Source organism: Triticum aestivum, chromosome 7A, assembly GCF_018294505.1.
Source record: "Triticum aestivum cultivar Chinese Spring chromosome 7A, IWGSC CS RefSeq v2.1, whole genome shotgun sequence".
In the NCBI taxonomy this organism is placed as follows: Eukaryota; Viridiplantae; Streptophyta; class Magnoliopsida; order Poales; family Poaceae; genus Triticum; species Triticum aestivum.
In genome coordinates, this window is record NC_057812.1 from 369,581,578 (window position 1) to 369,653,666 (window position 72,089).

Sequence of the window (72,089 nt, forward strand, 5' to 3'; positions counted from 1 at the left end):
GAAAACCCAGTTAATGTATAAAAATGCCCAAACGAACCCCGAAAAATTCCAAAATTGAACTCCACACTCTTGTTGTTCTATGTTGACACTTGAAAAAATTTGAATGCAATAAGAGGAAACGGATATCATTTCGTCCCCAAAGGTGGCACGTTCCCTACCGAAACCATAACGCTTGTTGTGAGAAGTTTTGGTTTGTGAGAAGCTTATACCCGAACCTGCCCCAAATGGGACAAGATTATTACAACAGCATGTTGATGCCGCTCCATGATAGCATGCCAAGTTTCATGAATTTCAGAGGAGTTTAGGATTTACTAGAATTTAAAAACCAAGTATCTCAATGTTTGCGGACGAGTGACGGTGGCAGGGTGTTTAAAATTCATTCCCATTTCTTGCATGGGACCTAAGCATGCTCCCAAGGACTGATATTTGATTTTTCAACCAGTTTATATACACTCGAGAATGTGCATGTAGTTCAAATTTGAATTATGCACATAAAGTGCCTGGAAAACCCAGTTAATGTATAAAAATGCCCAAACGAACCCCGAAAAATTCCAAAATGGAACACAACACTCTTGTTGTTCTATGTTGACACTCGAAAAATTTAGAATGCAATAAGAGGCAACGTATATCGTTTCGTCCCCAAAGGTGGCACGTTCCCTACCGAAACCATCATGCCTGTTGTGAGATGCTCTGGTTTGTGAGAAGCTTATACCCAAACCTGCCCCAAATGGGACAAAAATTTTGCCACGTCAGGTTGATGCCGCTCCATGATAGCATGCCAAGTTTCAGGAATTTTAGACAAGTTTTGGATTTACTAGAATTTAAAAATCAAGTATCTCAATGTTTGCGCCAGAGTGACAGTGGCAGGGTGTTTGAAATTCATTCCCATTTCTTGCATGGGACCTAAGCATGCACCCAAGGACACATATTTGATTTTTCAACCAGTTTATATGCACTGGAGAATGTGCATGTAGTTCACATTTGAATTATGCACATAAAATGGCCGGAAAACCCAGTTAATGGATTAAAATGTCCAAACGAACATCGAAAAATGCCAAAATTGAACACAACACTCTTGTTGTTCTATGTTGACACTCGAAAAAATTTGAAAGCAATAAGAGGCAACGGATATCGTTTCGTCCCCAAAGGTGGCACATTCCCTACCGAAACCATCACGCTTGTTGTGAGAAGCTTATACCCAAACCTGCCCCAAATGGGACAAAAACTTTACCACGGCATGCTGATGCCTCTCCATGATAGCATGCCAAGTTTCATGAATTTCAAACAAGTTTTGGATTTACTAGAATTTAAAACCAGGTATCTCAATGTTTGCGGCCGAGCGACGGTGGCAGGCTGTTTGAAAATCATTCCCATTTCTTGCATGGGACCTAAGCAGGCACCCAAGGACACAAATTTGATTTTTCAACCAGTTTATATGCACTGGAGAATGTGCCTATAGTTCAAATTTGAATTATGCACTTAAAATGCCTGGAAAACCCAGTTAATGTATAAAAATGTCCAAACGAACCCCAAAAAATTCCAAAATTGAACGCAACACTCTTGTTGTTATATGTTGACACTCGAAAAAATTTGAAAGCAATAAGAGGCTACGGATATCATTTCATCCCCAAAGGTGGCACGTTCCCTACTGAAACCATCACACTTTTTGTTAGAAGCTCTGGTTTGTGAGAAGCTTATACCCAAACCTGCCCCAAAGGGACAAAATTTTTACCACGGCATGTTGATGCCGCTCCATGATAGCATGCCAAATTTCATGAATTTCAGACGATCTTTGGATTTACTGGAATTTAAAAACCAAGCATCTCAATGTTTGTGACCGAGTGACGGTTGTAGGGTGTTTGAAATTCATTCCCATTTCCTGCATGGGACCTAAGCATGCACCCAAGGACACATATTTGATTTTTCAACCCGTTTATATGCACTAGAGAATGTGCATGTAGTTCAAATTTGAATTATGCACATAAAATACCTGGAAAACCCAGTTAATGTATAAAAATGTCCAAATGAACCTCGAAAAATTCCAAAATTGAACACAACACTCTTGTTGTTCTATGTTGACACTCGAATAAATTTGAAAGCAATAAGAGGCAATGGTTATCGTTTCATCCCCATAGGTGGCACGGTCCCTACCGAAACCATCACGCTTGTTGTGAGAAGCTTATACCTAAACCTGCCCCAAATGGGACAAATTTTTTACCGCGGCATGTTGATGCCTATCAATGATAGCATGCCAATTTTCATGAATTTCATACGAGTTTCGAATTTACTAGAATTTAAAAACCAGGTATCTCAATGTTTGCGGCCGAGTGACGGTGGCAGGGTGTTTGAAATTCATTCCCATTTCTTGCATGGGACATAAGCATGCACCCAAGGACACATATTTGATTTTTCAACCAGTTTATATGCACTGGAGAATGTGCATGTAGTTCAAATTTGAATTATGCACATGAAATGCCTGGAAAACCAAGTTAATGTATAAAAATGTCCAAACGAACCCCGAAAAAATCCAAAATTGAACACAACACTCTAGTTGTTCTAAGTTGACGCTCGGAAAATTTTGAAAGCAATAAGAGGCAGCAGATATCGTTTCGTCCCCAAAGGTGGCACGTTCCCTACCGAAACCATGACGCTTGTTGAGAGAAGCTCTAGTTTGTGAGAAGCTTATACCCAAACCTGCCCCAAATGGGACAAAAACTTTACCACGGCATGCTGATGCATCTCCATGATAGCATGCCAAGTTTCATGAATTTCAAACAAGTTTTGGATTTACTAGAATTTAAAACCAGGTATCTCAATGTTTGCGGCCGAGCGACGGTGGCAGGCTGTTTGAAAATCATTCCCATTTCTTGCATGGGACCTAAGCAGGCACCCAAGGACACAAATTTGATTTTTCAACCAGTTTATATGCACTTGAGAATGTGCCTATAGTTCAAATTTGAATTATGCACTTAAAATGCCTGGAAAACCCAGTTAATGTATAAAAATGTCCAAACGAACCCCAAAAAATTCCAAAATTGAACACAACACTCTTGTTGTTCTATGTTGACACTCGAAAATATTTGAAAGCAATAAGAGGCTACGGATATCATTTCATCCCCAAAGGTGGCACGTTCCCTACTGAAACCATCACACTTGTTGTTAGAAGCTCTGGTTTGTGAGAAGCTTATACCCAAACCTGCCCCAAACGGGACAAAAATTTTACCACGGCATGTTGATGCCGCTCCATGATAGCATGCCAAATTTCATGAATTTCAGACGAGTTTTGGATTTACTAGAATTTAAAAACCAAGCATATCAATGTTTGCGGCCGAGTGACGGTGGCAGGGTGTTTGAAATTCATTCCCATTTCCTGCATGGGACCTAAGCATGCACCCAAGGACACATATTTGATTTTTCAACCCATTTATATGCACTGGAGAATGTGCATGTAGTTCAAATTTGAATTATGCACATAAAATACCTGGAAAACCCAGTTAATGTATAAAAATGTCCAAACGAACCTCGAAAAATTCCAAAATTGAACACAACACTCTTTGTTGTTCTATGTTGACACTCGAAAATTTTTGAAAGCAATAAGAGGCAATGGATATCGTTTCGTCCCCAAAGGTGGCACGTTCCCTACCGAAACCATCACGCTTGTTGTGAGAAGCTTATACCTAAACCTGCCCCAAATGAGACAAATTTTTTACCACGGCATGTTGATGCCTATCAATGATAGCATGCCAATTTTCATGAATTTCATACGAGTTTTGAATTTACTAGAATTTAAAAACCAGGTATCTCAATGTTTGCGGCCGAGTGACGGTGGCAGGGTGTTTGAAATTCATTCCCATTTCCTGCATGGGACCTAAGCATGCACCCAAGGACACATATTTGATTTTTTAACCAGTTTATATGCACTGGAGAATGTGCATGTAGTTCAAAGTTGAATTATGCACATAAAATGCCTGGAAAACCAAGTTAATGTATAAAAATGTCCAAACGAACCCCGAAAAAATCCAAAATTGAACACAACACTCTAGTTGTTCTATGTTGACGCTCGGAAAATTTTGAAAGAAATAAGAGGCAGCAGATATCGTTTCGTCCCCAAAGGTGGCACGTTCCCTACCGAAACCATGACGCTTGTTGAGAGAAGCTCTGGTTTGTGAGAAGCTTATACCCAAACCTGCCCCAAATGGGACAAAATTTTTACCACAGCATGTTGATGCCTCTCCATGATAGCATGCCAAGTTTCATGAATTTCAGACGAGGTTTTGATTTACTAGAATTTAAAAACCAGGTACCTCAAAATTTACGGCCGAGTGACGGTGGCAGGGTGTTTGAAATTCATTGCCATTTCTTGCATGGGACCTAAGCATGCCCCCAAGGAAACATATTTGATTTTTCAACTAGTTTATATGCACTGGAGAATGTGCATGTAGTTCAAATTTGAATTATGCACTTAAAATGCCTGGAAAACCCAGTTAATGTATAAAAATGTCCAAACGAACCCCGAAAAATTCCAAAATTGAACACAACACTCTTGTTGTTCTATGTTGATACTCGAAATTTTTTGAAAGCAATAAGAGGCAATGGATATCGTTACATCCCCAAAGGTGGCACGTTCCCTACTGAAACCATCACACTTGTTGTTAGAAGCTCTGGTTTGTGAGAAGCTTATACCCAAACCTGCCCCAAACGGGACAAAATTTTTACCATGGCATGTTGATGCCGCTCCATGATAGCATGCCAAATTTCATGAATTTCAGACGAGTTTTGGATTTACTAGAATTTAAAAACCAAGCATATCAATGTTTGCGGCCGAGTGACGGTGGCAGGGTGTTTGAAATTCATTCCCATTTCCTGCATGGGACCTAAGCATGCACCCAAGGACACATATTTGATTTTTCAACCCGTTTATATGCACTGGAGAATGTGCATGTAGTTCAAATTTGAATTATGCACATAAAATGCCTGGAAAACCCAGTTAATGTATAAAAATGTCCAAACGAACCTAGAAAAATTCCAAAATTGAACACAACACTCTTGTTGTTCTATGTTGACACTCGAAAAAATTTGAAAGCAATAAGAGGCAACGCATGTCGTTTCGTCCCCAAAGGTGGCACGTTCCCTACCGAAACCATCACGCTTGTTGTGAGAAGCTTATACCTAAACCTGCCCCAAATGGGACAAATTTTTACCACGACATGTTGATGCCTATCAATGATAGCATGCCAAGTTTCATGAATTTCATACGAGTTTTGGATTTACTAGAATTTAAAAACCAGGTATCTCAATTTTGTGGCCGAGTGATGGTGGCAGGGTGTTTGAAATTCATTCCCATTTCTTGCATGGGACCTAAGCATGCACCCAAGGACACATATTTGATTTTTCAACCAGTTTATATGCACTGGAGAATGTGCATGTAGTTCAAATTTGAATTATGCACATAAAACGCCTGGAAAACCAAGTTAATGTATAAAAATGTCCAAACGAACCCTGAAAAAATCCAAAATTGAACACAACACTCCAGTTGTTCCATGTTGACGCTCGAAAATTTTGAAAGCAATAAGAGGCAACAGATATCGTTTCGTCCCCAAAGGTGGCACGTTCCCTACCGAAACCATGACGCTTGTTGAGAGAAGCTCTAGTTTGTGAGAAGCTTATACCCAAACCTGCCCCAAATGGGACAAAAATTTTACCACGGCATGTTGATGCCTCTCCATGATAGCATGCCAAGTTTCATGAATTTTAGACGAGTTTTGGATTTATTAGAATTTAAAAACCAGGTATCTCAATGTTTGCGGCCGAGTGACGGTGGCAGGGTGTTTGAAATTCATTCCCATTTCTTGCATGGGACCTAAGCATGCACCCAAGGACACATATTTGATTTTTCAACCAGTTTATATGCACTGGAGAATGTGCATGTAGTTCAAATTTGAATTATGCACATAAAATGCCTGGAAAACCCAGTTAATGTATAAAATGTCCAAACGAACCCCGAAAAAATCCAAAATTGAACACAACACTCTTGTGTTCTATGTTGACACTCGAAAAATTTTGAAAGCAATAAGAGGCAACGGATATCGTTCGTCCCCAAAGGTGGCACTTCCCTACCGAAACCATCACGCTTGTTGTGAGAAGCTCTGGTTGTGAGAAGCTTATACCCAAACCTGCCCCAAATGGACAAAAATTTTACCACGGCATGTTGATGCCGCCTCCATGATAGCATGCCAAGTTTCATGAATTTCAGACGAGTTTTGGATTTACTAGAATTTAAAAACCAAGTATCTCAATGTTTGCGCCGAGTGACGGTGGCAGCGTGTTTGAAATTCATTCCATTTCTTGCATGGGACCTAAGCATGAACCCAAGGACACATATTTGATTTTTCAACCAGTTTATATGCACTGGAGGATGTGCATGTAGTTCAAATTTGAATTATGCACATAAAATGCATGGAAAACCAGTTAATGTATAAAAATGTCCAAAACGAACCCCGAAAAAAATCCAAAATTGAACACAACACTCTTGTTGTTCTATTTTGACGCTCGAAATTTTTGAAAGCAATAAGAGGCAACGGATATCGTTTCATCCCCAAAGGTGGCACGTTCCCTACCGAAACCATCACGCTTGTTGTGAGAAGCTCTGGTTTGTGAGAAGCTTATACCCAAACCTGCCCCAAATGGGACAAAATTTTACCACGACATGTTGATGCCTCTCCATGATAGCATGCCAAGTTTCATGAATTTCAGACAAGTTTTGGATTTACTAGAATTTAAAAGCCAGGTACACAATGTTTGCGGCCAAGTGACGGTGGCAAGGGTGTTTGAAATTCATTCCCATTTCTTGCATGGGACCTAAGCATGCAACCAAGGACACATATTTGATTTTTCAACCAGTTTATATGCACTGGAGAATGTGCATGTAGTTCAAATTTGAATTATGTGCATAAAATACCTGGAAAACCGAGTTAATGTATAAAAATGTCTAAACGAACCCCAAAAATTCCAAAATTGAACACAACACTCTTGTTGTTCTATGTTGACACTCGAAAAAAATTCAAACCAATAAGAGGCAACGGATATCGTTTCGTTCCCAAAGGTGGCACGTTCCCTACCGAAACCATAACCCTTGTTGTGAGAAGCTCTGGTTTGTGAAAAGCTTATACCCAAACCTGTCCCAAAATGGGACAAAATTTTACCACAGCATGTTGATGCCGCTCCATGATAGCATGCCAAGTTTCATGAATTTCAGACGAGTTTTGGATTTACTAGAATTTAAAAACCAGGTACCTCAATGTTTGCGGCGGAGTGACGGTGGCAGGGTGTTTGAAATTCATTCTCATTTCTTGCATGGGACCTAAGCATGCCCCCAAGGACACATATTTGATTTTTCAACTAGTTTATATGCACTAGAGAATGTGCATGTAGTTCAAATTTGAATTATGCACATAAAATGCGTGGAAAACCAAGTTATTGTATAAAAATGTCCAAACGAACCCCGAAAAATTCCAAAATTTAACACAACACTCTTGTTGTTCTATGTTGATACTCGAATTTTTTGAAAGCAATGAGAGGCAATGGATATCGTTACATCCCCAGAGGTGGCACCTTCCCTACCGAAACCATCACGCTTGTTGTGAGAACCTCTGGTTTGTGAGAAGCTTATACCCAAACCTACCCCAAACGGGGCAAAATTTTTACCACGGCATGTTGATGCCGCTCCATGATAGCATGCCAAATTTCATGAATTTCAGACGAGTTTTGGATTTACTAGAATTTAAAAACCAAGCATTTCAATGTTTGCGGCCGAGTGACGGTGGCAGGGTGTTTGAAATTCATTCCCATTTCTTGCATGGGACCTAAGCATGCACCCAAGGACACATATTTGATTTTTCAACCCGTTTATATGCACTGGAGAATGTGGATGTAGTTTAAATTTGAATTATGAACATAAAATGCCTGGAAAACCCAGTTAATGTATAAAAATGTCCAAACGAACCTCAGAAAATTCCAAAATTGAACACAACACTCTCGTTGTTCTATGTTGACACTCGAAAAATTTGAAAGCAATAAGAGGCAACGCATGTCGTTTCGTCCCCAAAGGTGGCACGTTCCCTACCGAAACCATCACGCTTGTTGTGAGAAGCTTATACCTAAACCTGCCCCAAATGGGACAAATTTTTTACCACGACATGTTGATGCCTATCAATGATAGCATGCCAATTTCATGAATTTCATACGAGTTTCGGATTTACTAGAATTTAAAAACCAGGTATCTCAATTTTTGTGGCCGAGTGATGGTGGCAGGGTGTTTGAAATTCATTCCCATTTCTTGCATGGGACCTAAGCATGCACCCAAGGACACATATTTGATTTTTCAACCAGTTTATATGCACTGGAGAATGTGCATGTAGTTCAAATTTGAATTATGCACATAAAATGCCTGGAAAACCAAGTTAATGTATAAAAATGTTCAAACGAACCCTGAAAAAATCCAAAATTGAACACAACACTCTAGTTGTTCCATGTTGACGCTCGGAAAATTTTGAAAGCAATAAGAGGCAACAGATATCGTTTCGTCCCCAAAGGTGGCACGTTCCCTACCGAAACCATGACGCTTGTTGAGAGAAGCTCTAGTTTGTGAGAAGCTTATACCCAAACCTGCCCCAAATGGGACAAAAATTTTACCACGGCATGTTGATGCCTCTCCATGATAGCATGCCAAGTTTCATGAATTTTAGACGAGTTTTTGATTTATTAGAATTTAAAAACCGGGTACCTCAAAATTTGCGGCCGAGTGACGGTGGCAGTGTGTTTGAAATTCATTGCCATTTCTTGCATGGGACCTAAGCATGCACCCAAGGACACATATTTGATTTTTCAACCAGTTTGTATGCACTGGAGAATGTGCATGTAGTTCAAATTTGAATTATGCACATAAAATGCCTGGAAAACCCAGTTAATGTATAAAAATGTCCAAACGAACCTCGAAAAATTCCAAAATTGAACACAACACTCTTGTTGTTCTATGTTGACACCCGAAAAAATTTGAAAGCAATAAGAGGCAACGGATATCGTTTCGTCCCCAAAGGTGGCACGTTCCCTACCAAAACCATCACGCTTGATGCCTCTCCATGATAGAATGGCAAGTTTCATGAATTTCAGACGAGTTTTGGATTTACTAGAATTTCAAAATCAGGTATCTCAATGTTTGCGACCGAGTGACGGTGGAAGTGTGTTTCAAATTCATTTCCATTTCTTGCATGGGACCTAAGCAAGAACCCAAGGACTCATATTTGATTTTTCAACCAGTTTATATGCACTGGAGGATGTGCATGTAGTTCAAATTTGAATTACGCACATAAAATGCATGGAAAACCAGGTTAATGTATAAAAATGCCAAAACGAACCCCGAAAAAAAATCCAAAATTGAACACAACACTCTTGTTGTTCTATTTTGACGCTCGAAATTCTTTGAAAACAATAAGAGGCAACGGATATCGTTTCATCCCCAAAGGTGGCACGTTCCCTACCGAAACCATCACGCTTGTTGAGAGAAGCTCTGGTTTGTGAGAAGCTTATACCCAAACCTGCCCCAAATGGGACAACAATTTTACCACGACATGTTGATGCCTCTCCATGATAGCATGCCAAGTTTCATGAATTTCAGACAAGTTTTGGATTTACTAGAATTTAAAAGCCAGGTATCACAATGTTTGCGGCCAAGTGACGGTGGCAAGGTGTTTGAAATTCATTCCCATTTCTTGCATGGGACCTAAGCATGCAACCAAGGACACATATTTGATTTTTCAACCAGTTTATATGCACTGGAGAATGTGCATGTAGTTCAAATTTGAATTATGTGCATAAAATACCTGGAAAACCGAGTTAATGTATAAAAATGTCTAAACGAACCCCAAAAATTCCAAAATTGAACACAACACTCTTGTTGTTCTATGTTGACACTCGAAAAAAAATTCAAACCAATAAGAGGCAACGGATATCGTTTCGTTCCCAAAGATGGCACGTTCCCTACCGAAACCATAACCCTTGTTGTGAGAAGCTCTGGTTTGTGAAAAGCTTATACCCAAACCTGTCCAAAATGGGACAAAAATTATACCACAGCATGTTGATGCCGCTCCATGATAGCATGCCAAGTTTCATGAATTTCAGACGAGTTTTGGATTTACTAGAATTTAAAAACCAGGTACCTCAATGTTTGCGGCGGAGTGACGGTGGCAGGGTGTTTGAAATTCATTCTCATTTCTTGCATGGGACCTAAGCATGCCCCCAAGGACACATATTTGATTTTTCAACTAGTTTATATGCACTAGAGAATGTGCATGTAGTTCAAATTTGAATTATGCACATAAAATGCGTGGAAAACCAAGTTATTGTATAAAAATGTCCAAACGAACCCCGAAAAATTCCAAAATTTAACACAACACTCTTGTTGTTCTATGTTGATACTCGAATTTTTTTGAAAGCAATGAGAGGCAATGGATATCGTTACATCCCCAGAGGTGGCACCTTCCCTACCGAAACCATCACGCTTGTTGTGAGAACCTCTGGTTTGTGAGAAGCTTATACCCAAACCTGCCCCAAACGGGGCAAAATTTTTACCACGGCATGTTGATGCCGCTCCATGATAGCATGCCAAATTTCATGAATTTCAGACGAGTTTTGGATTTACTAGAATTTAAAAACCAAGCATTTCAATGTTTGCGGCCGAGTGACGGTGGCAGGGTGTTTGAAATTCATTCCCATTTCTTGCATGGGACCTAAGCATGCACCCAAGGACACATATTTGATTTTTCAACCCGTTTATATGCACTGGAGAATGTGGATGTAGTTTAAATTTGAATTATGAACATAAAATGCCTGGAAAACCCAGTTAATGTATAAAAATGTCCAAACGAACCTCAGAAAATTACAAAATTGAACACAACACTCTCGTTGTTCTATGTTGACACTCGAAAAAATTTGAAAGCAATAAGAGGCAACGCATGTCGTTTCGTCCCCAAAGGTGGCACGTTCCCTACCGAAACCATCACGCTTGTTGTGAGAAGCTTATACCTAAACCTGCCCCAAATGGGACAAATTTTTTACCACGACATGTTGATGCCTATCAATGATAGCATGCCAATTTTCATGAATTTCATACGAGTTTCGGATTTACTAGAATTTAAAAACCAGGTATCTCAATTTTTGTGGCCGAGTGATGGTGGCAGGGTGTTTGAAATTCATTCCCATTTCTTGCATGGGACCTAAGCATGCACCCAAGGACACATATTTGATTTTTCAACCAGTTTATATGCACTGGAGAATGTGCATGTAGTTCAAATTTGAATTATGCACATAAAATGCCTGGAAAACCAAGTTAATGTATAAAAATGTTCAAACGAACCCTGAAAAAATCCAAAATTGAACACAACACTCTAGTTGTTCCATGTTGACGCTCGGAAAATTTTGAAAGCAATAAGAGGCAACAGATATCGTTTCGTCCCCAAAGGTGGCACGTTCCCTACCGAAACCATGACGCTTGTTGAGAGAAGCTCTAGTTTGTGAGAAGCTTATACCCAAACCTGCCCCAAATGGGACAAAAATTTTACCACGGCATGTTGATGCCTCTCCATGATAGCATGCCAAGTTTCATGAATTTTAGACGAGTTTTTGATTTATTAGAATTTAAAAACCGGGTACCTCAAAATTTGCGGCCGAGTGACGGTGGCAGTGTGTTTGAAATTCATTGCCATTTCTTGCATGGGACCTAAGCATGCACCCAAGGACACATATTTGATTTTTCAACCAGTTTGTATGCACTGGAGAATGTGCATGTACTTCAAATTTGAATTATGCACATAAAATGCCTGGAAAACCCAGTTAATGTATAAAAATGTCCAAACGAACCTCGAAAAATTCCAAAATTGAACACAACACTCTTGTTGTTCTATGTTGAACAGCATAAAGAGCAACGGATATCGTTCGTCCAAGCAATTCCACCGAACCATCACTTGTTGGAAACTTTGTGAGAAGCTTATACCCAAACTGGCACGTTCCCTACCAAAACCACACGGCTTGATGCCTCTCCATGCACTAGAATGGGCCAAGTTTCATGAATTTCAGACGAGTTTTGGATTTACTAGAGATTTCAAATTCAGGGATCTCAATGTTTGCCGATCCGAGTGACGGTGGAATGTGTTTCAAATTCATTTCCATTTCTTGCATGGGACCTAAAGCAAGAACCCAGGACTCATATTTGATTTTCAACCAGTTTTATATGCACTGGAGGATGCTGCATGTAGTTCAAATTGAATTACGCACATAAAATGCATGGAAAACCAGGTAATTATAAAAATGCCAAAGACGAACCCCGCAATAAAAATCCAAAATTGAACACAACACTCTTGTTGTTCATTTTGACAGCTCGAAAATTTTGAAAGCAATAAGAGGCAACGGATATCGTTTCATCCCCAAAGGTGGCACGTTCCCTACCGAAACCATCACGCTTGTTGAGAGAAGCTCTGGTTTGTGAGAAGCTTATACCCAAACCTGCCCCAAATGGGACAACAATTTTACCACGACATGTTGATGCCTCTCCATGATAGCATGCCAAGTTTCATGAATTTCAGACAAGTTTTGGATTTACTAGAATTTAAAAGCCAGGTATCACAATGTTTGCGGCCAAGTGACGGTGGCAAGGTGTTTGAAATTCATTCCCATTTCTTGCATGGGACCTAAGCATGCAACCAAGGACACATATTTGATTTTTCAACCAGTTTATATGCACTGGAGAATGTGCATGTAGTTCAAATTTGAATTATGTGCATAAAATACCTGGAAAACCGAGTTAATGTATAAAAATGTCTAAACGAACCCCAAAAATTCTAAAATTGAACACAACACTCTTGTTGTTCTATGTTGACACTCGAAAAAAATTTCAAACCAATAAGAGGCAACGGATATCGTTTCGTTCCCAAAGATGGCACGTTCCCTACCGAAACCATAACCCTTGTTGTGAGAAGCTCTGGTTTGTGAAAAGCTTATACCCAGACCTGTCCCAAAATGGGACAAAAATTATACCACAGCATGTTGATGCCGCTCCATGATAGCATGCCAAGTTTCATGAATTTCAGACGAGTTTTGGATTTACTAGAATTTAAAAACCAGGTACCTCAATGTTTGCGGCGGAGTGACGGTGGCAGGGTGTTTGAAATTCATTCTCATTTCTTGCATGGGACCTAAGCATGCCCCCAAGGACACATATTTGATTTTTCAACTAGTTTATATGCACTAGAGAATGTGCATGTAGTTCAAATTTGAATTATGCACATAAAATGCGTGGAAAACCAAGTTATTGTATAAAAATGTCCAAACGAACCCCGAAAAATTCCAAAATTTAACACAACACTCTTGTTGTTCTATGTTGATACTCGAATTTTTTTGAAAGCAATGAGAGGCAATGGATATCGTTACATCCCCAGAGGTGGCACCTTCCCTACCGAAACCATCACGCTTGTTGTGAGAACCTCTGGTTTGTGAGAAGCTTATACCCAAACCTGCCCCAAACGGGGCAAAATTTTTACCACGGCATGTTGATGCCGCTCCATGATAGCATGCCAAATTTCATGAATTTCAGACGAGTTTTGGATTTACTAGAATTTAAAAACCAAGCATTTCAATGTTTGCGGCCGAGTGACGGTGGCAGGGTGTTTGAAATTCATTCCCATTTCTTGCATGGGACCTAAGCATGCACCCAAGGACACATATTTGATTTTTCAACCCGTTTATATGCACTGGAGAATGTGGATGTAGTTCAAATTTGAATTATGAACATAAAATGCCTGGAAAACCCAGTTAATGTATAAAAATGTCCAAACGAACCTCAAAAAATTCCAAAATTGAACACAACACTCTCGTTGTTCTATGTTGACACTCGAAAAAATTTGAAAGCAATAAGAGGCAACGCATGTCGTTTCGTCCCCAAAGGTGGCACGTTCCCTACCGAAACCATCACGCTTGTTGTGAGAAGCTTATACCTAAACATGCCCCAAATGGGACAAATTTTTTACCACGACATGTTGATGCCTATCAATGATAGCATGCCAATTTTCATGAATTTCATACGAGTTTCGGATTTACTAGAATTTAAAAACCAGGTATCTCAATTTTTGTGGCCGAGTGATGGTGGCAGGGTGTTTGAAATTCATTCTCATTTCTTGCATGGGACCTAAGCATGCACCCAAGGACACATATTTGATTTTTCAACCAGTTTATATGCACTGGAGAATGTGCATGTAGTTTAAATTTGAATTATGCACATAAAATGCCTGGAAAACCAAGTTAATGTATAAAAATGTTCAAACGAACCCTGAAAAAATCCAAAATTGAACACAACACTCTAGTTGTTCCATGTTGACGCTCAGAAAATTTTGAAAGCAATAAGAGGCAACAGATATCGTTTCGTCCCCAAAGGTGGCACGTTCCCTACCGAAACCATGACGCTTGTTGAGAGAAGCTCTAGTTTGTGAGAAGCTTATACCCAAACCTGCCCCAAATGGGACAAAAATTTTACCACGGCATGTTGATGCCTCTCCATGATAGCATGCCAAGTTTCATGAATTTTAGACGAGTTTTTGATTTATCAGAATTTAAAAACTGGGTACCTCAAAATTTGCGGCCGAGTGACGGTGGCAGTGTGTTTGAAATTCATTGCCATTTCTTGCATGGGACCTAAGCATGCACCCAAGGACACATATTTGATTTTTCAACCAGTTTGTATGCACTGGAGAATGTGCATGTAGTTCAAATTTGAATTATGCACATAAAATGCCTGGAAAACCCAGTTATGTATAAAAATGTCCAAACGAACCTCGAAAAATTCCAAAATTGGACACAACACTCTTGTTGTTCTATGTTGACACCCGAAAAAATTTGAAAGCAATAAGAGGCAACGGATATCGTTTCGTCCCCAAAGGTGGCACGTTCCCTACCAAAACCATCACGCTTGATGCCTCTCCATGATAGAATGGCAAGTTTCATGAATTTCAGACGAGTTTTGGATTTACTAGAATTTCAAAATCAGGTATCTCAATGTTTGCGACCGAGTGACGGTGGAAGTGTGTTTCAAATTCATTTCCATTTCTTGCATGGGACCTAAGCAAGAACCCAAGGACTCATATTTGATTTTTCAACCAGTTTATATGCACTGGAGGATGTGCATGTAGTTCAAATTTGAATTACGCACATAAAATGCATGGAAAACCAGGTTAATGTATAAAAATGCCAAAACGAACCCCGAAAAAAAATCCAAAATTCAGCACAACACTCTTGTTGTTCTATTTTGACGCTCGAAATTCTTTGAAAGCAATAAGAGGCAACGGATATCGTTTCATCCCCAAAGGTGGCACGTTCCCTACCGAAACCATCACGCTTGTTGAGAGAAGCTCTGGTTTGTGAGAAGCTTATACCCAAACCTGCCCCAAATGGGACAACATGTTGATGCCTCTCCATGATAGCATGCCAAGTTTCATGAATTTCAGACAAGTTTTGGATTTACTAGAATTTAAAAGCCAGGTATCACAATGTTTGCGGCCAAGTGACGGTGGCAAGGTGTTTGAAATTCATTCCCATTTCTTGCATGGGACCTAAGCATGCAACCAAGGACACATATTTGATTTTTCAACCAGTTTATATGCACTTGAGAATGTGCATGTAGTTCAAATTTGAATTATGTGCATAAAATACCTGGAAAACCGAGTTAATGTATAAAAATGTCTAAACGAACCCCAAAAATTCCAAAATTGAACACAACACTCTTGTTGTTCTATGTTGACACTCGAAAAAAATTCAAACCAATAAGAGGCAACGGATATCGTTTCGTTCCCAAAGATGGCACGTTCCCTACCGAAACCATAACCCTTGTTGTGAGAAGCTCTGGTTTGTGAAAAGCTTATACCCAAACCTGTCCAAAATGGGACAAAAATTATACCACAACATGTTGATGCCGCTCCATGATAGCATGCCAAGTTTCATGAATTTCAGACGAGTTTTGGATTTACTAGAATTTATAAACCAGGTACCTCAATGTTTGCGGCGGAGTGACGGTGGCAGGGTGTTTGAAATTCATTCTCATTTCTTGCATGGGACCTAAGCATGCCCCCAAGGACACATATTTGATTTTTCAACTAGCTTATATGCACTAGAGAATGTGCATGTAGTTCAAATTTGAATTATGCACATAAAATGCATGGAAAACCAAGTTATTGTATAAAAATGTCCAAACGAACCCCGAAAAATTCCAAAATTGAACACAACACTCTTGTTGTTCTATGTTGACACTCGAAATTTTTTAAAGCAATAAGAGGCAACGGATATCATTTCATCCCCAAAGGTGGCACGTTCCCTACCGAAACCATCACGCTTGTTGTTAGAAGCTCTGGTTTGTGAGAAGCTTATACCCAAACCTGCCCCAAACGGGACAAAAAATTTACCACGGCATGTTGATGCCTCCACATGATAGCATGCCAAGTTTCATGAATTTCAGACGAGTTTTGGATTTACTAGAATTTAAAAACCAGGTATCTCAATGTTTGCGGCCGAGCGACGGTGGCGGGATGTTTGAAATTCATTCCCATTTCTTGCATGGGACCTAAGCATGCACCCAAGGATACATATTTGATTTTTCAACCAGTCTATATGCACTGGAGAATGTGCATTTAGTTCAAATTTGAACTATGCACAAAAAATTCCTAGAAAACCCAGTTGATGTATAAAAATGTCCAAACGAACCCCGAAAAATACCAAAATTGAACACAACACTCTTGTTGTTCTATGTTCACAGTCGAGAAAATTTGAAAGCAATAAGAGGCAACGGATATCGTTTCGTCCCCAAAGGTGGCACGTTCCCTACCGAAACCATCACACTTGTTGTGAGAAGCTCTGGTTTGTGATAAGCTTATACCCAAACCTGCCCCAAATGGGACAAAATTTTTACCACGGCATGTTGATGCCGCTCCATGATAGCATGCCAAGTTTCATGAATTTCAGACGAGTTTTGGATTTACTAGAATTTAAAACCAGGTATCTCAATGTTTGCGGCCGAGTGACGGTGGCAGGGTGTTTGAAATTCATTCCCATTTCTTGCATGGGACCTAAGCATGCACCCAAGGACACATATTTGATTTTTCAACCAGTTTATATGCACTGGAGAATGTGCATGTAGTTCAAATTTGAATTATGCACATAAAATGCCTGGAAAACCCAGTTAATGTATAAAAATGTCCAAACGAACCCCGAAAAATTCCAAAATTGAACACAACACTCTTGTTGTTCTATGTTGACACTCGAAATTTTTGAAAGCAATAAGAGGCAACGGATATCGTTTCGTCCCCAAAGGTGGCACGTTCCCTACCGAAACCATCACGCTTTGGGTTTGTGAGAAGCTTATACCCAAACCTGCCCCAAATGGGACAAAATTTTACCACGGCATGTTGATGCCGCTCCATGATAGCATGCCAAGTTTCATGAATTTCAGACGAGTTTTGGATTTACTAGAATTTAAAAACCAGGTATCTCAATGTTTGCGGCCGAGTGACGGTGGCAGGGTGTTTGAAATTCATTCCCATTTCTTGCATGGGACCTAAGCATGCACCCAAGGACACATATTTGATTTTTCAACCAGTTTATATGCACTGGAGAATGTGCATGTAGTTCAAATTTGAATTATGCACATAAAATGCCTGGAAAACCCAGTTAATGTATAAAAATGTCCAAACGAACCCGAAAAATTCCAAAATTGAACACAACACTCTTGTTGTTCTATGTTGACACTAGAAAATTTTGAAAGCAATAAGAGGCAACGAATATCGTTTCGTCCCCAAAGGTGGCACGTTCCCTACCGAAACCATCACGCTTGTTGTGAGAAGCTCTGGTTTGTGAGAAGCTTATACCCAAACCTGCCCCAAATGGGACAAAATTTTTACCACGACATGTTGATGCCGCTCCATGATAGCATGCCAAGTTTCATGAATTTCAGACGAGTTTTGGATTTACTAGAATTTAAAAACCAGGTATCTCAATGTTTGCGGCCGAGTGACGGTGGCAGGGTGTTTGAAATTCATTCCCATTTCTTGCATGGGACCTAAGCATGCACCCAAGGACACATATTTGATTTTTCAACCAGTTTATATGCACTGGAGAATGTGCATGTAGTTCAAATTTGAATTATGCACATAAAATGCCTGGAAAACCCAGTTAATGTATAAAAATGTCCAAACGAACCCCGAAAAATTCCAAAATTGAACACAACACTCTTGTTGTTCTATGTTGACACTCGAAAATTTTTGAAAGCAATAAGAGGCAACGGATATCGTTTCGTCCCCAAAGGTGGCACGTTCCCTACCGAAACCATCACGCTTGTTGTGAGAAACTCTGGTTTGTGAGAAGCTTATACCCAAACCTGCCCCAAATGGGACAAAATTTTACCACGCATGTTGATGCCGCTCCATGATAGCATGCCAAGTTTCATGAATTTCAGACGAGTTTTGGATTTACTAGAATTTAAAAACCAAGTATCTCAATGTTTGCGGCCGAGTGACGGTGGCAGGGTGTTTGAAATTCATTCCCATTTCTTGCATGGGACCTAAGCATGCACCCAAGGACACATATTTGATTTTTCAACCAGTTTATATGCACTGGAGAATGTGCATGTAGTTCAAATTTGAATTATGCACATAAAATGCCTGGAAAACCCAGTTAATGTATAAAAATGTCCAAACGAACCCCGAAAAATTCGAAAATTGAACACAACACTCTTGTTGTTCTATGTTGACACTCGAAAATTTTGAAAGCAATAAGAGGCAACGGATATCGTTTCGTCCCCAAAGGTGGCACGTTCCCTACCGAAACCATCACGCTTGTTGTGAGAAGCTCTGGTTTGTGAGAAGCTTATACCCAAACCTGCCCCAAATGGGACAAAATTTTACCACGGCATGTTGATGCCGCTCCATGATAGCATGCCAAGTTTCATGAATTTCAGACGAGTTTTGGATTTACTAGAATTTAAAAACCAAGTATCTCAATGTTTGCAGCCGAGTGACGGTGGCAGGGTGTTTCAAATTCATTCCCATTTCTTGCATGGGACCTAAGCATGCACCCAAGGACACATATTTGATTTTTCAACCAGTTTATATGCACTGGAGAATGTGCATGTAGTTCAAATTTGAATTATGCACATAAAATGCCTGGAAAACCCAGTTAATGTATAAAAATGTCCAAACGAACCCCGAAAAATTCCAAAATTGAACACAACACTCTTGTTGTTCTATGTTGACACTCGAAATTTTTTGAAAGCAATAAGAGGCAACGGATATCGTTTCGTCCCCAAAGGTGGCACGTTCCCTACCGAAACCATCACGCTTGTTGTGAGAAGCTCTGGTTTGTGAGAAGCTTATACCCAAACCTGCCCCAAATGGGACAAAAATTTTACCACGGCATGTTGATGCCGCTCCATGATAGCATGCCAAGTTTCATGAATTTCAGACGAGTTTTGGATTTACTAGAATTTAAAAACCAGGTATCTCAATGTTTGCGGCCGAGTGACGGTGGCAGGGTGTTTGAAATTCATTCCCATTTCTTGCATGGGACCTAAGCATGCACCCAAGGACACATATTTGATTTTTCAACCAGTTTATATGCACTGGAGAATGTGCATGTAGTTCAAATTTGAATTATGCACATAAAATGCCTGGAAAACCCAGTTAATGTATAAAAATGTCCAAACGAACCCCGAAAAATTCCAAAATTGAACACAACACTCTTGTTGTTCTATGTTGACACTCGAAAATTTTTGAAAGCAATAAGAGGCAACGGATATCGTTTCGTCCCCAAAGGTGGCACGTTCCCTACCGAAACCATCACGCTTGTTGTGAGAAGCTCTGGTTTGTGAGAAGCTTATACCCAAACCTGCCCCAAATGGGACAAAATTTTACCACGACATGTTGATGCCGCTCCATGATAGCATGCCAAGTTTCATGAATTTCAGACGAGTTTTGGATTTACTAGAATTTAAAAACCAAGTATCTCAATGTTTGCGGCCGAGTGACGGTGGCAGGGTGTTTGAAATTCATTCCCATTTCTTGCATGGGACCTAAGCATGCACCCAAGGACACATATTTGATTTTTCAACCAGTTTATATGCACTGGAGAATGTGCATGTAGTTCAAATTTGAATTATGCACATAAAATGCCTGGAAAACCCAGTTAATGTATAAAATGTCCAAACGAACCCCGAAAAATTCCAAAATTGAACACAACACTCTTGTTGTTCTATGTTGACACTCGAAAATTTTGAAAGCAATAAGAGGCAACGGATATCGTTTCGTCCCCAAAGGTGGCACGTTCCCTACCGAAACCATCACGCTTGTTGTGAGAAGCTCTGTTGTGAGAAGCTTATACCCAAACCTGCCCCAAATGGGATAAATTTTTTACCACGGCACGTTGATGCCGCTCCATGATAGCATGCCAAGTTTCATGAATTTCAGACGAGTTTTGGATTTACTATAATTTAAAAACCAAGTATCTCAATGTTTGCGGCCAAGTGACGGTGGCAGGGTGTTTGAAATTCATTCCCATTTCTTGCATGGGACCTAAGCATGCACCCAAGGACACATATTTGATTTTTCAACCAGTTTATATGCACTGGAGAATGTGCATGTAGTTCAAATTTGAATTATGCACATAAAATGCCTGGAAAACCCAGTTAATGTATAAAAATGTCCAAACGAACCCCGAAAAATTCCAAAATTGAACACAACACTCTTGTTGTTCTATGTTGACACTCGAAAATATTTGAAAGCAATAAGAGGCAACAGATATCGTTTCGTCCCCAAAGGTGGCACGTTCCCTACCGAAACCATCACGCTTGTTGTGAGAAGCTCTGGTTTGTGAGAAGCTTATACCCAAACCTGCCCCAAATGGGACAAAATTTTACCACGGCATGTTGATGCCGCTCCATGATAGCATGCCAAGTTTCATGAATTTAGACGAGTTTTGGATTTACTAGAATTTAAAAACCAGGTTTCTCAATGTTTGCGGCCGAGTGACGATGGCAAGGTGTTTGAAATTCATTCCCATTTCTTGCATGGGACCTAAGCATGCACCCAAGGACACATATTTGATTTTTCAACCAGTTTATATGCACTGGAGAATGTGCATGTAGTTCAAATTTGAATTATGCACATAAAATGCCTGGAAAACCCAGTTAATGTATAAAAATGTCCAAACGAACCCCGAAAAATTCCAAAATTGAACACAACACTCTTGTTCTTCTATGTTGACACTCGAAAATTTTTGAAAGCAATAAGAGGCAACGGATATCGTTTCGTCCCCAAAGGTGGCACGTTCCCTACCGAAACCATCACGCTTGTTGTGAGAAGCTCTGGTTTGTGAGAAGCTTATACCCAAACCTGCCCCAAATGGGACAAAATTTTTACCACGGCATGTTGATGCCGCTCCATGATAGCATGCCAAGTTTCATGAATTTCAGACGAGTTTTGGATTTACTAGAATTTAAAAACCAGTATCTCAATGTTTGCGGCCGAGTGACGGTGGCAGGGTGTTTGAAATTCATTCCCATTTCTTGCATGGGACCTAAGCATGCACCCAAGGACACATATTTGATTTTTCAACCAGTTTATATGCACTGGAGAATGTGCATGTAGTTCAAATTTGAATTATGCACATAAAATGCCTGGAAAACCCAGTTAATGTATAAAAATGTCCAAACGAACCCGAAAAATTCCAAAATTGAACACAACACTCTTGTTGTTCTATGTTGACACTCGAAAATTTTTGAAAGCAATAAGAGGCAATGGATATCGTTTCGTCCCCAAAGGTGGCACGTTCCCTACCGAAACCATCACGCTTGTTGTGAGAAGCTTGGTTGTGAGAAGCTTATACCCAAACCTGCCCCAAATGGGACAAATTTTTACCACGGCATGTTGATGCCCTCCATGATAGCATGCCAAGTTTCATGAATTTCATATGAGTTTTGGATTTACTAGAATTTAAAAACCAGGTATCTCAATGTTTGCGGCCGAGTGACGGTGGCAGGGTGTTTGAAATTCATTCCCATTTCTTGCATGGGACCTAAGCATGCACCCAAGGACACATATTTGATTTTTCAACCAGTTTATATGCACTGGAGAATGTGCATGTAGTTCAAATTTGAATTATGCACATAAAATGCCTGGAAAACCCAGTTAATGTATAAAAATGTCCAAACGAACCCCGAAAAATCCAAAATTGAACACAACACTCTTGTTGTTCTATGTTGACACTCGAAAATTTTGAAAGCAATAAGAGGCAACAGATATCGTTTCGTCCCCAAAGGTGGCACGTTCCCTACCGAAACCATCACGCTTGTTGTGAGAAGCTCTAGTTTGTGAGAAGCTTATACCCAAACCTGCCCAAATGGGACAAAATTTTTACCACGGCATGTTGATGCCGCTCCATGATAGCATGCCAAGTTTCATGAATTTAGACGAGTTTTGATTTACTAGAATTTAAAAACCAGGTATCTCAATGTTGCGGCCGAGTGACGGTGGCAGGGTGTTTGAAATTCATTGCCATTTCTTGCATGGGACCTAAGCATGCACCCAAGGACACATATTTGATTTTTCAACCAGTTTATATGCACTGGAGAATGTGCATGTAGTTCAAATCTGAATTATGCACTAAAATGCCTGGAAAACCCAGTTAATGTATAAAAATGTCCAAACGAACCCCAAAAATTCCAAAATTGAACACAACACTCTTGTTGTTCTATGTTGACACTCGAAAAATTTTGAAAGCAATAAGAGGCAACGGATATCGTTTCGTCCCCAAAGGTGGCACGTTCCCTACCGAAACCATCACACTTGTTGTGAGAAGCTCTGGTTTGTGAGAAGCTTATACCCAAACCTGCCCCAAACGGGACAAATTTTTTACCACGGCATGTTGATGCCGCTCCATGATAGCATGCCAAATTTCATGAATTTCAGACGAGTTTTGGATTTACTAGAATTTAAAAACCAAGCATCTCAATGTTTGCGGCCGAGTGACGGTGGCAGGGTGTTTGAAATTCATTCCCAGTTCCTGCATGGGACCTAAGCATGCACCCAAGGACACATATTTGATTTTTCAACCCGTTTATATGCACTGGAGAATGTGCATGTAGTTCAAATTTGAATTATGCACATAAAATACTTGGAAAACCCAGTTAATGTATAAAAATGTCCAAACGAACCTCGAAAAATTCCAAAATTGAACACAACACTCTTGTTGTTCTATGTTGACACTCGAAAAATTTTGAAAGCAATAAGAGGCAATGGATATCGTTTCGTCCCCAAAGGTGGCACGTTCCCTACCGAAACCATCACGCTTGTTGTGAGAAGCTTATACCTAAACCTGCCCCAAATGGGACAAATTTTTTAACACGGCATGTTGATGCCTATCGATGATAGCATGCCAATTTTCATGAATTTCATACGAGTTTCGGATTTACTAGAATTTAAAAACCAGGTATCCCAATGTTTGCGGCCGAGTGACGGTGGCAGGGTGTTTGAAATTCATTCCCATTTCTTGCATGGGACCTAAGCATGCACCCAAGGACACATATTTGATTTTTCAACTAGTTTATATGCACTGGAGAATGTGCATGTAGTTCAAATTTGAATTATGCACATAAAATGCCTGGAAAACCAAGTTAATGTACAAAAATGTCCAAACGAACCCCGAAAAAATCCAAAATTGAACACAACACTCTAGTTGTTCTATGTTGACGCTCGGAAAATTTTGAAAGCAATAAGAGGCAACAGATATCGTTTCGTCCCCAAAGGTGGCACGTTCCCTGCCGAAACCATGACGCTTGTTGAGAGAAGCTCTAGTTTGTGAGAAGCTTATACCCAAACCTGCGCCAAATGGGACAAAATTTTTACCACGGCATGTTGATGCCTCTCCATGGTAGCATGCCAAGTTTCATGAAATTTAGATGAGTTTTTGATTTATTAGAATTTAAAAACCAGGTACCTCAAAATTTGCGGCCAAGTGACGGTGGCAGGGTGTTTGAAATTCATTGCCATTTCTTGCATGAGACCTAAGCTTGCACCCAAGGAAACATATTTGATTTTTCAACCAATTTATATGCACTGGAGAATGTGCATGTAGTTCAAATTTGAATTATGCACTTAAAATGCCTGGAAAACCCAGTTAATGTATAAAAATGTCCAAACGAACCCCAAAAATTCCAAAATTGAACACAACACTCTTGTTGTTCTATGTTGCCACTCGAAAAAATTTGAAAGCAATAAGAGGCTACGGATATCATTTCATCCCCAAAGGTGGCACGTTCCCTACTGAAACCATCACACTTGTTGTTAGAAGCTCTGGTTTGTGAGAAGCTTATACCCAAACCTGCCCCAAACGGGACAAATTTTTTACCATGGCATGTTGATGCCGCTCCATGATAGCATGCCAAATTTCATGAATTTCAAACAAGTTTTGGATTTACTAGAATTTAAAAACCAAGCATCTCAATGTTTGCGGCCGAGTGACGGTGGCAGGGTGTTTGAAATTCATTCCCATTTCCTGCATGGGACCTAAGCATGCACCCAAGGACACATATTTGATTTTTCAACCCGTTTATATGCACTGGAGAATGTGCATGTAGTTCAAATTTGAATTATGCACATAAAATACTTGGAAAACCCAGTTAATGTAAAAAAATGTCCAAACGAACCTCGAAAAATTCCAAAATTGAACACAACACTCTTGTTGTTCTATGTTGACACTCGAAAAATTTTGAAAGCAATAAGAGGCAATGGATATCGTTTCGTCCCCAAAGGTGGCACGTTCCCTACCGAAACCATCACGCTTGTTGTGAGAAGCTTATACCTAAACCTGCCCCAAATGGGACAAATTTTTCAACACGGCATGTTGATGCCTATCGATGATAGCATGCCAATTTTCATGAATTTCATACGAGTTTCGGATTTACTAGAATTTAAAAACCAGGTATCCCAATGTTTGCGGCCGAGTGACGGTGGCAGGGTGTTTGAAATTCATTCCCATTTCTTGCATGGGACCTAAGCATGCACCCAAGGACACATATTTGATTTTTCAACCAGTTTATATGCACTGGAGAATGTGCATGTAGTTCAAATTTGAATTATGCACATAAAATGCCTGGAAAACCAAGTTAATGTATAAAAATATCCAAACGAACCCCGAAAAAATCCAAAATTGAACACAACACTCTAGTTGTTCTATGTTGACGCTCGGAAAATTTTGAAAGCAATAAGAGGCAACAGATATCGTTTCGTCCCCAAAGGTAGCACGTTCCCTACCAAAACCATGACGCTTGTTGAGAGAAGCTCTAGTTTGTGAGAAGCTTATACCCAAACCTGCCCCAAATGGGACAAAAATTTTACCACGGCATGTTGATGCCTCTCCATGATAGTATGCCAAGTTTCATGAATTTTAGACGAGTTTTTGATTTATTAGAATTTAAAAACCATGTACCTCAAAATTTGCGGCCGAGTGACGGTGGTAGGGTGTTTGAAATTCATTGCCATTTCTTGCATGGGACCTAAGCATCCACCCAAGGAAACATATTTGATTTTTCAACCAATTTATATGCACTGGAGAATGTGCATGTAGTTCAAATTTGAATTATGCACATAAAATGCCTGGAAAACCCAGTTAATGTATAAAAATGCCCAAACGAACCCCGAAAAATTCCAAAATTGAACACAACACTCTTGTTGTTCTATGTTGAAAGTCGAGAAAATTTGAAAGCAATAAGAGGCAACGGATATTGTTTCGCCCCAGAGGTGGCACGTTCCCTACCGAAACCATCATACTTCTTGTGAGAATCTCTGGTTTGTGAGAAGTTATACCCAAACCTGCCCCAAATGGGACAAAAAATTTACCACGGCATGTTGATGCCGCCACATGATAGCATGCCAAGTTTCATGAATTTCAGACGAGTTTTGGATTTACTAGAATTTAAAAATCAAGTATCTCAATGTTTGCGCCCGAGTGACGGTGGTAGGGTGTTTGAAATTCATTCCCATTTCTTGCATGGGACCTAAGCATGCACCCAAGGACACATATTTGATTTTTTTCAACCAGTTTATATGCACTAGAGAATGTGCATGTAGTTGAAATATGAATTATGCACATAAAATGGCTGGAAACCCCAGTTAATGTATAAAAATGTCCAAACGAACCTTGAAAAATTCCAAAATTGAAAGCAATAAGAGGCAACGGATATCGTTCCGTCCCCAAAGGTCGTACGTTCCCTACTGAAACCATCACACTTGTTGTGAGAAGCTTATACCCAAACCTGCCCCAAATGGGACAAAAAATTTACCAGGGCATGTTGATGCCGCCACATGATAGCATGCCAAGTTTCATGAATTTCAGATGAGTTTTGGATTTACTAGAATTTAAAAACCAGGTATCTCAATGTTTGCGGCCGAGCGACGGTGGCAGGATGTTTGAAATTCATTCCCATTTCTTGCATGGGACCTAAGCATGCACCCAAGGACACATATTTGATTTTTCAACCAGTCTATATGCACTGGAGAATGTGCATGTAGTTCAAATTTGAATTATGCACATAAAATGACTGGAAAACCCAGTTAATGTATAAAAATGTCCAAACGAACCCTGAAAAATTCCAAAATTGAACACAACACTCTTGTTGTTCTATGTTGACACTCGAAAGAATTTGAAAGCAATAAGAGGCAACGGATATCGTTTTGTCCCCAAAGGTGGCACATTCCCTACCAAAACCATCACGATTGTTGTGAGAAGCTCTCTGCGTGAGAAGCTTATACCCAAACCTGCCCCAAATGGGACAAGACTTTTACCACGACATGTTGATGCCGCTGCTTGATAGCATGCCATGTTTCATGAATTTCAGACGAGTTTTGGATTTACTAGAATTTAAAAACCAGGTATCTCAATGTTTGCGTCCGAGTGACGGCGGCAGGGTGTTTGAAATTCATTCCCATTTCTTGCATGGGACCTAAGCATGCACCCAAGGACACATATTTGATTTTTCAACCAGTTTATATGCACTAGAGAATATTCATGTAGTTCAAATTTGAATTATGCACATAAAATGCCTAGAAAACCTAGTTAATGTATAAAAATGCCCAAACGAACCCCGAAAAATTCCAAAATTGAACACAACACTCTTGTTGTTCTATGTTGAAAGTCGAGAAAATTTGAAAGCAATAAGAGGCAACGGATACCGTTTCGCCCCAGAGGTGGCATGTTCCCTACCGAAACCATCATACTTCTTGTGAGAATCTCTGGTTTGTGACAAGTTATACCCAAACCTGGCCCAAATGGGATAAAAATTTTACCACGGCATGTTGATGCCGCCACATGATAGCATGCCAAGTTTCATGAATTTCAGACGAGTTTTGGATTTACTACAATTTAAAAATCAAGTATCTCAATGTTTGCGCCCGAGTGATGGTGGTAGGGTGTTTGAAATTCATTCCCATTTCTTGCATGGGACCTAAGGACACATATTTGAGTTTTTCAACCAGTTTATATGCACTAGAGAATGTGCATGTAGTTGAAATATGAATTATGCACATAAAATGGCTGGAAAACCCAGTTAATGTATAAAAATGTGCAAACGAACCTTGAAAAATTCCAAAATTGAAAGCAATAAGAGGCAACGGATATCGTTCCGTCCCCAAAGGTGGCACGTTCCCTACTGAAACATCACACTTGTTGTGAGAAGCTTATACCCAAACCTGCCCCAAATGGGACAAAAAATTTACCACGGCATGTTGATGCCGCCACATGATAGCATGCCAAGTTTCATGAATTTCAGACGAGTTTTGGATTTACTAGAATTTAAAAACCAGGTATCTCAATGTTTGCGGCCGAGCGACGGTGGCAGGATGTTTGAAATTCATTCCCATTTCTTGCATGGGACCTAAGCATGCACCCAAGGATACATATTTGATTTTTCAACCAGTCTATATGCACTAGAGAATGTGCATGTAGTTCAAATTTGAATTATGCACATAAAATGACTGGAAAACCCAGTTAATGTATAAAAATGTCCAAATGAACCTGAAAAATTCCAAAATTGAACACAACACTCTTGTTGTTCTATGTTGACACTCGAAATAATTTGAAAGCAATAAGAGGCAACGGATATCGTTTCGTCCCCAAAGGTGGCACATTCCCTACCAAAACCATCACGATTGTTGTGAGAAGCTCTCTATTTTGTGAGAAGCTTATACCCAAACCTGCCCCAAATGGGACAAGATTTTTACCACGACATGTTGATGCTGCTGCTTGATAGCATGCCAAGTTTCATGAATTTCAAACGAGTTTTGGATTTTCTAGAATTTAAAAACCAAGTATCTCAATGTTTGCGGCCGAGTGATGGTGGCAGGGTGTTTAAAATTATTCCCATTTCTTGTATGGGACCTAAGCATGCACCCAAGGACACATATTTGATTTTTCAACCAGTTTATATGCACTGGAGAATGTGCCTGTAGTTCAAATTTGAATTATGCACATAAAATGCCTGGAAAACCCAGTTAATGTATAAAAATGCGCAAATGAACCCCGAAAAATTCCAAAATTGAACTCAACACTCTTGTTGTTCTATGTTGCCACTCGAAGAAAATTGAAAGCAATAAGAGGAAACAGATATCGTTTCGTCCCCAAAGGTGGCACGTTCCCTACCGAAACCATCACCCTTGTTGTGAGAATCTCTGGTTTGTGAGAGGCTTATACCCAAACCTTCCCCAAATTGGACGAAATTTTTGCCACCGCATGTTGATGCTGCTCCATGATAGCATGCCAAGTTTCCTGAATTTCAGATGAGTTTTGGATTTACTAGAATTTAAAAATCAAGTATCTCAATGTTTGCGGCTGACTGACGGTGGCAGGGTGTTTGAAATTCATTCCCATTTCTTGCATGGGACCTAAGCATGCACCCAAGGACAAATATTTGATTTTTCAACCAGTTTATATGCACTGGAGAATGTGCATGTAGTTCAAATTTGAATTATGCACATAAAATGCCTGGAAAACCCAGTTAATGTATAAAAATGTCCAAACGAACCCCGAAATATTCCAAAATTGAACACAACACTCTTGTTGTTCTATGTTGACACTCGAAAAAACTTGAAAGCAATAAGAGGCAACAGATATTGTTTCGTCCCCAAAGGTGGCACGTTCCCTACCAAAACCATCACGATTGTTGTGAGAAGCTCTCAGGTTTGTGAGAAGCTTATACTCGAACCTGCCCCAAATGGGACAAGATTATTACAACAGCATGTTGATGCCGCTCCATGATAGCATGCCAAGTTTCATGAATTTCAAACGAGTTTAGGATTTACTAGAATTCAAAAACCAAGTATCTCAATGTTTGCGGCCGAGTGACGATTGGAGAGTGTTTAAAATTCATTCCCATTTCTTGCATGGGACCTAAGCATGCTCCCAAGGACACATATTTGATTTTTCAACCAGTTTATATACACTCGAGAATGTGCATGTAGTTCAAATTTTAATTATGCACATAAAGTGCCTGGAAAACCCACTTAATGTATGAAATTGCCCAAACGAACGCCGAAAAATTCCAAAATTGAACACAACACTCTTGTTGTTCTATGTTGACACTCGAAAAAACTTGAAAGCAATAAGAGGCAACGGATATTGTTTCGTCCCGAAAGGTGGCACGTTCCCTACCAAAACCATCACGATTGTTGTGAGAAGCTCTCAGGTATGTGAGAAGCTTATACCCGAACCTGCCCCAAATGGGACAAGATTATTACCACATCATGTTGATGCCGCTCCATGATAGCATACCAAGTTTCATGAATTTCAGACGAATTTAGGATTTACTAGAATTTAAAAACCAAGTATCTCAATGTTTGCGGCCGAGTGACGGTGGCAGGGTGTTTAAAATTCATTCCCATTTCTTGCATGGGACCTAATTATGATCCCAAGGACACATATTTGATTTTTCAACCAGTTTATATACACTCGAGAATGTGCATGTAGTTCAAATTTCAATTATGCACATAAAATGCCTGGAAAACCCAATTAATGTATAAAAATGCCCAAACGAACCCCAAAAAGGTCCAAAATTGAACACAACACTCTTGTTGTTCTATATTGACACTCGAAATTTTTTGAAAGCAATAAGAGGCAACGGATATTGTTTCGTCCCCAAAGGTGGCACGTTCCCTACCGTAACCATCACGCCTGTTGTGAGATGCTCTGGTTTGTGAGAAGCTTATACCCAAACCTGCCGCAAATGGGACAAAAACTTTACCACGGCATTCTGATGCCTCTCCATGATAGCATGCCAAGTTTCATGAATTTCAGACGAGTTTTGGATTTACTAGAATTTAAAAACCAGGTATCTCAATGTTTGCGGTCGAGCGACGGTGGCAGGGTGTTTGAAATTCATTCCCATTTCTTGCATGGGACCTAAGCAGGCACCCAAGGACACAAATTTGATTTTTCAACCAGTTTATATGCACTGGAGAATGTGCCTATAGTTCAAATTTGAATTATGCACTTAAAATGCCTGGAAAACCCAGTTAATGTATAAAAATGTCCAAACGAACCCCGAAAATTCCAAAATTGAACACATCACTCTTGTTGTTCTATGTTGACACTCGAAAAATTTTGAAAGCAATAAGAGGCTACGGATATCATTTCATCCCCAAAGGTGGCACGTTCCCTACTGAAACCATCACACTTGTTGTTAGAAGCTCTGGTTTGTGAGAAGTTTATACCCAAACCTGCCCCGTATGGGACAAAATTTTACCACGGCATGTTGATGCCGCTCCGTGATAGCATGCCAAATTTCATCAATTTCAGACGAGTTTTGGATTTACTAGAATTTAAAAACCAAGCATCTCAATGTTTGCGGCCGAGTGACGGTGGCAGGGTGTTTGAAATTCATTCCCATTTCTTGCATGGGACCTAAGCATGCACCCATGGACACATATTTGATTTTTCAACCCATTTATATGCATTGTAGAATATGCATGTAGTTCAAATTTGAATTATGCACATAAAATACCTGGAAAACCCAGTTAATGTATAAAAATGTCCAAACGAACCTCGAAAAATTCCAAAATTGAACACAACACTCTTGTTGTTCTATGTTGACACTCGAAAAAATTTGATAGCAATAAGAGGCAATGGATATCGTTTCGTCCCCAAAGGTGGCATGTTCCCTACCGAAACCATCACGCTTGTTGTGAGAAGCATATACCTAAACCTGCCCCAAATGGGACAGATTTTTTACCACGACATGCTGATGCCTATCAATGATAGCATGCCAATTTTCATGAATTTCATACGAGTTTTGGATTTATTAGAATTTAAAAACCAGGTATGTCAATGTTTGCGGCCGAGTGACGGTGGCAGGGTGTTTGAAATTCATTCCCATTTCTTGCATGGGATCTAAGCATGGACCCAAGGACACATATTTGATTTTTCAACCAGTTTATATGCACTAGAGAATGTGCATGTAGTTGAATTTTGAATTATGCACATTAAATGCCAAGAAAACCCATTTAATGTATAAAAATGTCCAAACGAACCCCGAAAAATTCCAAAATTGAGCACAACTCTCTTGTTGTTCTATGTTGACAGTCAGAAAATTTTGAAAGCAATAAGAGGCAACGAGTATCGTTTCGTCCCCAAAGGTGGCACGTTCCCTACCGAAACCATCATGCTTGTTGTGAGAAGCTTGTACTCAAACCTGCCCCAAATGGGACAAAAATTTACCACGGCATGTTGATGCCGCTCCATGATAGCATGCCAAGTTTCATGAATTTCAGACGAGTTTTGGATTTACTAGAATTTACAAACCATGTATCTCAATGTTTGCGGCCGAGTGACGGTGGCAGGGTGTTTGAAATTCATTCCCATTTTTTGCTTGGGACCTAAGCATGCACCCAAGGACCCATATTTGATTTTTCAACCAGTTTATATGCACTTGAGAATGTGCATCTAGTTCAAATTTGAATTATGCACATAAAATGCCTGGAAAACCCAGTGAATGTATAAAAATGTCCAAACGAACCTCGAAAAATTCCAAAGTTGAACACAACACTCTTGTTGTTCTATGTTGACACTCGAAAAAATTTGAAAGCAATAAGAGGCAATGGATATCGTTTCGTCCGCAAAGGAGGCACGTTCCCTGCCGAAACCATCACGCTTGTTGTGAGAAGCTTATACCCAAACCTGCCCCAAATGGGTCAAAAAATTTACCACGGCATGTTGATGCCTAACAGTGATAGCATGCCAAGTTTCATGAATTTCATACGAGTTTCGGATTTACTAGAAATTAAGAACCAGGTATCTCAATGTTTGCGGCCAAGTGATGGTGGCAGGGTGTTTCAAATTCATTCCCATTTCTCGCATGGGACCTAAGCATGCACCCAAGGCCACATATTTGATTTTTCAACCAGTTTATATGCACTGGAGAATGTGCATGTAGTTCAAATTTGAATTATGCACATAAAATGCCTAGAAAACCTAGTTAATGTATACAAATGTCCAAACGAACCTTGAAAAATTCCAAAATTGAACACAACACTCTTTTTGTTCCATGTTGACACTCGAAATTTTTTGAAAGCAATAAGAGGCAATGGATATCGTTTCGTCCCCAAAGGTGGCACATTCCCTACCGAAACCATCATGCTTGTTGTGCGAAGCTTATACCCAAACCTGCCCGAAATGGGACAAAAAATTTACCACGGCATGTTGATGCCTATCCATGATAGCATGTCAAGTTTCATGAATTTCATACGAGTTTTGGATTTACTAGAATTTAAAAAGCAGGTATCTCAATGTTTGCGGCCGAGTGACGGTGGCAGGGTGTTTGAAATTCATTCCCATTTTCTGCTTGGGACCTAAGCATGCACCCAAGGACACATATTTGATTTTTTTAACCAGTTTACATGCACTTGAGAATGTGCATGTAGTTCAAATTTGAATTATGCACATAAAATGCCTGGAAAACCCAGTTAATGTATAAAAATGTCCAAACGAACCTCGAAAAATTCCAAAATTGAACACTACACTCTTGTTGTTCTATGTTGACAATCGAAAAAATTTGAAAGCAATAAGAGGCAACTGATATTATTTCGTCCCCAAAGGTGGCACGTTCCCTACCGAAACCATCACGCTTTTGTGAGAAGCTTATACCTAAACTTGCCCCAAATGGGCAAAAAAATTTCCATGGCATGTTGGTGCCAATCAATAAAAGCATGCCAAGTTTCATGAATTTCATACGAGTTTCGAATTTACTAGAATTTAAAAATCAGGTATGTCAATGTTTGCGGCCGAGTGACAGTGGCAGGGTGTTCGAAATTCATTCCCATTTCTTGCATGGGACCTAAGCATGCACCAAAGGACACATATTTGATTTTTCAACTAGTTAATATGCACTAGAGAATGTGCATGTAGTTGAAATTTGAATTATGCACATAAAATGCCTAGAAAACCCAGTTGATGTATAAAAATGTCCAAACGAACCCCGAAAAATTCCAAAATTGAACACAACACTCTTGTTGTTCTATGTTGACACTCGGAAAATTTTGAAAGCAATAAGAGGCAATGAATATTGTTTCGTCCCCAAAGGTGGCACGTTCCCTACCGAAACCATCACGCTTGTTGTGAGAAGCTTGTACCCAAAACTGCCCCTAATGGGACAAAATTTTTACCACGGCATGTTGATGCCGCTCCATGATAGCATGCCAAGTTTCATGAATTTCATACGAGTTTTGGATTTACTAGAATTTAAAAACCAGGTATCAATGTTTGCGGCCGAGTGACGGTGGCATGGTCTTTGAAATTCATTCCGATTTCTTGCATGGGACCTAAGCATGCACCCAAGGACACATATTTGATTTTTCAACCAATTTATATGCACTGGAGAATGTGCATGTAGTTCAAATTTGAATTATGCACATAAAATGCCTCGAAAACCCAGTTAATGTATAAAAATGTCCAAACGAACCTCGAAAAATTCCAAAATTGAGCACAACACTCTTGTTGTTCTATGTTGACACTCGAAAATTTTTGAAAGCAATAAGAGGCAACGAATATCGTTTCGTCCCCAAAGGTGGCACGTTCCCTACCAAAACAATCGCGTTTGTTGTGAGAAGCTTGTACCCAAACCTACCCCAAATGGGACAAAAAATTTACCACGGCATGTTGATGCCTATCCATGATAGCATGCCAAGTTTCATGAATTTCATACGAATTTTGGATTTACTAGAATTTAAAAACCAGGTATCTCAATGTTTGCGGTCGAGTGACGGTGGCAGGGTGTTTGAAATTCATTCCCATTTCTTGCATGGGACCTAAGCATGCACCCAAGGAAACATATTTGATTTTTCAACCAGTTTATATGCACTTGAGAATGTGCATGTAGTTCAAATTTGAATTATGCACATGAAATGCCTGGAAAACCCAGTTAGTGTATAAAAATGTCCAAACAAACCTCGAAATATTCCTAAACTGAACACAACACTCTTGTTGTTCTATGTTGACACTCGAGAAATTTTGAAAGCAATAAGAGGCAAGGATATCGTTTCGTCCCCAAAGGTGGCACGTTCCCTACCAAAACCATCACGCTTGTTGTGAGAAGCTTATACCTAAACCTTCCCCGAATGGGACAAATATTTTACCACGTCATGTTGATGCCGCTCCATGATAGCATGCCAAGTTTCATGAATTACAAATGAGTTGTTGATTTACTAGAATTTAAAAACCAGGTATCTCAATGTTTGAGGCCGAGTAACGGTGGCAGGGTGTTTGAAATTCATTCCCATTTTTTGCATGGGACCTAAGCATGCACCAAAGGACACATATTTGATTTTTCAACCAGTTTATATGCACTAGAGAATGTGCATGTAGTTGAAATTTGAATTATGCACATAAAATGCCTAGAAAACCCAGTTAATGTATAAAAATGTCCAAACGAACCCCGAAAAATTCCAAAATTGAACACAACACTCTTGTTGTTCTATGTTGACACTCGGAAAATTTTGAAAGCAATAACAGGCAATGAATATCGTTTCGTCCCCAAAGGTGGCACGTTCCTTACCAAAATCATCACGCTTGTTGTGAGAAGCTTGTACCCAAAACTGCCCCAAATGGGACAAAAATTTTACCACGGCATGTTGATGCCGCTCCATGATAGCATGCCAAGTTTCATGAATTTCATACGAGTTTTGGATTTACTAGAATTTAAAAACTAGGTATCAATGTTTGCGGCCGAGTGACGGTGGCGTGGTGTTTGAAATTCATTCCGATTTCTTCCATGGGACCTAAGCATGCACCCAAGGACACATATTTGATTTTTCAACCAGTTTATATGCACTGGAGAATGTGCATGTAGTTCAAATTTGAATTATGCACATAAAATGCCTCGAAAACCCAGTTAATGTATAAAAATGTCCAAACGAACCTCGAAAAATTCCAAAATTGAACACAACACTCTTGTTGTTCTATGTTGACACTCGAAAATTTTTGAAACCAATAAGAGGCAACGAATATCGTTTCGTCCCCAAAGGTGGCACGTTCCCTACCAAAACCATCACGATTGTTGTGAGAAGCTCTTTGGTTCGTGAGAAGCTTATACTGAAACCATCACGCTTGTTGTGATAAGCTTATAACCAAACCTGCCCCAAATGGGACAAAAAAGTTACCACGGCATGTTGATGCCGCTCCATGATAGCATGCCAAGTTTCATGAATTTCAGATGAGTTTTGGATTTAGTAGAATTTAAAAACCAGGTATCTCAATGTTTGCAGCCGAGTGACGGTGGCAGGGTGTTTAAAATTCATTCCCATTTCTTGCATGGGACCTAAGCATGCACCCAAGGACACATATTTTATTTTTCAACCAGTTTACATGCACTGGAGAATGTGCATGTAGTTCAAATTTGAATTATGCACATGAAATGCCTGGAAAACCCAGTTAATGTATAAAAATGTCCAAACGAACCTGAAAAATTCCAAAATTGAACACAACACTCTCATTGTTCTATGTTGACACTCGAGAAAGGTTGAAAGCAATAAGAGGCAACGGATATCGTTTCGCCCCAAAGGTGGCACATTCCCTACCCAAAACCATCACGCTTGTTGTGAGAAGCTCTGGTTTGTGAGAAGCTTATACCCAAACCTTCCCCAAATGGGACAAAATTGTACCACGACATGTTGATGCCGCTCCATCATAGCATGCCAAGATTCATGAATTTTAGACGTGTTTTGGATTTACTAGAATTTAAAAACCAGGTATCCCAATGTTTGCGGCCGAGTGACGGTGGCAGGGTGTTTGAAATTCATTCTCATTTTCTGCTTGGGACCTAAGCATGCACCCAAGGACACATATTTGATTTTTCAACCAGTTTATACGCACTTGAGAATGTGCATGTAATTCAATTTTGAATTATGCACATAAAATGCCTGGAAAACCCTATTAATGTATAAAAATTTCCAAACGTACCTCGAAAAATTCCAAAACTGAACACAACATTCTTGTTGTTCTACGTTGACAATCGAAAAAATTTGAAAGCAATAAGAGGCAACGGATATTGTTTCGTCCCCAAAGGTGGCACGTTCCCTACCGAAAGCATCACGCTTTTGTGAGAAGCTTATACCTAAACCTGCCCCAAATGGGACAAAATTTTTACCATGGCATGTTGATGCCTATCAATAAAAGCATGCCAAGTTTCATGAATTTCATATGAGTTTCGTATTTACTAGAATTTAAAAACCAGGTATGTCAATGTTTGTGGCCGAGTGACAGTGGCAGGGTGTTTGAAATTCATTCCCATTTCTTGCATGGGACCTAAGCATGCACCCATGGACACATATTTGATTTTTCAACCAGTTTATATGCACTAGAGAATGTGCATGTAGTTGAAATTTGAATTATGCACTTAAAATGCCTAGAAAACCCAGTTAATGTATAAAAATGTCTAAACGAGCCCCAAAAAATTCCAAAATTGAACACAACACTCTTGTTGTTCTATGTTGACACTCGGAAAATTTTGAAAGCAATAAGAGGCAACGAATATCATTTCGTCCCCAAAGGTGGCACGTTCCCTACCGAAATCATCACGCTTGTACCCAAAACTGCCCCAAATGGGACAAAAATTTTACCACGGCATGTTAATGCCGCTCCTGATAGCATGCCAAGTTTCATGAATTTCATACGAGTTATGGATTTACTAGAATTTAAAAAGCAGGTATCTCAATGTTTGCGGCCGAGTGACTATGGCATGGTGTTTGAAATTCATTCCCGTTTCTTCCATGGGACCTAAGCATGCACCAAAGGACACATATTTGATTTTTCAACCAGTTTATATGCACTGGAGAATGTGCATGTAGTTCAAATTTGAATTATGCACATAAAATGCCTGGAAAACCGAGTTAATGTATAAAAATGTCCAAACGAACCTCAAAAAATTCCAAAATTGAACACAACACTCTTGTTGTTCTATGTTGACACTCGAAATTTTTTGAAAGCAATAAGAGGCAACGAATATCATTTCGTCCCCAAAGGTGGCACATTCCCTACCAAAACCATCACGATTGTTGTGAGAAGCTCTTTGGTTCGTGAGAAGCTTATACTGAAACCATCACGCTTGTTGTGATAAGCTTATAACCAAACCTGCCCCAAATGGGACAAAAAAGTTACCACGACATGTTGATGCCGCTCCATGATAGCATGCCAAGTTTCATGAATTTCAGACAAGTTTTGGATTTAGTAGAATTTAAAAACCAGGTATCTCAATGTTTGCAGCCGAGTGACGGTGGCAGGGTGTTTAAAATTCATTCCCATTTCTTGCATGGGACCTAAGCATGCACCCAAGGACACATATTTGATTTTTCAACCAGTTTATATGCACTGGAGAATGTGCATGTAGTTCAAATTTGAATTATGCACATGAAATGCCTGGAAAACCCAGTTAATGTATAAAAATGTCCAAACGAACCTGAAAAATTCCAAAATTGAACACAACACTCTCGTTGTTCTATGTTGACACTCGAGAAAGGTTGAAAGCAATAAGAGGCAACGGATATCGTTTCGCCCCAAAGGTGGCACATTCCCTACCCAAAACCATCACGCTTGTTGTGAGAAGCTCTGGTTTGTGAGAAGCTTATACCCAAACCTGCCCCAAATGGGACAAAATTGTACCACGACATGTTGATGCCGCTCCATCATAGCATGCCAAGATTCATGAATTTTAGACGTGTTTTGGATTTACTAGAATTTAAAAACCAGGTATCCCAATGTTTGCGGCCGAGTGACGGTGGCAGGGTGTTTGAAATTCATTCCCATTTTCTGCTTGGGACCTAAGCATGCACCCAAGGACACATATTTGATTTTTCAACCAGTTTATATGCACTTGAGAATGTGCACGTAATTCAAATTTGAATTATGCACATAAAATGCTTGGAAAACCCTATTAATGTATAAAAATGTCCAAACGTACCTCGAAAAATTCCAAAACTGAACACAACATTCTTGTTGTTCTACGTTGACAATCGAAAAAATTTGAAAGCAATAAGAGGCAACGGATATTGTTTCGTCCCCAAAGGTGGCACGTTCCCTACCGAAAGCATCACGCTTTTTGTGAGAAGCTTATACCTAAACCTGCCCCAAATGGGACAAAATTTTTACCACGGCATGTTGATGCCTATCAATAAAAGCATGCCAAGTTTCATGAATTTCATACGAGTTTCGTATTTACTAGAATTTAAAAACCAGGTATGTCAATGTTTGTGGCCGAGTGACAGTGGCAGGGTGTTTGAAATTCATTCCCATTTCTTGCATGGGACCTAAGCATGCACCCATGGACACATATTTGATTTTTCGACCTGTTTATATGCACTAGAGAATGTGCATGTAGTTGAAATTTGAATTATGCACATAAAATGCCTAGAAAACCCAGTTAATGTATAAAAATGTCTAAACGAGCCCCAAAAAATTCCAAAATTGAACACAACACTCTTGTTGTTCTACGTTGACACTCGGAAAATTTTGAAAGCAATAAGAGGCAACGAATATGATTTCGTCCCCAAAGGTGGCACGTTCCCTACCGAAATCATCACGCTTGTACCCAAAACTGCCCCAAATGGGACAAAAATTTTACCACGGCATGTTAATGCCGCTCCTGATAGCATGCCAAGTTTCATGAATTTCATACGAGTTATGGATTTACTAGAATTTAAAAAGCAGGTATCTCAATGTTTGCGGCCGAGTGACTATGGCATGGTGTTTGAAATTCATTCCCGTTTCTTCCATGGGACCTAAGCATGCACCAAAGGACACATATTTGATTTTTCAACCAGTTTATATGCACTGGAGAATGTGCATGTAGTTCAAATTTGAATTATGCACATAAAATGCCTGGAAAACCGAGTTAATGTATAAAAATGTCCAAACGAACCTCAAAAAATTCCAAAATTGAACACAACACTCTTGTTGTTCTATGTTGACACTCGAAATTTTTTGAAAGCAATAAGAGGCAATGAATATCGTTTCGTCCCCAAAGGTGGCACATTCCCTACCAAAACCATCACGATTGTTGTGAGAAGCTCTTTGGTTCGTGAGAAGCTTATACTGAAACCATCACGCTTGTTGTGATAAGCTTATAACCAAACCTGCCCCAAATGGGACAAAAAAGTTACCACGACATGTTGATGCCGCTCCATGATAGCATGCCAAGTTTCATGAATTTCAGACAAGTTTTGGATTTAGTAGAATTTAAAAACTAGGTATCTCAATGTTTGCAGCCGAGTGACGGTGGCAGGGTGTTTAAAATTCATTCCCATTTCTTGCATGGGACCTAAGCATGCACCCAAGGACACATATTTGATTTTTCAACCAGTTTATATGCACTGGAGAATGTGCATGTAGTTCAAATTTGAATTATGCACATGAAATGCCTGGAAAACCCAGTTAATGTATAAAAATGTCCAAACGAACCTGAAAAATTCCAAAATTGAACACAACACTCTTGTTGTTCTATGTTGACACTCGAGAAAGTTTGAAAGCAATAAGAGGCAACGGATATCGTTTCGCCCCAAAGGTGGCACATTCCCTACCTAAACCATCACGCTTGTTGTGAGAAGCTCTGGTTTGTGAGAAGCTTATACCCAAACCTGCCCCAAATGGGACAAAAATGGTACCACGAGATGTTGATGCCGCTCCATCATAGCATGCCAAGATTCATGAATTTTAGACGTGTTTTGGATTTACTAGAATTTAAAAACTAGGTATCCCAATGTTTGCGGCCGAGTGACGGTGGCAGGGTGTTTGAAATTCATTCCCATTTTCTGCTTGGGACCTACGCATGCACCCAAGGACACATATTTGATTTTTCAACTAGTTTATATGCACTTGAGAATGTGCATGTAGTTCAAATTTGAATTATGCACATAAAATGCCTGGAAAACCATATTAATGTATAAAAATGTCCCAACGTACCTCGAAAAATTCCAAAATTGAACACAACACTCTTGTTGTTCTATGTTGACAATCAAAAAAAATTGAAAGCAATAAGAGGCAGCGGATATTGTTTCGTCCCCAAAGGTGGCACGTTCCCTACCGAAACCATCATGCTTTTTGTGAGAAGCTTATACCTAAACCTGCCCCAAATGGGACAAAAAATTTACCACGGCATGTTGATGCCTATCAATAAAAGCATGCCAAGTTTCATGAATTTCATACGAGTTTCCGATTTACTAGAATTTAAAAACCAGGTGCGTCAATGTTTGCGGCCGAGTGACAGTGGCAGGGTGTTTGAAATTCATTCCCATTTCTTGCATGGGACCTAAGCATGCACCCATGGACACATATTTGATTTTTCAACCAGTTTATATGCACTAGAGAATGTGCATGTAGTTGAAATTTGAATTATGCACATAAAATGCCTAGAAAACCCAGTTAATGTATAAAGATGTCCAAACGAGCCCCAAAAAATTCCAAAATTGAACACAACACTCTTGTTGTTCTATGTTGACACTCGGAAAATTTTGAAAGCAATAAGAGGCAACAAATATCGTTTCGTCCCCAAAGGTGGCACGTTCTGTACCGAAACCATCACGCTTGTTGTGAGAAACTTGTACCAAAAACTGCCCCAATGGGACAAAGTTTTTACCACGGCATGTTGATGCCGCTCCGTGATAGCATGCCAAGTTTCATGAATTTCATACGAGGTTTGGATTTACTAGAATTTAAAAACCAGGTATCTCAATGTTTGCGGCCGAATGACAGTGGCATGGTGATTGAAATTCATTCCCATTTCTTGTATGGGACCTAAGCATGCACCCAAGGACACATATTTGATTTTTCAACCAGTTTATATGCACTGGAGAATGTGCATGTAGTTAAAATTTTAATTATGCACATAAAATGCCTGGAAAACCCAGTTAATGTATAAAAATGTCCAAACGAACCTCGAAAAATTCCAAAATTGAACACAACACTCTTGTAGTTCTATGTTGACACTCGAAAAATTTTGAAAGCAATAAGAGGCAACAAATATCATTTCGTCCCCAAAGGTGGCACGTTCCCTACTAAAACCATCATGCTAGTTGTGAGAAGCTTGTACCCAAACCTGCCCCAAATGGGACAAAAAATTTACCACGGCATGTTGATGCCTATCCATGATAGCATTCCAAGTTTCATGAATTTCATACGAGTTTTGGATTTACTAGAATTTAATAACCAGGTATCTCAATATTTGCGGCCGAGTGACGGTGGCAGGGTGTTTGAAATTCATTCCCATTTCTTGCATGGGACATAAGCATGCACCCAAGGACACATATTTGATTTTTCAACCAGTTTATATGCACTGGAGAATGTGCATGTAGTTCAAATTTGAATTATGCACATGAAATGCCTGGAAAACCCAGTTAATGTATGAAAATGTCCAAACGAACCTGAAAAATTCCAAAATTGAACACAACACTCTTGTTGTTCTATGTTGACACTCGAGAAAGTTTGAAAGCAATAAGAGGCAACGGATATCGTTTCGCCCCAAAGGTGGCACATTCCCTATCGAAACCATCACTCTTGTTGTGAGAAGCTCTGGTTTGTGAGAAGCTTATACCCAAACCTGCCCCAAATGGGACAAAAATTGTACCACGACATGTTGATGCCGCTCCATCATAGCATGCCAAGATTCATGAATTTTAGACGTGTTTTGGATTTACTAGAATTTAAAAACCAGGTATCCCAATGTTTGCGGCAGAGTGACGGTGGCAGGGTGTTTGAAATTCATTCCCATTTTCTGCTTGGGATCTAAGCATGCACCCAAGGACACATATTTGATTTTTCAACTAGTTTATATGCACTTGAGAATGTGCATGTAGTTCAAATTTGAATTATGCACATAAAATGCCTGGAAAACCCTATTAATATATAAAAATGTCCAAACGTACCTCGAAAAATTCCAAAATTGAACACAACACTCTTGTTGTTCTATGTTGACAATCAAAAAAAATTGAAAGCAATAAGAGGCAGCGGATATTGTTTCGTCCCCAAAGGTGGCATGTTCCCTACTGAAACCATCATGCTTTTTGTGAGAAGCTTATACCTAAACCTGCCCCAAATGGGACAAAAAATTTACCACGGCATGTTGATGCCTATCAATAAAAGCATGCCAAGTTTCATGAATTTCATACGAGTTTCCGATTTACTAGAATTTAAAAACCAGGTACGTCAATGTTTGCGGCCGAGTGATAGTGGCAGGGTGTTTGAAATTCATTCCCATTTCTTGCATGGGACCTAAGCATGCACCCAAGGAAACATATTTGATTTTTCAACCAGTTTATATGCACTTGAGAATGTGCATGTAGTTCAAATTTGAATTATGCACATAAAATGCCTAGAAAACCCAGTTAATGTATAAAGATGTCCAAACGAGCCCCAAAAAATTCCAAAATTGAACACAACACTCTTGTTGTTCTATGTTGACACTCGGAAAATTTTTAAAAGCAATAAGAGGCAACAAATATCGTTTCGTCCCCAAAGGTGGCACGTTCCCTACCGAAACCATCACGCTTGTTGTGAGAAGCTTGTACCAAAAACTGCCCCAAATGGGACAAAGTTTTTACCACGGCATGCTGATGCCGCTCCGTGATAGCATGCCAAGTTTCATGAATTTCATACAAGGTTTGGATTTACTAGAATTTAAAAACCAGGTATCTCAATGTTTGCGGCCGAATGACGGTGGCATGGTGATTGAAATTCATTCCCATTTCTTGTATGGGACCTAAGCATGCACCCAAGGACACATATTTGATTTTTCAACCAGTTTATATGCACTGGAGAATGTGCATGTAGTTAAAATTTGAATTATGCACATAAAATGCCTCGAAAACCCAGTTAATGTATAAAAATGTCCAAACGAACCTCGAAAAATTCCAAAATTGGACACAACACTCTTGTTGTTCTATGTTGACACTCGAAATTTTTTGAAAGCAATAAGAGGCAACAAATATCATTTCGTCCCCAAAGGTGGCACGTTCCCTACTGAAACCATCATGCTAGTTGTGAGAAGCTTGTACCCAAACCTGCCCCAAATGGGACAAAAAATTTACCATGGCATGTTGATGCCTATCCATGATAGCATTCCAAGTTTCATGAATTTCATAAGAGTTTTGGATTTACTAGAATTTAAAAACCAGGTATCTCAATATTTGCGGCCGAGTGACGGTGGCAGGGTGTTCGAAATTCATTCCCATTTCTTGCATGGGACATAAGCATGCACCCAAGGACACATATTTGATTTTTCAACCAGTTTATATGCACTTGAGAATGTGCATGTAGTTCAAATTTGAATTATGCACATGAAATGCCTGGAAAACCCAGTTAATGTATAAAAACGTCCAAACAAACCTCGAAATATTCCTAAACTGAACACAACACTCTTGGTGTTCTATGTTGACACTCGAGAAATTTTGAAAGCAATAAGAGGCAACGGATATCGTTTCGTCCCCAAAGGTGGCACGTTCCCTATCGAAACCATGACGCTTGTTGTCAGAAGCTTATACCTAAACCTGCCCCAAATGGGACAAAAATTTTACCACGGCATGTTGATGCCGCTCCATGATAGCATGCCAAGTTTCATGAATTCTAGACGAGTTTTAGATTTACTAGAATTTAAAAAGCAGGTATCTCAATGTTTGGGGCCGAGTGACAGTGGCAGGGTGTTTGAAATTCATTCCCATTTTTTGCTTGGGACCTGAGCATGCACCCAATGACACAAATTTGATTTTTCAACCAGTTTATATGCACTTGAGAATGTGTATGTAGTTCAAATTTGAATTATGCACATAAAATGCCTGGAAACCCCAGTTAATGTATAAAAATGGCCAAACGAACCTCGAAAAATTCCAAAATTGAACACAACACTCTTGTTGTTCTATGTTGACACTCAAAAAATTTTGAACGCAATAAGAGGAAACGGATATCGTTCCGTTGCCAAAGGTGGCATGTTCCAAACCGAAACCATCACTTGTTGTGAGAAGCTTATACCCAAATTTGCCCCAAATGGGAAAAAAATTTACCACGGCATGTTGATGCCTCTCAATGATAGCATGCCAAGTTTCATGAATTTCAGACGAGTTTTGGATTTAGTATAATTTAAAAACCAGGTATCTCAATGTTTGCAGCCGAGTGACGGTGGCAGGGTGTTTGAAATTCATTCCCATTTCTTGCATGGGACCTAACCATGCACCCATGACACATATTTGATATTTCAACCAGTTTATATGCACTCGATAATGTGCATGTAGTTCAAATTTGAATTATGCACATAAAATCCTTGGAAAACCCAGTTAATGTATAAAAATGTCCAAACGAACCCCAAAAAATTCCAAAATTGAACACAACACTCTTGTTGTTCTATGTTGACACTCGAAATTTTTTGAAAGCAATAAGAGGCAACGTATATCGTTTCGTCCCCACAGGTGGCACGTTCCCTACCGAATCCATCACGCTTCTTGTGAGAAGCTTATACCCAAACCTGCCCCAAATGGGACAAAATTTTTACCACGACTGATGCCTATCCATGATAGCATGCCAAGTTTCATGAATTTCAGATGAGTTTTGGATTTACTAGAATTTAAAAACTAGGTATCTCAATGTTTGCGGCCGAGTGATGGTGGCAGGGTGTTTAAAATTCACTCCCATTTCTTGCATGGGACCTAAGGATACACCCAAGGACACATATTTGATTTTTCAATCAGTTTAGATGCACTGGAGAATGTGCATGTTGTTCAAATTTGAATTATGCACATAAAATGCGTGGAAAACCCAGTTAATGTATAAAATGACCAAACGAAGCCCGAAAAATTCCAAAATGGAACACAACACTCGAAAAAAATTGAAAGCAATTATAGGCAACGGATATCGTTTCGTCCCCAAAGGTGGCACATTCCCTACCGAAACCATCACGCTTGTTGTGAGAAGCTCTGGTTTGGGAGAAGCTTATACCCAAACCTGCCCCAAATGGGACAAAATTTTTACCATGGCATGTTGATGCCTCCACATGATAGCATGCCAAGTTTCATGAATTTCAGACGAGTTTTGGATTTACTAGAATTTAAAAACCAGGTATCTCAATGTTTGCGGCCGAATGACGGTGGCATGGTGTTTGAAATTCATTCCCATTTCTTGTATGGGACCTAAGCATGCACCCAAGGACACATATTTGATTTTTCAACCAGTTTATATGCACTTGAGAATGTGCATGTAGTTCAAATTTGAATTATGCACATAAAATGCCTGGAAAACCTAGTTAATGTATAAAAATGTCCAAACGAGCCCCAAAAAATTCCAAAATTGAACACAACACTCTTGTTGTTCTATGTTGACACTCAAAAAAATTGAAAGCAATAAGAGGCAACGGATATCATTTCGTCCCCAAAGGTGGCACGTTCCCTACCAAAACCATCAAGCTTGTTGTGAGAAGCTCTGGTTTGTGAGAAGCTTATACCCAAACCTGCCCCAAATGGGACAAAAAATTTACAATGACATGTTGATGCCGCTCCATGATAGCATGCTAGGTTTCATGAATTTTAGACGAGTTTTGGATTTACTAGAATTTAGAAACAAAGTATCTCAATGTTTGTGGCCGAGTGACGGTGGCAGGGTGTTTCAAATTAATTCCCATTTCTTGCATGGGACCTAAGCATGCACCCAAGGACACATATTTCATTTTTCAACCAGTTTATATGCACTGGAGAATGTGCGTGTAGTTCAAATTTGAATTATGCACATTAAATGCCTAGAAAACCCAGTTAATGTATAAAAATGTCCAAACGAACCTCGAAAAATTCCAAAATTGAACACAACACACCTGTTGTTCTATGTTGACACTCGAAAAAAATTGAAAACAATAAGAGTCAACGGATATCGTTTTGTCCCCAAAGGTGGCACGTTCCCTACCGAAACCATCACGCTTGTTGTGAGAAGCTCTGGTTTGTGAGAAGCTTATACCCAAACCTGCCACAAATGGGACAAATATTTTACCACGGCATGTTGATGCCGCTCAATGATAGCATGCCAAATTTCATGAATTTCTAACGAGTTTTGGATTTACTAGAATTTAAAAACCAAGTATCTCAATATTTGTGACCGAGTGACGGTGGCAGGGCGTTTCAAATTCATTCCCATTTCTTGCATGGGACCTAATCATGCACCCAAGGACACATCTTTGATTTTTCAACCAGTTTATATGCACTGGAGAATGTGCATGTAGTTCAAATTTGAATTATGCACATAAAATGCCTGGAAAACCCAGTTAATGTATAAAAATGTCCAAACGAACCCCGAAAAATCCCAAAATTGAACACAACACTCTTGTTGTTCTATGTTGACACTCGAAAAAATTTGAAAGCAATAAGAGGCAACGGATATCGTTTCGTCTCCAAAGGTAGCACATTCCCCACCGAAACAATCTTGCTTTTTGTGACGAGCTTTGGTTTGTGAGAAGCTTATACCCAAACCTGCCCCAAATGCTATCATGGAGCGGCATCAACATGTCGTGGTAAATTTTTTGAAAGCAATCAGAGGCAACGGATATCGTTTCGTCCCCAATGGTGGCACGTTCCCTACAGAAACCATCACGCTTGTTGTGAGAATCTCTGGTTTGTGAGAAGCTTATACCCAAACCTGCCCCAAATAGGACAAAAATTTTACCACAACATGTTGATGCTGCTCCATGATAGCATGCCAAGTTTCATGAATTTTAGACCAGATTTGGATTTACTAGAATTTAAAAATCAAGTATATCAATGTTTGCGCCCGAGTGACGATGGCAGGGTGTTTGAAATTCATTACCATTTCTTGCATGGGACCTAAGCATGCACCCAACGACACATATTTGATTTTTCAACAAATTTATATGCACTTGAGATTGTGCATGTAGTTCAAATTTGAATTATGCACATAAAATGGCTGGAAAACCCAGTTAATATATAAAAATGCCCAAACGAACCTCGAAAAATTCCAAAATTGAACACAACACTCCTGTTGTTCTATGTTGACAGTCAAAAAAATTGAAAGCAATAAGAGGCAACGGATATCGTTTCGAAGCTTATAGCCAAACCCGCCCCAAATGGGACAAAACTTTACCACGACATGTTGATGCATCTCCGTGATAGCATGCCAACTTTCATGAATTTCAGACGAGTTATGAATTTACTAGAATTTAAAAACCAGGTATTTCAATGTTTGCGACCGAGCGATAGAGGCAGGGTGTTTGAAATTCATTCCCATTTCTTGCATGGGACCTAAGCATGCACCCAAAGACACATATTTGATTTCAACTAGTTTATATGCACTGGAGAATGTGCATGTATTTCAAATTTGAATTATGCACTTAAAATGCCTGGAAAACCCGGTTAATGTATAAAAATGTCCAAATGAACCTCGAAAAAAAATCCAAAACTGAACACAACACTCTTGTTGTTCTATGTCGACACTCGAAAGATTTTGAAAGCAATAAGAGGCAACGGATATCGTTTCGTCCACAAAGGTGGCTCATTCCCTATCGGAACCATCACGCTTGTTGTGAGAAGCTTATCCCCAAACCTGCCCCAAATGGGACAAAAATTTTACCACGGCATGTTGATGCCGCTCCATGATAGCATGCCAGGTTTCATGAATTTCAGATGAGTTTTTGATTTACTAGAATTTAAAAACCAAGTATCTCAATGTTTGCGGCCGAGTGATGGTGGTAGGGTGTTTGAAATTCATTCCCATTTCTTGCATGGGACCTAAGCATGCACCCAAGGACACATATTTGATTTTTCATCCAGTTTATATGCACTGGAGAATGTGCATGTAATTCAAATTTGAATTATGCACATAAAATGCCTGGAAAACCCTGTTAATGTATAAAAATGTCCAAACGAACCTTGAAATATTCCAAAATTGAATAGAACACTCGTGTTGTTCTATGTTGACACTCGGAAAATCTTGAAAGCAATAAGAGGCAACGAATATTGTTTCGTCCCCAAAGGTGGCACGTTTCGTACCGAAACCATCACGCTTGTTGTGAGAAGCTTATACCCAAACCTGCCCCAAATGGGACAAAATTTTTACCACGGCTTGTTGATGCCTCTACATGATAGGATGCCAAGTTTCATGAATTTCAGGCGATTTTGGATTTACTAGAATTTAAAAATCAGGTATCATAATGTTTGCGGCCGAGTGACGGTTGCAGGGTGTTTGAAATTCATTCCCATTTCTTGCATGGGAACTAAGCATGCACCCAAGGACACATATTTTATTTTTTTAACCAGTTTATATGTACTGGAGAATCTGCATGTAGTTCAAATTTGAATTATGCACATGAAATGCCTGGAAAACCAAGTTAATGTATAAAAATGTCCAAACGAACCCCGAAGAAATCCAAAATTGAACACAATACTCTTGTTGTTCTATGTTGACGCTTGAAATTTTTTGAAAGCAATAAGAGGCAACGGAAATCGTTTCGTCCCCAAAGGTGGCACGTTCCCTATCGAAACCATCACGCTTGTTGTGAGATGCTCTGGTTTGTGAGAAGCTTATACCCAAACCAGCGCAAATGGGACAAAATTTTTACCATGGCATGTTGATGCCGCTCCATGATAGCATGCCAAGTTTCATGTATTTCAGACGAGTTTTGGATTTACTAGAATTTAAAAACCAAGTATCTAGATATTTGCGGCCGAGTGCGTTGGCAGGGTGTTTGAAATTTCCATTTCTTACATGGAACCTAAGCATGCACCCAAGGACACATATTTGATTTTTCAACCAGTTTATACGCACTGGAGAATATGCATGTAGTTCAAATTTCAATTATGCACATAAAATGCCTGGAAAACCTAGCTAATGTATAAAAATGAACAAACGAACCTCGAAAAATTCTAAAATTGAACACAACACTCTTGTTGTTCTATGTTGACACTCGGAAAAATTTGAAAACAATAAGAGTCAATGGATATCGTTTCGTCCCCAAAGGTGGCACGTTCCCTACCAAAACCATCACGCTTGCTGTGAGAAGCTCTGGTTTTTGTGAGAAGCTTATACCCAAACCTGCTCCAAATGGGACAAAAAATTTACCACGGCATGTTGATGCTGCTCCATGATAGCATGCCAACTTTCATGAATTTCAGACGAGTTTTGGATTTACTAGAATTTAAAAACCAAGTATCTCAATGTTTGCGGCCGAGTGACGGTGGCAGGGCGTTTCAAATTGATTCCCATTTCTTGTATGGGACCTAAGCATGCACCCAAGGACACATATTTGATTTTACAACCAGTTTATATGCACTGGAGAATGTGCATGTAGTTCAAATTTGAATTATCCACATAAAATGCCCGGAAAACCCAGTTAATGTATAAAAATGTCCAAACAAACCCTGAAAAATTCCAAAATTGAAGACAACACTCTTGTTGTTCTATGTTGACACTCGAAAATTTTTGAAAGCAATAAGAGGCAACGGATATCGTTTCGTCTCCAATGGTGGCACGTTCCCTAAAGAAACCATCACGCTTGTTGTGAGAAGCCCTGGTTTGTGAGAAGCTTATACCCAAACCTGCCCCAAATGGGACAAAAATTTTACCATGACATGTTGATGTCGCTCCATGATAGCATGCCAAGTTTCCTGAATTTCAGACGAGTTTTGGATTTACTGGAATTTAAAAACCAAGTATCTGAATATTTGTGGCCGAGTGATAGTGGTAGGCTGTTTGAAATTCATTCCCATTTCTTGCATGGGACCTAAGCACGCACCCAAGGACACATATTTGAATTTTCAACCAGTTTATATGCACTGGAGAATGTGCATGTAGTTCTAATTTGAATTATGCACATAAAATGCCTGGAAAACCCAGTTACTGTATAAAAATGTCCAAACGAACCCCGAAAAATTCCAAAATTGAACACAACACTCTTGTTGTTCTATGTTGACACTCCAAAAAATTTGAAAGCAATAAGAGGCAACGGATATCGTTTTGTCCCCACGTTCCCTACCAAAACCATCACGCTTGTTGTGAGAAGCTCTAGTTTGTGAGAAGCATATACCCGAACCTGCCCCAAATGGGACAAGGTATTTACCATGGCATGTTTATGCCACTCCATGATAGCATGCCAAGTTTCATGAATTTCAGACGAGTTTTGGATTTACTAGAATTTAAAACCAAGTATCTCAATGTTTGCGGCCGAGTGACGATGGCAGGGTGTTTAAAATTCATTCCCATTTCTTGCATGGGACCTAAGCATGCACCCAAGGACACATATTTGATTTTTCAACCAGTTTATATGCACTGGAGAATGTGCATGTAGTTCAAATTTGAATTATGCACATAAAATGCCTGGAAACCCCAGTTAATGTCCAAACGAACCCTGAAAAATTCCAAAATTGAACACGGCACTCTTGTTGTTCTATGTTGACACTCGAAAAAACTGAGAGCGATAAGAGGCAACAGATATCGTTTCATCCCCAAAGGTGGCACGCTCCCTACCGAAACCATCACGCTTGTCGTGAGAATCTCTGGTTTGTGAGAAGCTTATACCCAAACCTACCCCTAAATGGGACAAAAAATTTACCACGGCATGTTGATGCCTCTCCATGCTAGCATGCCATGTTTCATGAATTTCAGACGAGTTTTGGATTTACTAGAATTTAAAAACCAGGTATCTCAATGTTTGCGTCCGAGCGACGGCGGCAGGGTGTTTGAAATTCATTCCCATTTCTTGCATGGGACCTAAGCATGCACCCAAGGACACATATTTGATTTTTCAACCAGTTTATATGCACTGGAGAATGTGCATGTAGTTCAAATTTGAATTATGCACATAAAATGCCTGGAAAACCTAGTTAATGTATAAAAATGTCCAAACGAACCTCGAAAAAAATCCAAAAGTGAACACAACACTCTTGTTGTTCTATGTCGACACTCGAAAGATTTTGAAAGCAATAAGAGGCAACGGATATCATTTCGTCCTCAAAACTGGCTCGTTCCCTATCGAAACCATCACGCTTGTTGTGAGAAGCTTATACCCAAACCTGCCCCAAATGGGACAAAAAATTTACAACGGCATGTTGATGCCGCTCCATGATAGCACGCCAAGTTTCATGAATTTCAGACAAGTTTTGGATTTACTAGAATTTAAAAATCAAGTATCTCAATGTTTGCGCCCGAGTGACGCTGGCAGGGTGTTTGAAATTCATACCCATTTCTTGCATGGGACCTTAGCATGCACCCAAGGACACATATTTGATTTTTCAACCAGTTTGTATGCACTAGAGAATATTCATGTAGTTCAAATTTGAATTATGCACATAAAATGCCTAGAAAACCCAGTTAATGTATAAAAATGCCCAAACGAACCCCGAAAAATTCCAAAATTGAACACAACACTCTTGTTGTTCTATGTTGACACTCGAAAAAATTTGAAAGCAATAAGAGGCAACGGATATGTTTTGTCCCCAAAGGTGGCACGTTCCCTACCGAAACCATCACGCTTGTTGTGAGAAGCTTATACCCAAACCTGCCCCAAATCGGACAAAAACTTTACCACGACATGCTGATGCCTTTCCATGATAGGATGCCAAGTTTCATGAATTTCATACGAGTTTTGGATTTACTAGAATTTAAAAACCAGCTATCTCAATGTTTGCGGCCAAGTGACGGTGGCAGGGTGTTTGAAATTCATTCCCATTTCTTGCATGGGACCTGTGCACCCAAGGACACATATTTGATTTTTCAACCAGTTTATAAGCACAGGTGAATACGCATATAGTTCAAATTTGAATTATGCACATGAAATGCCTGAAAAACCCAGTTAATGTATAAAAATGTCCAAACGAACCCTGAAAAATTCCAAAATTGAACACAACACTCTTATTGTTCTATATTGACACTCAAAAAAATTTGAAAGTAGTAAGAAGCAACAGATATCCTTTCGTCCCCAAAGGTGGCACGTTCCCTACCGAACCCATCACGCTTGTTGTGAGAAGCTCTGGTTTGTGAGAAGCTTATACCCAAACCTGCCCCAAATGGGACAAAAATTTACCACGGCATGTTGATGCTGCTCCATGATAGCATGCCAGGTTTCATGAATTTCAGAGGAGTTTTGGATTTACTAGAATTTAAAAACCAAGTATCTCAATGTCTGCGGCCGAGTGACGGTGCCAGGGTGTTGGAAATTCATTCCCATTTTCCTGCATGGGACCTAAGCATGCACCCAAGGACACATATTTGATTTTTCAACCAGTTTATATGCACTTGAGAATGTGCATGTAGTTCAAATTCGAATTATGCACATAAAATGCCTGGAAAACCCAGTTAATGTATAAAAATGTCCAAAAGAACCTCAAAAAATTCCAAAATTGAACACAACACTCTTGTTGTTCTATGTTGACACTTGAAATTTTTTGAAAGCAATAAGAAGCAACGGATGTCGTTTTGTCCCCAAAGGTGCCATGTTCCCTACCGAAACCATCACACTTGTTGTGAGATGCTTATACCCAAACCTGCCCCAAATGGGACAAAAAATTTACCATGGCATGTTGATGACTATCCATGATAGCATGCCAAGTTTCATGAATTTCATACGAGTTTTGGACTTACTAGAATTTAAAAACTAGGTATCTCAATGTTTGCGGCCGAGTGACGGTGGTAGGATGTTTGAAATTCATTCCCATTTCTTGCATGGGACCTAAGCATGCACCCAAGGATACATATTTGATTTTTCAACCAGTTTATATGCACCGGAGAATGTGCATGTAGTTCAATTTCGAATATGCACATAAAATGCCTGGAAAACCCAGTTAATGTATAAAAATGTCCAAACGAACCTCGAAAAATTCCAAAATTGAACACAACACTATTATTGTTCTATGTTGACACTCGAAATTTTTTGAAAGCAATAAGAGGCAACGGATATCGTTTTGTCCCCAAAGGTGCCACGTTCCCTACCAAAACCATCACGCTTGTTGTGAGAAGCTTATACCCAAACCTGCCCCAAATGGGACAAAAAAATTTACCACGGCATGTTGATGCCTATCCATGATAGCATGCCAAGTTTCATGAATTTCAGACGAGGTTTGGATTTACTAGAATTTAAAAACCAGGTATCTCAATGTTTGCGGCCGAGTGACGGTGGCAGGGTGTTTGAAATTCATTCCCATTTTTTCTTGGGACCTAAGCATGCACCCAAGGACACATATTTGATTTTTCAACCAGTTTATATGCACTTGAGAATGTGCATGTAGTTGAAATTTGAATTATGCACATAAAATGCCTGGAAAACCTAGTTAATGTATAAAAATGTCCAAACGAACCTCGAAAAATACCAAAATTGAACTCAACACTCTTGTTGTTCTATGTTGACACTCAAAAAAAAATTGAAAGCAATAAGAGGCAACGGATATTGTTTCGTCCCCAAAGGTGGCACGTTCCCTACCGAAACCATCACGCTTGTTGTGAGAAGCTTATACCTAAACCTGACCTAATGGGACAAAAAATTACCACGGTATGTTGATGCCTATTGTCGGGGGACTGATCCACGAACACCTATGGGACCGGCGGGCCGAGTCCCTTTCGGTTCGGCGGGGGCAGAGATCATGCAAAGAGCGGATCGAGGCGAAGCACGCGAGCGGTTTACCCAGGTTTGGGCCGCACGGATGCGTAAAACCCTACTCCTGCTTTGTGGTTTGTATTGATTTCTTGCTCGGGAGCGCGGAGTGCTACAGTGCACACCAGCAGCTAACGAGACCGAGCGTGAGTGTCCTCTGAACTAGCTAACTAGCTAGCTCGTTAACCAGCCAACCCCCTCTACGTTGCGCATGGGCCTCCTTTTATATGCTCAAGGGGTCACCGACAGGTGGCAACGTAGACAAGGGTAAAATGGAAAGGTGCTGCGGTAGGTACAGCTACCTGCTACAGTGTATCATACCTAACCCTGACGGCAGGGGACAAGGGCATTAAATGCCCGTCTGTGTTGCCTAAACAGTGCAAAAGGGACCGCCAGGGACGCCACCGCTTGCCACGATGGCAATCTTGTCAGCGCCGCTTGCCACCGTGCACCCCTGGCTGCACAGCCTCCCGCCACGTACGCCTGGAAGGGTCCCAGAGCGACACGTTGGTGGATGTGCTGGAGCGCGGGCGCGGAGTGGTGGCTTGCCGCGGCAAGCGCCTTGCCGTGGTCGTTGTCTTGTCACGTCCGGAAGCTTGTCGCTCACTGGGCCTTGCCGGGGCGCGTGGGGCGTCGCGGCAAGTTCCTTGAGGTGCCTTGGTTGGCCTTCCCGGCAAGCTCCTCTTGTCGTGGTCTTGTCTCCTTGGCTTGGATACTTTGTTCTTGAATTGCTTCAAAGGAACCACGGAGGACCTTGGCGGTCACCTGGCAAGCCTTGCCGCGGGACGCTGCGACTGCCCGTGCACAAGTTTGGGATACTAGGGTACCCCTACTCTAGTACACCGACAGGAGCCCCCGGGCCTGGGCCATACACGGTGCCGAGCGCTGTTGGGCCAGGCCCAAAATTGGGCACGGGCACGCGCGGCCTAGGTTACGCCGTATCTCTCTTTGTATCCACCGCGCCCTCCCCGAACGGCACACATTGAATGCGGCATCGTGGAAGAGATCGTGGGTGGTTTCTTTATTCGGAAATGCAAAACGTCCCCCCCTCCCTCTTTATAAGCAGAGGAAACAGGGGCAGCTCGCCCATTTGCCAGTTGCTGCTTCCAATCTCAGAAATCTCCGCCGCTCCCTCGCCTTCCCAAAGCTGAGAAAGAGAGAGCAGCGCTCCGCCCCCCATCGCCACCAGCACCACCAACGCCGTCGACCTCCTCCAGCACTTCCGCCATGGCTCCAAAAGCCGACAAGGGGAAGGGCGTGAAGTCGACCGAGGCGCAGCGGCTTGCGGCGCTGCGGAAGGAGCGGGCCGTCTCCCCCCCCCCCCCAAGCTTGCCGCGAAGGAGCTGATGGAGAAGTTCTACCTCTTCTGGTCGATGGAGACGCGCGCGCATCCGCGTACGAAGGTACTCCCCGCCGCCGCTTGGAAGAAGGCCCCGAGTGGATACCCTTTCTTCGCCTTGTTCTTCTACTGTGAGCTCTGCCCGCCCTTCTCTGAATTCTTCTGCGACATCATGAATACCTACGGATTCCACCTCCTTGACTTCACCCCCAATGCCGTTCTGACCATGGCAGTTTTCGCACATCTCTGCGAAAACTTTGTCGGAGTCCATCCCAACGTAGCCCTCTTCCGCCACTTCTTCATACCCCGAGTAGAGAGAGGAGAGCCTCTATCCGGCGGAATCGCCTGGATCTCAAGGGCCAGCAAGAAGGAAACGTATCTGGAGGGAGAATTCCGCGGCAAGTGGGAGGAATGGAGAGTAGACTGGTGCTGGATTGAAGAGGAGAACCCGCAGCCATTCACCACCCGGCGCAAAACCCCAGTAGCACGCGGCAGCGATTGGAGTGACGTGGCCCCGGAAGACGATAGGCTGAAGATTGCTGTCACCCGGATCCTACGCCTCAGGCTTGCCGGGCTTACTGTAGGCGCTGTTGGCGCAGCCTTTCTTCGCCGCTGCATCGCCCCCCTGCAGGAACGGGGGAGGCCCACTTGGGAGTTCAAGAATGCAGCAGATATCATGAGGCTGCGGCCGGGCCTCAACTACAACTTTACTGTCCTGGAGCTCAACGCGATGCTGCAGGAGCTGTTCAAGTATGACCCCCAACATCCCGAGGTTTTCAGGTTGTCGGGGGGCATCGTTCCGCCGTGCAACAATTCCTCGCTCGACCGCATCCGTGCAATGGTGCCGGAGTGTGACTCGCATGGAATTGTGCCAACTTGGCAGGAGCCCACAGACGACGTCGTGCAGCAGTTCTTCAATGACTTGGTGGAAGTGCCGATCCGCTCCGACGAGAAGGATGGCCTCACCCGCGACACCACTGATGCGGAGATGGCACTCATCGCCACTAGGCTGGAAGAGGCGGCGGCAGCCGCAGCCGCGGGCGACTTTGGATTCACCATGGAGGAGGCAGATGCAGCAGAGGCGGCAAGCCGTGCCGAGCGAGGGGAGCCCGCCGGCAAGAAGGAGCTTGCCGGGCGTGACGCCGAGCCGAGCGAGCCCGCCAGGGATACGAGCGGCTCGCTGGACATCAACTCTTCTTCCTCCTCATCTTCAGGCAGCTCGCCGCAAGCAGAGCCTCCATCCCCACCAAGAAGGCGTCTCCGCAAGGCCGGTGACATGGCGGAGCGGCAAGCGGGTCAACAGTCGCCACGCCGCGTGACACGCTCCACCGCGGCAAACACCGTTGCCGCGGGAGCGCCTCATGCTGCGACGGCAACTGGAGCGGAGTCTAGCCGGACCACCGCTTCAGTTCCTGCTGCTGCTCACGCCGCGCCGGCAGCCGGAGCGGGGTCGTCTCAGACCACCGCCACTGCTCCCGCCAAGCGGCCAAGGGAAGCTTCTCCTCCGCCTCCTTGAGCCGGGCGCGCGCCGGACTTCGACTTCTCCGCATTCAGCTCCGACGAGGAAGAAGAAGAAGAGTAAGCTTCTCTTGTGTACTTGCGTTTCTTCAATCCTTGCTGTTTGTCTTGTTTCTCACTTGCTTTTCTCTGAATTTGTTCCTCTTTAGGACTCTGGCCCAGAGAGCAGCAAAGAGGTCCAAGGTCCCGGTGATCGTCATCGAGGACGAACCCACCGCGACGGCGAGGGGCGCGCCCGAGACAACCTTGCCGGACCTGGCAACCCTTCTCCAGAGCAGCCCCCGGCGTAAGTATATGATTTGCTTTCCGCTGTGAGGTGCACATGGGTACTCTTTCTTTGCTGATATTTGATTGCTGATTTGTGTAGGAGCAGAGCAGCCCCACCAGGAGCCAAGGGAGGATCTCCCGACAAGGGAGAACTCTCTGGCATGGGACAGCACCAGCGGCCCCCCGACAGCGGAGACCACGACTGTAGAACCCGGCACAGGTAATCCCTTCGCTGAAAAACTTTCCCTGGGTTCTTCTTCTCTTGATCTTCTTTTTATTGGATTTTTGCTTGACTCTTCTCCCCTTTCCGGCTGTCAGATCCATCTGCTACGGAGCCTATGGAGACCGAGGTTGCCGCCGAAGAAGCAGCCGGCGCTGGCGATCCCGCCGGCGCAGAGGCCGCCAAGGCTGCCGCCGCAGCAGCTGGCGAGGGGTCTGGCAATCGCACTGACGGCCATGAGGCCGCAGGAGCGCCAGGCGCTACACCGACCGCCGACCCGTCCGCCGCTGCCGCAGCGCCCGGCTCCGAAGAGCCCCAGCCTGGCGTCTACTTGAAGGCCGGCGACGATGTCTTCATCAACCTCCCCTGGGCGTCAAGCTCCAGGGCGCTGGTCGAGGGAGAGATCTTCGACGGGGAAGTGCTTGCCTCCACGGGACTGACGCTGGTCGACGCGCCGAGCAACAGCAGCAACGAGCCTGAAGAGGAGCGGCTGCTGCGGAAGCTGTTGTCGCTCTACCGCGCGCGGCAAGCCAAGCTGGAATCCCGCGAGGCGCTTGTCGCGAAGGCGGGAGCAGATATCGAGAAGCGCACGGAAGAGCTCAGGGGTTTCCACCGGGAAGCTCTCCGGTCCCTGGCGGAGGAGCGGGAGCAACTCGACGAAGCGCAGAAGGCCTTCCTCCTCGAGAAAGCTGAAGTCGAAGAGCAACAGTGGCTTGCCGCTGTGAAGCTATCCGCGGAGGAGGGCGAGCTGGCACAGCGGAAGGTCAATCTTGACGCCCATGAGGAGGAGCTTGCCGCGCGCGAGGAAAGACTTGGCGGAGCCCTCAGGCAAGTAGAGGACGCTACCGCCGCCGCCGAGGCCGCCAAGAAGGAGCTGGAGACGAAGGTGGCGTAGCTGGAGGCCGATCTCGCCAAGAAGGGCAAAGAGCTCAGCGCTGCCAAGGACTCCAATGCGAATCTTGAGTTGAAGCTGACCGCTTTGACCAAGACTCTGGACGGCGCCAAGAAGCAGGAGGCGGCCTTGAGGGAGGAGATCAAGGCCGACAAGGCGCTGCTAGAAAGTGTTGCCACCACCCAGAATGCCTTCAGGGAAAATGTGGAGCACTGGACGGAGAGTCTTGTGAATGCCGCCACAGACATCGACAAGGAGCTGGCGCAGCTGGGGATGGAGGATCTCGGGTATCCCTTCGACGAGAACCTCCAACCCAGCGCCAAGCTCGTCTTGTTCTTCAAGGGCGTGGCGACGGCCCTCCAGCGACTCCGGGAGAGGATCCCAAAGCAGTTGGCCGACGAGTCGCGCAAGATCTACGCGGGAGCCCTTCAGAAGGTGTTGATGAAGGTGGCCTTCCGCAACCCGGGCCTCCGCCTCACCAATGTCCTCAGGACCTTGCCGCCGGATGCCGATCTGGAGGAGCTCAAGGCCCTTGTCGCACCCATTGTGGACAAGGTGAGCGGGATCAAGAGGATTGAGGGCGATCGCGTAGACTAGGCCACCCGTTTCCTCCTTTTTCTTGTCGCTGTCGATCAAGTTATGAAAACGATCTGTTAGAGCTGCGACAAGCTATTTTGTAATATAACTCTATTTTGGGTAGCCATTGCAATGTTATTCCCTTTACTTGACTCCTTGCTTTGTATGTTTTTACCCTACGCTTTTAGGGAACTTGCCGGCGCAGGCACCCGAGCCGCGAGCGCTGAGTGCGGGACGTCAGCAGCCTGCTGGCGGTGCCGCTGCCGACAAGAAACCTTGTCGCAACTAGTCGCAGCTCACTTAAGTTGTTGAGCGGACTCGAAACAAAGTAAGGGCGCGACAACTAGTCGCAGCTCACTTAAGTTGTTGAGCGGACTCGAAACAAAGTAAGGGCGCCACTAGCTACGAGCTGGTTCCTCCGCGCACAGGTTTTCCATACAAAGCACGGTCGTTCAAGGAAGATAACTTAAATTTTTTAAAAAAATCTGACTGCTCAAACTTTGGCAACTTAGCTTTTCTGTTGTTTGCTTCCCGGCAAGGCAAGACTTTCTTGAACGACGCCTGGTCCATACCATTATCTTCTCCTTTCCCCCCCCGGCAAACTTGTGGGTGAGGGAACCTTCCTTTCCTTGAGAAAAAAGAAAGAAGAGAAAATAAAGATACGGAGCCTTACGGCTCGTTATCGCTTACCGTGGAGTAGGTGCTGCACAAAGTGTCAGATCATATATGCCAAAAATAAAAAGCAAGAAATCGACAAAATGTGCGGAGCACATAAGGTTTACTTATGCACGGGGTCTGCGCCCGGCTTTGTACAAAGGATTACATGCAACTGCGGCAAGACTTGTACAAAAGGTGGTTGCCGGAACGGGTTCCGGAAACCGCGCCTTACGGGTAAAACTTACGAAGATGCTGAATGTTCCAGGAGTTGCTCACCGGAATGCCATCTTCGGTCTCAAGGCGGACAGCGCTGGGCCTAGTGACTCGTTTCACCCGGTAAGGGCCTTCCCACTTCGGCGTCAACTTGTTGGAATTCTTGGCGGACTGAACACGCCGAAGAACAAGGTCGCCTTCCTCGAGATTTCTGGCATTAACTTTGCGGCTATGGTAGCGGCGCAAAGCTTGCTGGTAGCGAGCAGCTCGCACAGCGGCCTGAAGACGATCTTCCTCAAGGAGCAGCGCGTCATCTTGTCGCAGCTGCTCTTGCTCAAGCTCATCATAAGCGAGCACTCGAGGTGACCCGTACACGAGTTCCGTGGGGATAACTGCCTCTGCTCCATAGACTAGAGCGAAAGGTGTCTGGCCAGTGGCTCGATTTGGCGTCGTCCTGATCGACCAAAGAACCACCGGCAGCTCCTCGATCCAGTTTCTTTCGCACTTGTGCAGCCTGTCGAAAGTTCTGGTCTTGAGCCCGCGCAGCACTTCAGCATTTGCCCTCTCCGCTTGACCGTTGCTTCTCGGGTGAGCAACAGAAGCGAAGTAGACCTTGGCGCCAAGATCTTGGATGTACTACATGAAGGTGCGGCTCGTAAATTGCGTACCGTTGTCGGTGATTATCCTGTTAGGGATCCCGAAGCGGCAAACAATCGACCTGAAGAACTTGACTGCTGACTGTGCTGTCACCTTCCTCACTGGTTCCACTTCCGGCCACTTTGTGAACTTGTCGATTGCAACGTACAAGTACTCAAAGCCCCCGACTGCTCGGGGGAAGGGGCCGAGGATGTCGAGCCCCCAGACCGAAAATGGCCAGGATAAAGGGATCGTCTGGAGAGCTTGAGCTGGTTGGTGTATCTGCTTGGAATGGAACTAGCACGCTTCACACTTCGTTACTCGTGCAATTGCATCCTGGAGAGCTGTCGGCCAAAAGAAACCTTATCGGAATGCTTTGCCGACAAGTGCTCTTGCGCCAATGTGGTGCCCACATATGCCTCCATGTATCTCTACCAACAGCTTTTGTCCGTCTTCCCGGTGAATACACTTCAATTTCACACCGTTGAGTCTTCTTCTGTACAGTGTCTTGTCGACAAACTGGTACATACTTGACTTCCGGGCTACTCTTTCCGCTTCTTCTTGCTCTTCGAGAAGTTCTCCTGTCTGAAGGAAACGGAGAATCTGCTGTGCCCATGCTGGAGCTTGTGGCTCGACAACAAGGACTAAAGGCAAATTTGCTGCTGCGGGAACATCCGCTTCTACGGTGAGAACCTGCGGCTCTGCCGGAGCCTGACGTTCCCCGGCAAGCTTGCCGGAGCAAAACTTGTCGGGAGCTTCTGCTTCAACAGAAAAAACCCTGGGGTTTGCCGGAGCAGATTGCTCCTCAGCGCAAGGCAAATCTGTTGCTGTGGGAACGTCCGCTTCTACGGCAAGAATCTGCGGCTCTGCCGGAGCTTGACGTTCCCCGGCAAGTTTGCCGGAGCAAAACTTGTCGGGAGCTTCTGCTTCAACGGAACAAACCCTGGGGTTTGCCGGAGCAGATTGCTCCTCAGCGCAAGGAAAATCTGTTGCTGCGGGAGCGTCCGCTTCTATGGCAAGAATCTGCGGCTCTGCCGGAGCTTGACGTTCCCCGGCAAGTTTGCCGGAGCAAAACTTGCCGAGAGCTTCTGCTTCAACGGAACAAACCCTGGGGCCTGCCGGAGCAGACTGCTCCTCAGCGCTCTTGGCGTTGATCTTGGGGACCTTCTTGGCGGCGGCTTCGGGGAGCTCTGCCGGCAAATAGTCACTAGAAATCAACTTCCTCTTCTTGCTCTGCCCAGTTGATGGCGTTACAGACGGTTGGGTCAGCTTGAGCACAAAGATCCCTGGTTCCACAGGTAACTTAAGTGCGGCGCACTTTGACAGGCCATCGGCAATGTCGTTCTGAGCTCTTGGAACATGCTCCATCTGTAGGCCGTCAAAGTGCTCTTCTAGCTTTCTCACTTCGTCGACGTAGGCTTCCATCAACGGACTCTGATAATTCTTGTTCACTTGCCGGACGACAAGCTGCGAGTCACCCCTGACAATGAGTTTCTTAATCCCAAGGTCTGCCGCGATCCTGAGACCGGCAAGCAAGCCTTCATACTCTGCAGTATTGTTTGTTGCTTGCTCCTTGGGAAAGTGCATGTGGACTACGTACTTGAGGTCTTCTCCGGTGGGTGCGACAAGCAGCACACCAGCGCCGGCGCCTTGCAGCGAAAAGGCACCATCAAAGTACATCAGCCACTCTTTGCCTGCTTCCTTGACGGGGATGCTCGTTTCTGGAATTTCTTCATCTGGTGTTGGCGTCCATTCTACTATGAATTCTGCCAATGCTCTGCTTTGGATAGTTGAAGTACTTTCAAACTTGAGGCCAAAGCTTGACAGTTCCAGTGCCCACTCAACAATCCTGCCTGTCGCTTCTGGATTCTGTAGTATCCTCTTCAGCGGAAAGCAAGTGACAACTGTGATCTCATGTGCTTGGAAGTAATGGCGCAGCTTTCTCGAGGCCATGAGAAGGCCGAAAAGCAATTTCTGCACGCCAGAGTACCTTGACCTAGCCCCCTGCAGAAGGGAGCTGACAAAGTAAACTGGGCGTTGCACCATTTTCTTCTGTATTTCCTCATGCATCTGCGCAGATTCATCTTTGTCGGGACCAGAGCTTGTCGGGGAAGCCCCCTGCTTGTCGCTGGATGTGCTTGCCGTGGTTGCGGGCTCGTCATCTGCCTCCCTCTCTGCTACTAACGCAACACTAACCACTTGATTGGTTGCCGCTATATACAGCAGCAACTTCTCTTGTGGCCTAGGTGCGACAAGTATTGGAGGGGAGGACAGGTATCTCTTCAAGTCTTGCAGCGCAGCCTCCGCTTCCGGAGTCCATTTCATTGGACCTGCCTTTTTCAATAATTTGAAAAATGGCAGGGCGCGCTCAGCAGACCTAGAGATAAACCTGCTGAGAGCAGCCACGCAACCGGCAAGTCTTTGTACATCCTTGACGCGCTTTGGTGCTTCAATCTGCTCAATGGCCTTGATCTTGTCGGGATTGGCTTCAATTCCCCGCTGAGACACAAAGAACCCGAGAAGCTTGCCGGAGGGAACTCCAAACACACACTTCTCTGGGTTGAGCTGGAGGCTGATCTTGCGCAAATTTGCAAAGGTCTCGTCTAAATCTTGAATCAGGGTTGCTCTGTCCTTGCTCTTGACTACTATATCATCCATGTATGCTTCCACATTTCTGTGTATCTGCGGCTCAAGAGCGACATGAACTACTCTTGCAAACATTGAACCAGCATTTTTTAATCTGAAAGGCATCCGTACGAAACAGTACGTGCCACATGGAGTAATAAATGCGGTCTTCTCCTCATCCTCTTCTACCATGAAGATCTGATGATATCCTGAGTATGCGTCAAGAAATGAAAGCAAATCACATCCGGCTGTGGAGTCAACAATCTGGTCAATGCGCGGCAAAGGAAATGGGTCTTTGGGACAAGCTTTGTTAACATCGGTAAAATCGATACAAAGTCTCCATTTCCCGTTTGCCTTGCGCACGACTACAGGATTGGCCAACCACGTAGGATGGAGCACTCCTCTGACAAGGCCTGCTGCTTCCAACTTCTTGATCTCTTCTGCAATGAATTCTTGGCGCTCCACTGCTTGCTTCCTGATCTTTTGCTTGACAGGCCGCGCATGAGGACAAACGGCAAGGTGGTGCTCAATCACTTTCCTGGGAACACCGGGGATGTCAGACGGTTGCCACGAAAACACATCGACATTCGCCCGCAGGAAAGCAATGAGCGCGCTTTCCTATTTAGGGTCGAGAGTGGCACTGATGGTGAAGGTATCACCAGTGCCGTCCTCCTTGGCGGACACCTTTTTTGTCTCTGGCGGAGCTGCCATCGTCTTCTTACACTTGCCGGTGGAGCTCGATGGTGCCTACTCGACGGCAGCGCAGCACTCCGAAGAGGTGTGCTTGCCGGAGTGGGCATCAGAACTCTTGCCGGACTTGGTCTTCTTCCCCCCGGGAGCTTCAACGGCAAGTGACTTGCAGTCTGCTGCGGCTGCCGCTTCCCGGTAGATCTTGTCGGCGCAGATAAGGGCATCTTTCTTGTCGCCGGGGACAGAGATGACGCTTATCGGGTCTGGCATCTTCAGCATGTTGTATGCATAGTGAGAGGCTGCCATGAACTTGGCGAGTGCTGGACGGCCAAGTATCCCATTATAAGGCAATGGAATATTGGCAACGTCAAAAGTGACCCTCTCAGTCCTGAAATTCAGCTTGCTGCCAAATGTAACTGGCAACGTGACCTTCCCCTTCGGCTTGCTCCTTCCCGGATTGATTCCTTGGAATGTGCCGGTCTCTTCAAGCTCGCTGTCAGGGATCTAGAGTTTTTGGAGTACAGCGGAGGAGATCAGGTTCAAGCCGGCCCCGCCGTCAACTAGCATCTTGGTGACCTTGAGGTTGCGGATAGTTGGTGAAACCAACATCGGCAAACACCCGACCGCAGTTGTGCGATCAGGGTGGTCCTCAATATCAAAGATGATAGGCGTGCTGGACCATTTCAGAAGCTTGCGTGATTCGACGGGTGGTTCTACTGCATTGACTTCCCGCACCCACTACTTGAGCTGGCGGTGCGAAGTATGCAGAGAAGCACCACCGTCAACGCACAAGACCTCTGTGGCTTTCTAGAACTCCTGCTCACTGGTCTCGACATCATCCATGTCTTCGTTGTCATCCTCATCTTCATCCTTGTCGCGGCCGCGGGGAGGTCTGTCTCCTTGCCGCTGCTTGGCCTTGCCGCGGCGTCCTCCCCGGCCGGCACGCTTCTTGCCGAATTCTCCATCGCCACCTTGGGCCCTCTCCTTGTCGCGTCGCTCGTACTCAGCCTTTTGTTGCCGGACAAGCTGCTCGACCTTCTTGCAGCTCTGGAGGTCATGGCCCTTGGTGCGGTGAATCTTGCAGTACTGCTTGTCGGAGCCGTCCTGCTTGTTGGCGACCGCCACAGCCTGACAGTTGGTGCATGCGGCAACCTCCTTGCCGGAGCTACCAACAATGGCTTTTTTGGCGCCACCTTCGTTGCCGGACTGCTCAACGACTAGCACATCTTTGCCTTTCTTCTTCCTATTCCGCCGCCGGTTTTTCTTTGCCGGGGCAGCATCCTCACTGTCAGATCCTCCTGCTCCTGTATTCTCTCCGGGGAGTCTCCTCCCTTCCTCAGCACGTGCACACTTGTCGGCCAGGGCATACAACTCACTGACATCTCTGATCTTGCACATCGCCATCTCCTCCCGCATCCTGCGGTTACGCACATTCTGATGGAACGCGCTGATGACCGCGGCGGGGTGGACATCTGGGATGTTGTGCTGTACACGGCTGAATCTCTGAATGTACTTGCGCAGAGGCTCTCCTTCCTTCTGGGCGAGCAGATGAAGGTCACTCTCTTGGCCATGATGTTTGTGGCCGCCTGTAAAGGCGCCGACAAACTGATGGCAAAGGTCTGCCCAGGAGGATATGGAGTTGTCCCACAAGTGCATGATCCAGGATCTGACGTTGGGCTTGAGCACCAGCGGGAAGTAGTTGGCAAGGATCTTGTCGTCCCGCCCCCCGGCAGCCTGCACCGTGATGGTGTAGATGCTGAGGAACTCCGACGGATGCGACTTGTCGTCGTACTTCTCCGGTACGTCTGGCTTGAAATTCTTCATGCTGGGCCACTGGACTTGCCGCAGCTCACGGGTAAACGCAGGGCAACCTACCGCGTACGGCAAGTCGCCTGGTTCCCTGGCGCATGCATGTCGACAGAGGGCCCAGCGCGCTGGTCTGATTGACGTCGCGCTTCTCTTCGGCGCTCGATGCGAGTACGAGCGTCTTCTTGATGTCGTTCGTGAAGAACTTGGCGCTGATCGCGACGAGCTCATGGATCTGATGACGCGGTGGAGTCGCTGTCGAGGTGGATCCGGCGAGTCGGCGATCTTGGCCTCCGGGGCGGAGAGTGCACAGTGGTTGCACCCCCACCGGTCTTGTCGCCACCGGCTTGTGCCTGGCTGACTTGCCGTGGCAGTGACGTGCCCAGCTGCCGTTGGGTGTCGCTGTTGGCGAAGCCGATGAGACTCTGAATGGTGGCCCTCCAGTCGTCAATCTTGTCTGCCGTTGGAGGGTAGTCTAGGAGCAGTTGAGCTCGCGCCAAAGCTTCTGCTGCAGTGGCGGGTGGCGGTGGCGAACGGTGCGAGGAGCGGGATATGCTCGGACTTCTAACCACGTTAGAAGGAGCAGTATCCCGTCCAGGCGACCGTGTCTCGCTCGCGCCAGCATGTTGGTGTGCATGGTGGTCCTGAGCGCTCCGAGATCCACCAGCTCGATCTTGGTCTAGCAAACGCATGGTACCATGGGTACCATGACGCTGCCGGTCCCGCGCCTCCTGAGATGGGCGCGGTGCATGTACGGACGCCGAGGTCTTGGAGTGCGCCCGGTCGTTGTGGGAGCCGGCCACGCCACCGATGGGCAGCGCAGCCTTGTCCCCCTACCTGGCGCGCCAAAGATGTCGGGGGACTAATCCACGAACACCTATGGGACCGGCGGCCGAGTCCCTTTCAGTTCGGCGGGGGCGGAGATCGTGCAAAGAGCGGATCGAGGCAAAGCACGCGAGCGGTTTACCCAGGTTCGGGCCGCACGGATGCGTAAAACCATACTCCTGCTTTGTGGTTTGTATTGATTTCTTGCTCGGGAGCGCGGAGTGCTACAGTGCACACCAGCAGCTAACGAGACCGAGCGTGAGTGTCCTCTGAACTAGCTAACTAGCTAGCTCGTTAACCAGCCAACCCCCTCTACGTTGCGCATGGGCCTCCTTTTATATGCTCAAGGGGTCACCGACAGGTGGGAACGTAGACAAGGGTAAAAATGGAAAGGTGCTGCGGTAGGTACAGCTACCTGCTACAGTGTATCATACCTAACCCTGACGGTAGGGGACAAGGGCATTAAATGCCCGTCTGTGTTGCCTAAACAGTGCAAAAGGGACCGCCAGGGACGCCACCGCTTGCCACGATGGCAATCTTGTCAGCGCCGCTTGCCACCGCACACCCCTGGCTGCACAGCCTCCCGCCACGTACGCCTGGAAGGGTCCCAGAGCGACACGTTGGTGGATGTGCTGGAGCGCGGGCGCGGAGTGGTGGCTTGCCGCGGCAAGCACCTTGCCGTGGTCGTTGTCTTGTCACGTCCGGAAGCTTGTCGCTCACTGGGCCTTGCCGGGGCGCGTCGCGGCAAGTTCCTTGAGGTGCCTTGGTTGGCCTTCCCGGCAAGCTCCTCTTGCCGAGGTCTTGTCTCCTTGGCTTGGATACTTTGTTCTTGAATGGCTTCAAAGGAACCACGGAGGACCTTGGCGGTCACCCGGCAAGCCTTGCCGCGGGACGCTGCGACTACCCGTGCACAAGTTCGGGATACTAGGGTACCCCTACTCTAGTACACCGACACCTATCAATGATAGCATGCCAAGTTTCATGAATTTCATACGAGTTTCGGATTTACTAGAATTTAAAAACCAGCTATCTCGATGTTTGCGGCTGAGTGACGGTGGCAGGGTGTTTGAAATTCATTCCCATTTCTTGCATGGGACCACATGCACCCAAGGACACATATTTGATTTTTCAACCAGTTTATATGCACTGGAGAATGTGCATGTAGTTCAAATTTGAATTATGCACTTAAAATGCCTAGAAAACCCACTTAATGTATAAAAATGTCCAAATGAACCCCGAAAAATTCCAAAATTGAACACAACACTCTTGTTGTTCTATGTTGACACTCGAAAAAATTTGAAAGCAATAAGAGGCAACGGATATCGTTTCGTCCCCAAAGGTGGCACGTTCCCTACCGAAACCATCACGCTTGTTGTGAGAAGCTTATACCCAAACCTGCCCCAAATCGGACAAAAACTTTACCATGGCATGCTGATGCCTCTCCGTGATAGCATGCCAAGTTTCATGAATTTCATACGAGTTTTGGATTTACTAGAATTTAAAAACCAGGTATCTCAATGTTTGTGGCCGAGTGACGGTGGCAGGGTGTTTGAGATTCATTCCCATTTCTTGCATGGGACCTATGCACCCAAGGACACATATTTGATTTTTCAACCAGTTTATATGCACTGGAGAATGCGCATGTAGTTCATATTTGAATTATGCACATGAAATGCCTGAAAAACCCAGTTAATGTATAAAAGTGTCCAAACGAACCCTGAAAAATTCCAAAATTGAACACAACACTCTTGTTGTTCTATATTGACACTCAAAAAAAATTGAAAGTAGTAAGAAGCAACAGATATCCTTACGTCCCCAAAGGTGGCACGTTCCCTACCGAAACCATCACGCTTGTTGTGAGAAGCTCTGGTTTGTGAGAAGCTTATACCCAAACCTGCCCCAAATGGGATAAAAATTTACCACGGCATGTTGATCCTGCTCCATGATAGCATGCCAGGTTTCATGAATTTCAGAGGAGTTTTGGATTTACTAGAATTTAAAAACCAAGTATCTCAATGTCTGCGGCCGAGTGACGGTGCCAGGGTGTTTGAAATTCATTCCCATTTCCTGCATGGGACCTAAGCATGCACCCAAGGACACATATTTGATTTTTCAACCAGTTTATATGCACTGGAGAATGTGCATGTAGTTCAAATTCGAATTATGCACATAAATGCCTGGAAAACCCAGTTAATGTATAAAAATGTCTAAACGAACCTCGAAAAATTCCAAAATTGAACACAACACTCTTGTTGTTCTATGTTCACACTCGAAAATTTGTGAAAGCAATAAGAGGCAACGGGTATCGTTTTGTCCCCAAAGGTGCCATGTTCCCTACCGAAACCATCACACTTGTTGTGAGATGCTTATACCCAAACCTGCCCCAAATGGGACAAAAAATTTACCACGGCATGTTGATGACTATCCATGATAGCATGCCAAGTTTCATGAATTTCATACGAGTTTTGGACTTACTAGAATTTAAAAACTAGGTATCTCAATGTTTGCGGCTGAGTGATGGTGGTAGGGTGTTTGAAATTCATTCCCATTTCTTGCATGGGACCTGAGCATGCACCCAAGGACACATATTTGATTTTTCAACCAGTTTATATGCACTGGAGAATGTGCATGTAGTTCAATTTCGAATTATGCACATAAAATGCCTAGAAAACCCAGTTAATGTATAAAAATGTCCAAACGAACCTCGAAAGATTCCAAAATTGAACACAACACTATTATTGTTCTATGTTGACACACGAAAATTCTTGAAAGCTATAAGAGGCAACGGATATCGTTTTGTCCCCAAAGGTGCCACGTACCCTACCAAAAACCATCACGCTTGTTGTGAGAAGCTTATACCCAAACCTGCCCCAAATGGGACAAAAATTTTACCACGGCATGTTGATGCCGCTCAATGATAGCATGCCAGGTTTCATGAATTTCAGACGAGTTTTGGATTTACTAGAATTTAAAAACCATGTATCTCAATGTTTGCGGCCGAGTGACGGTGGCAGGGTGTTTGAAATTCATTCCCATTTTTTGCCTGGGACGTAAGCATGCACCCAAGGACACATATTGGATTTTTCAACTAGTTTATATGCACTTCAAAATGTGCATGTAGTTGAAATTTAAATTATGCACATAAAATGCCTGGAAAACCCAGTAAATGTATAAAAATGTGCAAACGAACCTCGAAAATTTCCAAAATTGAAAACAACTCGCTTGTTGTTCTTTGTCGACACTCGAATTTTTTTGAAAGAAATAAGAGGCAACGAATATCGTTTCGTCCCAAAAGGTGGCACATTCCCTACCAAAACCATCACGCTTGTTGTGATAAGCTTATATCTAAACCTGCCCCGAATGGGACAAATTTTTTACCACGACATGTTGATGCCTCTCCAGATAGCATGCCAAGTTTCATGAATTTCAGGTGATTTTGGATTTACTAGAATTTAAAAACCAGCTATCTCGATGTTTGCGGCTGAGTGACGGTGGCAGGGTGTTTGAAATTCATTCCCATTTCTTGCATGGGACCACATGCACCCAAGGACACATATTTGATTTTTCAACCAGTTTATATGCACTGGAGAATGTGCATGTAGTTCAAATTTGAATTATGCACTTAAAATGCCTAGAAAACCCACTTAATGTATAAAAATGTCCAAATGAACCCCGAAAAATTCCAAAATTGAACACAACACTCTTGTTGTTCTATGTTGACACTCGAAAAAATTTGAAAGCAATAAGAGGCAACGGATATCGTTTCGTCCCCAAAGGTGGCACGTTCCCTACCGAAACCATCACGCTTGTTGTGAGAAGCTTATACCCAAACCTGCCCCAAATCGGACAAAAACTTTACCATGGCATGCTGATGCCTCTCCGTGATAGCATGCCAAGTTTCATGAATTTCATACGAGTTTTGGATTTACTAGAATTTAAAAACCAGGTATCTCAATGTTTGTGGCCGAGTGACGGTGGCAGGGTGTTTGAGATTCATTCCCATTTCTTGCATGGGACCTATGCACCCAAGGACACATATTTGATTTTTCAACCAGTTTATATGCACTGGAGAATGCGCATGTAGTTCATATTTGAATTATGCACATGAAATGCCTGAAAAACCCAGTTAATGTATAAAAATGTCCAAACGAACCCTGAAAAATTCCAAAATTGAACACAACACTCTTGTTGTTCTATATTGACACTCAAAAAAAATTGAAAGTAGTAAGAAGCAACAGATATCCTTACGTCCCCAAAGGTGGCACGTTCCCTACCGAAACCATCACGCTTGTTGTGAGAAGCTCTGGTTTGTGAGAAGCTTATACCCAAACCTGCCCCAAATGGGATAAAAATTTACCACGGCATGTTGATCCTGCTCCATGATAGCATGCCAGGTTTCATGAATTTCAGAGGAGTTTTGGATTTACTAGAATTTAAAAACCAAGTATCTCAATGTCTGCGGCCGAGTGACGGTGCCAGGGTGTTTGAAATTCATTCCCATTTCCTGCATGGGACCTAAGCATGCACCCAAGGACACATATTTGATTTGTCAACCAGTTTATATGCACTGGAGAATGTGCATGTAGTTCAAATTCGAATTATGCACATAAATGCCTGGAAAACCCAGTTAATGTATAAAAATGTCTAAACGAACCTCGAAAAATTCCAAAATTGAACACAACACTCTTGTTGTTCTATGTTCACACTCGAAAATTTGTGAAAGCAATAAGAGGCAACGGGTATCGTTTTGTCCCCAAAGGTGCCATGTTCCCTACCGAAACCATCACACTTGTTGTGAGATGCTTATACCCAAACCTGCCCCAAATGGGACAAAAAATTTACCACGGCATGTTGATGACTATCCATGATAGCATGCCAAGTTTCATGAATTTCATACGAGTTTTGGACTTACTAGAATTTAAAAACTAGGTATCTCAATGTTTGCGGCTGAGTGATGGTGGTAGGGTGTTTGAAATTCATTCCCATTTCTTGCATGGGACCTGAGCATGCACCCAAGGACACATATTTGATTTTTCAACCAGTTTATATGCACTGGAGAATGTGCATGTAGTTCAATTTCGAATTATGCACATAAAATGCCTAGAAAACCCAGTTAATGTATAAAAATGTCCAAACGAACCTCGAAAGATTCCAAAATTGAACACAACACTATTATTGTTCTATGTTGACACACGAAAATTCTTGAAAGCTATAAGAGGCAACGGATATCGTTTTGTCCCCAAAGGTGCCACGTACCCTACCAAAAACCATCACGCTTGTTGTGAGAAGCTTATACCCAAACCTGCCCCAAATGGGACAAAAATTTTACCACGGCATGTTGATGCCGCTCAATGATAGCATGCCAGGTTTCATGAATTTCAGACGAGTTTTGGATTTACTAGAATTTAAAAACCATGTATCTCAATGTTTGCGGCCGAGTGACGGTGGCAGGGTGTTTGAAATTCATTCCCATTTTTTGCCTGGGACGTAAGCATGCACCCAAGGACACATATTGGATTTTTCAACTAGTTTATATGCACTTCAAAATGTGCATGTAGTTGAAATTTAAATTATGCACATAAAATGCCTGGAAAACCCAGTAAAT